General features: G+C 37.4%; 5 protein-coding genes across 5 annotated transcripts; all 5 read right to left on the bottom strand.

The window, feature by feature from the left end:
* Window positions 1-15,649: 15,649 nt before the first annotated feature.
* LOC133199811 (uncharacterized protein F54H12.2-like) lies at window positions 15,650-16,279 on the bottom strand. The gene has a single exon (XM_061335639.1). The coding sequence runs from the start codon at window positions 16,277-16,279 to the stop codon at window positions 15,650-15,652; it is 630 nt and encodes a 209-aa protein (XP_061191623.1).
* Window positions 16,280-26,792: 10,513 nt separating this feature from the next.
* Window positions 26,793-27,335, bottom strand: LOC133199810 (baculoviral IAP repeat-containing protein 7-B-like). Its single transcript, XM_061335638.1, has one exon. It carries the CDS (start codon window positions 27,333-27,335, stop codon window positions 26,793-26,795), a length of 543 nt encoding a protein of 180 aa, XP_061191622.1.
* Window positions 27,336-42,368: 15,033 nt separating this feature from the next.
* On the bottom strand, window positions 42,369-42,998 carry LOC133199808 (uncharacterized protein F54H12.2-like). Its single transcript, XM_061335637.1, has one exon. It carries the CDS (start codon window positions 42,996-42,998, stop codon window positions 42,369-42,371), a length of 630 nt encoding a protein of 209 aa, XP_061191621.1.
* A 9,541-nt stretch (window positions 42,999-52,539) lies between these two features.
* On the bottom strand, window positions 52,540-53,082 carry LOC133199807 (baculoviral IAP repeat-containing protein 7-B-like). The gene has a single exon (XM_061335636.1). The coding sequence runs from the start codon at window positions 53,080-53,082 to the stop codon at window positions 52,540-52,542; it is 543 nt and encodes a 180-aa protein (XP_061191620.1).
* A 106-nt stretch (window positions 53,083-53,188) lies between these two features.
* On the bottom strand, window positions 53,189-54,631 carry LOC133199806 (uncharacterized). Its single transcript, XM_061335635.1, has one exon. It carries the CDS (start codon window positions 54,629-54,631, stop codon window positions 53,189-53,191), a length of 1,443 nt encoding a protein of 480 aa, XP_061191619.1.
* Window positions 54,632-72,089: the final 17,458 nt, after the last annotated feature.

The raw sequence follows: 72,089 nt of genomic DNA, 5'->3' as shown, positions 1-72,089 counted from the left end.
CAGAGAAGATGAAAATGTTCAAATGTTAACACACGACGACGGACGAAAACAGATAGCAATAGGTCACCTGAGTGACTCAGGTGACCTAAAAATTAACGTGGATTTAATTCCAGTCTCGCTTTTGCTTCTCTAGGAGTAAAAGATTTGCTTTAGTCACATGGACCTTATACATTCCGCATTTCTGGATCAGTATATCACAGGATATGACATTTATTTCCATCTAAAGGGAAAAGTCCAAAGCTTGCTCAAATTTATATTTATGACACTGAAAATGAGCTACACAATAGAATACAGTGGAATAAAGCTTTAGACCTGGAGGTTCTGAATGGTCTACAGAAAATGATGCATAATTGTAATCCATTTATTGACAATTTTAAACATGCTGCTGAAATTATAAAAACAGATCAAAATGCAAAAATGATAATTTGTGCGGACACCAACAAAGATTCCAGAAGATACAATCTGCCAACTACATCAGAAATATCTGTTATAATTCCTGGAAATAACTCAATACAACCTTCGAATCGAGATATTGTGTTGTATAAACATTCAACTAATGATCCCCAACATCATGAAATAATGCATATCAATGAAACTCATCCAAAATATGATTCTTTGCATTATGTTTTATGATTTCCACATGGAGAAGATGGGTGGAGTATTGGCATTCATCAGAACAACTGTAACTATGACAAAAATGTGACGATGGTGGAATTTTACTCCTACCGCTTAATGCAAAGAACTGGATTTAATCTCATTTTGAAGAGCGGACGGTTACTTCATCAGTACATTGTTGATATGTATGCTAAAATAGAAAAAGAAAGATTAAACTTTTGTCTTCTGCATCAACGTGAGTTAAGAGCCGAGCTGTATCAAGGACTGGCTGATGCTGTGTCTTCTGGAGATGCTAATGGAGCAATAGTAAGCCGAAAAATTATTCTGCCATCTTCATTTAGTGGTAGTCCGCGTTGTATGCACCAGCTCTATCAAGATGCTATGTCCATAGTAAGAAAGTTTGGAAAACCAGATCTGTTCATAACATTCACATGCAATCCTAACTGGACAGAAATAAAGTCTGCGCTTTTTGATGGACAATCCCCAGCAGACCGTCCTGACTTGACAGCACGTGTATTCCATTTAAAATTAAAAGAACTTTTACATGACATTGTTGAAAAAGAAGTGTTTGGGAAACCTTTAGCATATGTGTATGTTATTGAATTCCAGAAACGTGATTACCACATTGCCACATCCTTATAATTCTGAATAACAACAGTAAACCATTGTCACCCGATGATTATGACAAATTTGTGTCTGCTGAAATTCCAGTTGCAAGTAAATTACCCCTTCTACATTCCTTAGTAACATCTTACATGATTCATGGACCATGTGGTGAAGCTAACAAAAATTCTCCTCGCATTCAAGACAATAAATGCTCTAAACAAATGCCCTTTTAGACAACTTCATGAAAAAGATCGAAGGTATTCTTGGTGCAAGAAAAAACCTTTCAGAGTCGACTTGATTTTTTTGTCATGTCAGAAACACTCCTGCCCTGCGTAAATAAATGTGACATTGAAACTAGCTATAGATCAGATCACTCTATGATTTCTTTGGTGTTAAAATTTTATGACCTTAAAAAAGGACGAGGTTTTTGGAAGTTTAATAACTCTCTATTAAGGGACAAAGAGTACTTAGATTGCATTAAAGAGGTTATCAATAATGTTAAAATGCAGTATAAAATATATAGATTCTCTTTATGATAAAGATATATGTTTTACAATAATTGATCAATTGTTTCTTGAAACTCTCTTAATGGAAATCAGGGACAAAAGTATTTCATACTCTTCATACTTAAAAAAGAAAAATGATAATACAGAAAAAAAATTGAGAGAAGAAATAAAATACCTGGAGGAAAATCTTACAAATGAAAATGTTCTAGATTTGGAAAACAAAAAACAATTTGAAAGCTTAAGAAGAAATAAATTACAAGGTATATGTGTAAGAAGTAGGGCATGATGGGTAGATGAAGGAGAAAAACCTACAAGATATTTCTGTTTTCTAGAATCTAGGAACTATACTAGTAAAATAATACCTATGCTAGAATTTGACACAGGAGAGATAATCCACGATCAGGCAAAAATTTTAGAAGAATCAAAGAAATTTTATGAGAAATTATATTCTCAATCTGTTTTAAGTCAATATTTGAAAGAGTTCGAGTCTGATCTAAAAATTGAGGATACCTCTAAGTTATCTAATGCAGAAGCTGAAGAATTAGAAGGTGTTATTACTTTACAAGAGGCTTCTAGCACTCTAAGTAAAGTGAAATCAGACAAATCACCAGGTTCTGATGGTTTTTCAACAGAATTTTTAAAAGTTTTTGGAAATACCTTGGACACTTTGTTGTCAAATCAATTAACTATGCATATGAGAATAATCTACTGTCTATCACACAGAGACATGGTATAATAACATTTACCAAAGGGGGATAAGCTAAGACAGTTTCTCAAAAACTGGCGGCCAATAACACTCTTCAATACTGTATACAAAATTGCATCAGGTACTATTGCTAATAGGATAAAAATTAATCTTGATAAATTAATAAATAGCGATCAAACTGACTTTATTTCCAATAGGTACATGGGAGAAAATACACGTCTGACATACCAGGCTTGTTGTTATTGACTTTGATACCATTTCATGGAAATTCATTCAGAACTCCCTGCAGTTTTTTAACTTTGGTCCCTCAATACAAAAAATGGGTGAAATTGTTTTATACTAATATAAGTTCTACGATTAATCAGAGTGGTAACTTTTCACTAAGTTTTAACATTCATAGAGGCTGTAGACAAGGGGATCCTCTATCACCCTATATCTTTATTTTGGGTGCAGAAATTTTAGCAATTCTGATAAGAAAAAAAATCAAGAGAATAACTGTAAAGAACATGGAAAAGAAAATATCACAATTAGAAGATGATACTTCAATTCTGTTAGATGGTAGTAAAGAATCACTGACAGAAGTAATGAAAATATTAAAGAAATTTTCAGAAATGTCTGGTTTATAAATCAATTGTTCAAAATCCCATGCAGTTTGGATTGGTTCCAAAAAATGTAGTCAAGAAATATTAAGTCATGAGTATAATCTTAAGTGGGGATGTACAAGATTTACCTTACTTGGAATTCATTATGATGATGATTTAAGTGAAATTGAAAGACTCAATTATGAACCCAAATTAAGACAAATAAAAGCCACTATTAGCCAGTGGAGTAAGAGATATTTAACACCTATTGGGAAGATTGATTGATTGATTGTTTATTGTTTAACGCCGAGTCGGCAATTTTTCAGCCATGTTTCGGCGGATAACAGTAGTATAAGGCGCCTAGATAGGGGGGTCAACTGAGTGCACTTTTGGGCCCTGGGGGGATGGGGGGGTCAACTGAGTGCACTTTTGGGCCCTGGGGGGGATGGGGGGTCAACTGAGTGCACTTTTGGGCCCTGGGGGGATGGGGGGGTCAACTTAGTGCACTTTTGGGGCCCCTGGGGGGATGGCTGGGTCAACGGAGTGCACTTTTGAGACCCCTGGGGGGATGGCCGGGTCAACGGAGTGCACTTTTGGGGCCCTTAAAGTGCCTGAAAAAAAAAAAATCCATGTGAGATCCTACCTAGCCCTAAACTTGGCAACGATTCAAATCTTGATTATGACGTCATTCTAGTCCTTCATCGCCTCTCTGGCTGCTTTAATTTTGACACTTTAATTTTGACACTTTAAAAACACAGCTGATCTCCAGCTGTTATTCTTTAAAAAAAAAAAAACAAGTCAATGTTAAAGTTTAAAAAAAAACTCTTTTTATTTAAGTATGATACAAAGTCAATTCTTCTTTTGAAGTTTCAGGGACTTCTTGACCTCTTCCTTGTGTTTTCTTTTCTTAGGCTGGTCCAGTGGAATCAGATTTTCTTTGTTCTCCTGATGTATAATAGCTTCTACTGGAATGTTTAATAAATTATCCTGTTCGTCCCCGAGACTCATGTTTTCCTGCGTCTTTTTTTTTTCCTTGGGCTTGGGTGGTTTCTTCTTCTTCTCAGACAGTTTGTTTTGGTCACACTTATCGGCCCAATGTCCAAATTTTCCACATTTGTAGCATAGGTCTTTCTTGGGACATTCAGGGGCCCAGTGTCCTAACTCTTTGCAGATGAAACAGGGGTTGGTCTCTCTGGTTTTCTTTGGAGCTTCTGTGTCTGTGGGTTCTCTACCTTTTTCTTCTTCTATTTTCCACACTTTATCCTCCAGTTGGGCCATTATTTCTCTCAGGTCAACGAATTCACTCATGACTTTCTCTTCAAACTTATTTGCATTCACTTGCATCTGGTTAAGCATGTTGACGATCCCCTCTAACCTGGTGGTTAAAATACCAAAGTCCTCTTTGGTCATGGCCTCTGGGAAATTATACAATCCCAAGTCCAGTCCTACAGGATCCTGAGTCTCTGGCATGGGGGCTATTACATAGCCTTCAGGTGTCGCATAATTGGGGTTGTCTTTGGTATTCATCATTGCTTGTGCCATGGTATACACCTCTGACTTCTGACTGAAAATGATGACCCATGCACTCTCTGCGCTGGTTTTTATACTTTTTTTAAAAAGGAAGGGGTCCTGGAAAAACCCACACGCGCTCAGCACCTTCTGAGATCTGAAAATTCCTGAGATGTGAGATGTGAGATTGGTTTTTCCAAAGTCTAAAAATAGATTTTAAAAAAATTTTAAAAAAAAAATAAAGTCTATTGGTTTTTCCAAAGTCTAAAAATAGATTTAAAATAACAGGGGGTATAAATAAGATAAAATATCATGTCTTCTGTTCATAATCAATTGTCATGTCGAAGCAATACCACTCTTTGATTTTAGAAGGCTATGATTTGTTAATGCAATGGATAGAACAACACGAACAACCTCTGCCTCCCGAGGCAGAACAAGTCTTTCAGAGAGCCACTACCATCATACAAACCATTCAAGACTTATGGTTACAATGCCTGGCCCTGTTACATCCTCCCAACTTGGGGAGACTAGCTACACTGCATTTTCTATGTCAACGCATGAAAGAAACTCTGCCCCAGAAATGGTATGGGTTAAGTCTGACCCACTATCTCGGAAAGCCTTACACTTTTTTATGCCATCCCCAAGCAAGGAAAGTGATTTTACTCTGCCAGGAAATAAAATCGATGGAGAAAATATGCATTCAATACGGGATGAAATATCTGGAAATTTCAGAGAGACTAAGAAATGTGTGACTTTTAATACAGACTTGAATGAAATTCATTATTTACCACCCGAAGATCGGAAAAGTGAATGGATGGCTCTAGTAGCCGATCGAATGAGATTTCAACGCAGAATTCAACATTTGGAACAATTGTTAAACCAAAAAGAAAAATAAAAGAATGAAAAGACACTAAGCTTTTTGTTATTGTTGTTGTTGTTTAGTAATGACGTCATCATGTATCCGTTAGACGCTGAGTCTATAAAATCCTGGTTTATTTAACAAGAGGCCCAAGGGCCTTAACGGTCACCTGAGTACAATACAACAATTTAGAGGATCCATAAACTGAAAAATGAAGCTTTGTTGCCCAAAAGCAAGAAAAATAGTATGATTAGCATCAACAAAATAATTGGTCTAGTATCTATCTGCCTATCTGACTTTCCAAGTCATTAAATCTATGAAAGTACATTTTCATTATACAATAAATTATCTTGCATAATTCTCTTATTCTATTAAGCTTTCAAATACATTATTTACATTGATTAATTATCAAAGGTGAATGGCAAAGGGGAATAACTTTGCTCAGCAGAATACAAGTTAAAAGAGCCCTGGCCAGGACTAGAACACTTGACTAAATGGTCCAGGTGTTCAAAAATCTGGTAAAAATACCCTTGCATATTAAAACTTTTACTCTGTTTGCCTTGAACATCCCCAGAAGCATAGAAGATTTTCAAAGAAATGCATTTTCACCATAAAATTAAATAAATAAAGCCCCATCCTTACCCAGAACATCTGACCCATTGGCCACGAACTCACAATTCTGGAAGAAGCACCCTTTCTCATTATAACTATACACTTGTTTCTTTACTTTATAACCAGTAGTAGAAAAAATATTTTGAAAGAAATTATGCATTTTCACTATATATAATCAATAGAGCTCTTTCCCCCTCACCAGAACCCCTGACCCAAAGGCCATGAGGCATTCTTCCTTATCATAACCATGCACTTCCTTTGTTTGAAAAATACCCAGGCGCACACAAGATTTTGAAAGAATTCATGCCAATTCCCTATCTAATCAATAAAGCCCCGCCCTAACACCAGAACCCCTTACCCAGAGGCCATTAAATTCATAATTTCTGAGGCAGCCATGCTCATCATAACTATGTACTTAGTTTATTTAATATCCAGGAGCAGAGAAGATTTTCAAAGAATTAATGCAATTTTACTATATAATCAATGGAGCCCATCCCTAACACCAGAACCCCTGACCCAAGGGCCATGAAACAATTTCTGAAAAGGCAGTCATGCTCACCATAACTATGTTCTTAGTTAGTTTATTTAATACCCAGGAGCAGAGAAAAAGATTTTCAAAGAATTAATGCAATTCTACTATATAATCAATAGAGCCCTGCCCTAACACCAGAACCCCTGACCCAAGGGCCATGAAATTCAAAATTTTGGAAGAGGCACTCTTGCTCATCATAACTATGTACTAAGTTACTTTATTTAATGCCCAGGAGCAGAGAAGATTTTCAAAGAATTAATGCATTTTAACTATATAATCAATAGAGCCCCACCCTAACACCAGAACCTCTGACCCTGGGGCCATGAAATTCACAATTTTGAAAGAGGCACTCTTGTTCTTCATAACTATGTACTAAAATACCCAGGAGCAGAGAAAATTATTGCAATTCTACTATATAATCAATAGAGCCCTGCCCTAACACCAGAACCCCTGATCCTGGGGCCATGAAATTCAAAATTTTGAAAGAGGCACTCTAGCTCATCATAACTATATACTAAGTTAGTTTATCTAAACCCAGGAGCAGAGAAGAAGATTTTCAAAGAATTAATGCCTTTTCACTATATAATCAATAGAGCCCCACCCTAACACCAGAATCCCTGACCCTGGGGCCATAAAATTCATAATTTCAGAAGAGGCACTCTTGCTCATCATAAATATGTACTAACTTAGTTCATGTAATATCCAGGAGCAGATAAGAAGATTTTCAAAGAATTAATGCATTTTAACAATATAATCAATAGAGACCCGCCCTAACACCAGAACCCCTGACCCTGGGGCCATGAAATTCACAATTTTGGAAGAGGCACTCTTGCTCATCATAACTATGTACTAAATTAGTTCATTTAATACCCAGGAGCAGATAAGAAGATTTTCAAAGAATTAATGCATTTTAACTAATGTATATAATCAATAAAGCCCTGCCCTAACACCAGAACCCCTGACCCTGGGGCCATGAAATTCACAATTTTGGAAGAGGCACTCTTGCTCATCATAAATATGTACTAAGTTACTTTATTTAATACCCAGGAGCAGAGAAGAAGATTTTCAAAGAATTAATACATTTTCACTATATACTCAATAGAGCCCTGCCCTAACACCAGAACCCCTGACCCAGGGGCCATGAAATTCACAATTTTGAAAGAGGCACTCTTGCTCATCATAACTATATACTTAGTAAATTTATTTAATACCCAGGAGCAGAGAAGAAGATTTTCAAAGAATTAATGCATTTTCTCTATATAATCAATAGAGCCCCGCCCTAACACCAGAACCCCTGATCCTGGGGCCATGAATTTCACAATTTTGAAAGAGGCACTCCTGTTCTTCATAACTATGTACTTAGTTACTTTATTTAATACCCAGGAGCAGAGAAGAAGATTTTCAAAGAAATAATGCACTTTCCCTATATGATCTATATAGCCCCACCCTAGCACCAGAACCCCTGACCCTGGGGCCATGAATTTCACAATTTTGGTAGAGGACTCAATGCTTATTACAATGATGCCAACAGTATGACTGCTTGATGTCCAGGAGTAAAGAAGAAGATTTTTAAAGATTGCATTATTTTTGGTGGTTTTAGCCCCACCCCTCAGGCCCCAGGGGGGCAGGGACCATGGAATTCACAAGTTTTGTTCCCCTTCACCCATAGGTGCTATATGCCAAATTTGGTTGAAATTGGTTAAGCGGTTTCAGAGAAGAAGCTAAAAATGTTCAAATGTTAACACACGACGCACACCGCACGACGCACGACGCACGCCGACGGACGAGAACGGATAGCAATAGGTCACCTGAGTGACTCAGGTGACCTAAAAATCTAAACCTTCCCACTGCAAATAAAGTGTATACAATTTGTTTTTAAACCAATCTGATTCTATTCATCTCAAAATTTTCATCTGAAAAGTTCTGGATCGAAAAGATTCTTATATTCCCTATACAAGTCTATACATTTAGACGCTGGGATGTTTTGTTCTTATTTATAAAAATCTAAACTTTCCCACTGCAAATAAAGTGTATACAATTTGTTTTTAGATCAATCTGATTCTATTCATCTCAAAATTTTTATATTAAAAGGTCGGGATCGAAAAGATTCTTATATTCCCTATACAAAGTCTTATACATTGATTTTCTGAAAATGGCTGACCTTTGACCTCCCTTGTGTTTATCCCGAAACCGACGCTAAGTTTATTTTTACACTTGTAGCGATTCTTTTGATCTGAAAACTATACCGACACTCTTCCCTAAGTTCAATCTTATTGTGTGCAATAAGTTTTCTGTGTCTTACACTCTAAAAAGTCTAAAACGACTTATTTTATGTATTCAGGTCAGTCAAGGTTGACCCTTCGCTTCGGCATGAATGAGCCTGTTCTAAACAAGGGAACAATGTCATGTATGAAAAATACTGTGAAATCATTCTCAAAACTTACCTTCATTCTTTTACTAGAAGGTTTGAATGTATATATAATTCCATAATATGTTATTTAATCCAATGTATGTATTCACAAAACACAAATAACACAATTTTGATGTTTCCATGATTTTCTGAGCTCTTCTTCATCCGGGCTTTTAGGGTGCTCTCTTTTCGGCTCGCGCTGTGTGTATAAATACCGACGCTGATCAGCTGTTAACTGTCATTCGTTAGCCAGCTGTTCCAGCGACACTACAAGGACATGTCTCTCTTTACCGAGAATGTAGCGATTCAGCCAGGAGTCGAGGTGATCCTGCAGATGGTGGTCCGGAACCAAGACACCGGGGAGGAATTCGCTGTCTTCAACATGGGCAGGATCAGAGTCGGAGATCTTAGGACCTTCGTGGCAAGCAACATCGCCCGGAGAGCCGCCAGAGCCACCCCCTATGACAGGCCTTCGCCTTCGCCAGCAAGGAGCAGAGAGGAGCCACCACGCCCCGTATACCATCCGCGGCCGGAGGAGGAGGGCAGGAACTTCGGCCTGCCGGACAGTCCGGAGTCCCCCCTTCATCTCCGGCCGGAGCAGCAGTCGACCGCCTCCTCGACGGGGTTTCTTCACCTCCCCAGGACCGAGCGGTATTCCAAGGTTGTATTCCGTTGTGGGGGATCCAGGCTTCTGTGGCCGAAGGGTATTGCTGTCTGTGTTTGTGCGACCAGGAGTTATCCAACTTCCTGTGCGGTCGATGCCGCCAGAGGCCAGCCTGCTTCCTCTGTGCGGCCCGCCTGATAGACCGGGGAGAGGGCTGCCCCCTCTGTCGTTACGGGAGCCCGGAGCCCCTTGTTCGCACCACCCCTCCTACCCGTCCCTCAACACCCAGGGTGGGCCGAGGCCGTGGCGTGACTATCGAAGGAGTAAGAAGAACACCAGACAATGGAATTGCCACTGGTCGTGGACGAGGGCGACGTCCCAGGGAGTAAACCCTGAAGAGGAAAAAAAAACAACAACGGTCCTTTTAAGGACCAAGTCCCAGGGAGTAAACCCTGAAGAAAAAAAATCAACAACGGCCCTTTTAAGGGCCAACCCAAATTTTACGAAAAGATACCTTTTTGATACACGGTTATAAAAGAAACGTATAATAAACACCAGAGGTCACTGTTTTTTTTTTTTTTTTTTTTTTTTTTTTTTTTGGTTAAACTCATAAACACTTAAAATTATTATTTTTTTTCTTGTCAACTCATATTATTTATTCGATTATAACAACAACAAAAAAATCTATAGACTTTCTCTCCCCCATGTCCAATAAAAAAAAAAAATACACACATGAAAGACAGTGATTTTCTCAAATCATTAGGGAATGTGTTTAAGTACGACTTAATTTTCTGTGTTTATGCCGCCATGATACTCTCCAGGCAAGGTTTTTATTATTCCCTGTTCAAGGCGTGTAATCCACGCTGTAAGTCGTTTAAAGTTTTTTAACACATTGTTTATTGTTGTGATTATGTTATCCCTCACCTATATGTTTTAATGTCAGCTATGCTAATGAACCTAGTTCTGCATGATTTTGAGATAATGGTTTGTCATGTGCTTAAAGTATGGCCTGCTATTCATGTCATCATTTATGGTCCATAGTAAATAAAGTCTGTATTTTTTATCTTTTTTAAAAAAATATGTATTTTATGAATGAAATTTCATTGATTCCAGTATAAGTTAAGTCGTGATATATATATATTACTCTTTTTTTATTCCATTACATTTAAAAACATGCATTGTTTCATGTAGTATTTTTGTCATCATAACAAAAAAAAAATGGATTTTATTTCTACAGTCCTCAACATTGGAAGATATGTTTTTTAGGGTTCCTAACCATCTATAATCCAGTCTCTATGAAGTGAAGCCTGGGCTGTACTCTTCCTTTTTTGGAAAAAAACACACACAGTTAATCATCCAACATATAGAAACAAACAAAACTTTTGAAGTTTTTCAATGAGATACAAATTTTTAATTCTGTTTTTTTTACTATACATGTTTATATATATATATTTTATAAAAAATGGATAAAGAAAAATGGATAAGTCAAAGATAATTGATAATGTAAATTATAATACCATAGTTGGTAAAAGATAACAAGGTTTTTTATATCTCCAAGTGCTGATGATTTTTAGCCGGGCTTTGCTGAAAGCAAAGTCCTGGCTGTAGGCATCGTGATCAACTGCCTTACTATAAATAGCACATGTTCAGAAAAGTAAACAAAAAGCCTAACAGCGTCAAAGCAGACGCTTCCGATAAATAAAATAGTCACGTTGAAAGACAATACTTAAACAAATATTTTTAACATCTCAATATACGGAAATGATCAATATTTTTGTTTGAGAATTAAATTGAAAGAGGAATTAGATATTTACTTTATTAGGGTAATCGTGATATAACAATTTGTGCACATACGCTACTGAATGCATATTGTAAGCGAACTATTTTCAGTTGGCGCGGGCTTTTCGACAGGTTGCCTATATTGAATTGCTAAAGAATTTCATATCGTTTTCGTCGATGTTATGTGAGTGGTTATATTCTCTGTTTTGTCTTTCAGCAAATAAATAGATAAGTAAATTGGAGTTTGAAGAATTAATGTGCGTTATGCCTGAATTAAGTCGCCTGACACACGGTGTATCTGGTGTACCTACAATGTAGTTGGCGATAAAAGTACTGTTTGTTTGAAACTTAAAGAATATCTCTAAAAATATGTGCATTACTTTAACTATTATAAATTACATAAATTATTAAACCAATATGAATTAAATTTTTTTAAAATTAAATTCTAATTCAAATCTATCTAAAGAAAAATCAGCAAACCATATGGTTCAACATTCTTTAAAAAAAAAAAGTTTGGCAATTGACAGACAAATATTTTTTTTTAAATAATTGTTTTCTTAAATGTTTAAATTAGTGACCTGAAATGTGTAAATTAGTGACATTAAATAAAACAAATGACTTGTATATTCCCCTCACTAGCCATATGTTATTGGTAGAATTAAAAAAAAATGTATGACATTTTTTGTTCGTTTACTAATATTATAGCATAATTAGTCTGACCCATATTTATTTACGTCAGTGATGCATGTATAAACAGTAAGCTCATTGACAATGTCGTGATACCTGTAATTGTTTTTAAGATCAGTATAGCATTAAGGTTTCTTGAATGTCAAGAAATTTAATGTAATAATGAATTTCAAAACATCGGTGGTCATTTATCAGATGTAATTTTGTACGATCCCGTGTTAATTCCTGCTGATATTTCAGGGTTGATCTTGTGAAAACGGCTTAACAGGAGACAATTTATTAAATTTTTCCTCTCAAAATAATTTGAAAAGGATGATTTTATGATTATATTAACGGCATAAAATAACAGCGAACACCGACTACTTGCAGCAAACAAGTGCGCCGCCATTACGAATTCGTAGTACGAATTCGTAAAACAAAGAGACAGTAACGGAAACTCGTAATAAAAAAACTCAAAAAAAATGTGTAGGAGGTCAGTCGGGTATAACCGGAAACAAATTGTTTTTTAGCCTGATGATGTATGTATGTAAATATTCACGAAGATTAGTATTACAGTTGTAATACTGTTAATGCTGAAATGTTTTCAACTACTCAAATAAAAAAGTGAAAATTTGAATGCGTTTAAAGAAAAGAGTTTGAAAATACGGTATTACTTCGATAACTCAGAATGTAATTAAAATAACTTTCTCCTTTCTAATAAATAATTTCGAACAAAAATCCTTATAATGGTTAAGATCTTGTGAAAAGGTGATTTAAATGAAGTTCAAAACTAATTGTTTTCTTTCATAATTTGAAATAAACAATGCGATTCCATTTGGTTAATATTTTAATTTAAAAGTTTTAATTTAGATGACTGAGATAAGGATTTATATTCTGTGAAGCATGGAATATAAATAAATAAAAATGTAGACTTTAACATAGAAATTTCATGTGAATATGTTTATGTATTTATACCCATTGAACAATCAATTTAGCGTCGAAAATTTTTATGCTTACAAATTCAGATCAAATTTTAGTGAAAAGTCAATGGTATGTTTTGAATGTGAAAATTTCTCACCTTGGATTCATCTCGTATGTGCTCCCAAAACGCTTTACAGTATATTGAGCGTGCGCGCGCATTCCAAAAAAATTGGTCTAAAAACACATGCAAGCTCTCAAGGGTGCTGGGAAACAAAAAACGTTTATGTTAATATATAATTTAAAAAATACAACATATAAAAATTTCATTAGTCTTTATCTAAGTACAACACATTATAATTTTTCAGAAAAAGTTGGTTAGTCTTTGCTTCAAAACTTTCTGTTCAGAATGAAGAGCCATCTATGTACGAGCCATAAAGACCTGAATATATCATGAATTTCTCAGGCAATGACCATTTTGGCCGAATCTGGAACTAGAACTAGACTCATATTCATGTCATAAAAATTAGATAATTATAATTTTCGTGCAGCTGGTTTCCTGGAGGACCAAAAATAAAGAATATTTCTTTTTGATTAATACAGGCATGTAGTATCGTTTTTAAAGGAGAAAAAAAGGAAAATTGTCCAAACCCGAGAATTCCATTGGAGAAGGAGTAGGGGTGGGCTACAACTTATGTTCACATTTCGAATTTCATTAATACATTATCAAATTACTGTAATTTTAATATGCTACAATAAAATGATGGGTACAATCTAATTAAAATTAGACTATCCATTTTGCTTTTAGTAAATCTGTTCGTCGCTCGTGATAAATACTTGTTTTATATTACGAAGAGTGAGTTGAAAGTTCCAATTTAAATTTGATTGCGAAGAGTCAATCAACCTTTCAATTTTCATTGTCCATTGTAAAAGTTTATGTTTGAAAAATGGTGACACCCCTAGCTCCTCCGATACTATGTGTCTGTATGAATCAGCAAAACCACTCAAAGTGCACTGTCACCATGCATAACAATTGTGAGCTTAATGTTTAGAAAGGTATAAATGTATTTTCATTCAAAATATCACCAAATCCTATCCTGGGGTCTTAACGTTGGGTTCTGGACCGTTAATTTTAATTATTGGTAGATGGGTTATTGTTAATCGTAATCATACAAACTCTACCTGTTAAATATCAATGGTCAGAAAGGAAGATTTTCAAATATGTACTAATTTAGGATTAGACAATATACTCTAGCATATTAAAGCCCGGCTTTCAGTACTTTCAGTACTTTGATTCTGAATTTTTTTCCATTTTTTTTAATATTGACAATATATTACAGGGGGAAAAAAGAAAAACTGTACTGTGAGCCAAACTGGATGATCTCATGGAATTATAACAAATTCCTAGTGTTTTCTACTGGGCTCCCCACCCACCCACCCACAAGGATCTGCTTATGAGTGCATCAGACTGCTGTGGAGGCTGAAGCATGGCACTTCATATTCCTAAAAAAGGTACTTTCAAAAAAAAAAAAAAGATTTATTTTATATCACATAAAAAACACACACATACACAGTTAATGTTTATGAAGAATGTACACATGTTTGTCATAAGTGTGTACAAATTGTTCAATATAATGTCTATAATGAGTCCAATTTCCTCCAGCTAAGCCACATCCAATCTTGTAAGGAAAAGCAAGAGTTTTATAAGGTAAATTTCCCAATTCTTGTAAACAGGCTTGAAACCATTGCTCTCTATTTTGTGGGGTGTCCTGATAAGTGGAGATTCTTTTAGGTCTGTGACTTGCTCTGCCATAATCCCATTGAGCTAATAAACAAATGACCACAGGTGTTTGTGAGGAAAACACCCTAATGGTTCCTGGCTTATCCCTGTCCTCTTCTAAGGCTAAATTTCTAGACCCTAAAGGTCTGCGGGTGGCATACAAATTCGCTTGAGGATATTTATCGGCTATACTTTGACTCAATCCATGAGCTCTGACTGTTAAACAGTTACATTGATGTACGATAGCTTCTACAGGAATGTTTAATAAATCACCCTGTATCTCCTGGAGACTCATGATCAACAAATGAGGCTATTTTTTTTCTTTTTCTTTTTTTTATATATACCTTTTTCTATCTATATTTAGTATCATGGGGAAAACCCCCCTTTTTAAAAAAAGAAAAAAAAAAAAACAAGAACAGATTTTTTTTTCCAATTCTTTTTTATTGATAACAACAACAATTAATTACATGACATTTTGATAGAAACATTGACAAGTTTGTCCATGACCCGTAGGTCTTTTATGATAAGTGTCTTTAAACCATTGAGCTACATAATGATCTCTTTGTAAAGCTGTACTATGGTCAAAGGGAAATAACCACTCGTCTGCTTTCTTTCTCAACTTGTGTCTTTGATGTAAATAATACACACAATATTGTCCACACACATCGGTCTTCCAATCTTGATATCGATACGGATTATAAATCCATTGGTGAGCATGACGCTGGATAAAGTCTTGAATTTCTTTCTGTAAGGGAGGAAATCCATAAGAGTCAAAATATTCCACCACTGGACTGCTCACGTACAGACACACCCAGTGTTCTCCAGGTTGATCTTGAGGATCCGTATTCACCACGATGGCTTTTTCTCCAAGTCTTAATTGATCCGGTAATATATCCAAAGGGTACACTCCACCAAAAGAACTCTTTAATTCTCTGGATAAGACTTCTCTCAACTGTCCCGTATCCATTAGTAATCAATACTCACTTCTCTCTGTTTGTCAATTTCTAACAGGTTATCGAATTCTGCATACACCACACAATTTAAGGTGTTCACCGTATTGTTCGTAAATTGGACTTCTATTCTCAGATTTCCGGTTTCTATGATGTGGAATTTGTCCGATTGCGCTTCTTGATCTTTAGTGAAATCCCAGCCCCACAGAGTGTATCCGTTTTTATACTCTTCTAGGGTGATGTCCGGAGCCCAATCTTCTCCTAATTTTCCCAAGGCTTGATATAGACTCAGATAAGATCTCAGATATAAATCTTCATTGAAATTGGGCTCAAAACAACGAGTACTCATGGTCTCTCCGTTGATACTGACATCTAATTTCTTAATTCCAAAGTTTTGAAAATGAAACGGATTTTTAGTTTTATCTCCGTTAAAAGCCGCATTTTCCACAAAGCCTAAAATGAGACGTTTAGGCATCTGACCTTGAAACAGATGATCCGTAATCTTAGATTGAGTTCCTGTCAGTATGGTAAAGGTTTTCACTTCCACTCTTCTCAAAGGATATTTGGCTCTATGAGTGTTCAAACTTTGATTAATGCCATTCATCATGACGGCCGTGGGTTTGACTTTTCTCACCCACAAGACCATGTTCAATATTTTCACTTTTCCCGTACTTAGTGCTTTGATCATCATATAGAACTGAGGTCTGGCTCGATTAAATCTCAAACGGACGTCTACTCCATTGGGTAGAAATCGGTCTTTTTTGAAATAGATCCAGATGTAAACGATCAAACAAGGCTATTTTCTTACTATCTTTGATGGCCTGGTGACGTTTTCTAAATCCTTCGTTTCTAGAATTGGCCGGTAACTCTGGGACGATGGGTTCGTCAATGACCACAGTATCGGCAGCACCACTTCCACCTTTGGTTACATCAAATGTCTTATTTTGAGCCACTCCAAGGTCTGCTACCCCCACTTCGTCCATGTGTCCTGCCGTATCTTTTTCCCACAGACTACAGGCTCTCATCTGGGTCATTAAAGTTCTGGGTTTGTAAGAAAGTAATTTCTCCAGATAAGCTTTGTAAGGATAAGTATCGGTTCCCGGAGACACTATTTTTCCATTGACACTGAGATCGATTTCCGTAAACAAGGAATGAAAGATATTATTCACCGGGGCGCAAGTGGTGCTAGCTCCAGTCAGATCAGTACCATCGTCTTTGGTAAATTTACACACCATTTGAACATACGTTTGAGATAAATCCAGATATTGATCTCCTTGTCCTTTAATTTCAAATTCAATGGGAGCCGTATCCGAATCTAAAGTACTAGAAATGGGGTAATATTCTTCCCATTTGGAGTCTTCTAAAGCAATATTAGTCGGGGGGACTTGGAACAATTGTAAATTGTTCATCCCACACGCACAGGAATCTGGTTGCAACATGATGTCTGTTTACTAGGATGGATTTTTCACAAATGAAGGTCAATCTCACTCGACTTCCCTATTTATAGTGTCTCTCAATCAAAGATATCTAAAGGACGTGTTTTCTTAGTCTGAATTCCTCCTTGTTTTTTTCTTTTTCTCTTAGGACCTCCTCGGGCTAACACAGGTGTCTTTTTTCTTCTTTTCTTAGTACCTCCTAGATTCATTCTTTGTTTCACCATTCCCGAAGTGTTTTTCAGGGCTTGTACTCCGTGAGTTTTGACAGCGTCTTTTAAAGATCTCTTATTTTCTAACACGTCTAACCCCGTTCTAGCAGCAGCGGTCAAGGCGTGTTTAGCCCCCGATTTCAGTAAATCCGTAAAAATTCCTTCCCCTCTTTGATAGTTTTGGGGTGGATAATAATAGGGTGGGGGTGGGGGTGGTTGCTGTTGGCCTCCTCCAAATAATCCTCCTATTAAGGGAGCTGCTACTTTAAACAAGGATCCTAAAATACCGTGTCCTTTTTGACGTAATAAACCTCTATGATAGACAAACTGTCCGTGTCCTCTTTGTCTCAATAATCCGGGATGATACTGCATGTTTTCATGACTCGTGTCAGACTGACCTAAATGCACTCCGGGGACTCCTTTTTATACCCCTCCCTGTCTTAGGGTTGAATACAATACAGACAGCATATCAGACAAGTCATCACTCCCAACAGGATGTAACAAAAAAGATGTACACTCATCTCAGTACACTTTTCTGAAATGAAGTTTCACGACCGATTTTCCACTTAAAAAAGGCATGGGAGTCCCTAAAGGAGTCATGATATGAATCTCAATGCTATCGAAATGTTTTTTACTCAGTTTCAAATATTCCGCTCTAACGGGTTCCCATTTAGCTTGTTTTTTATCTTCCAGATTGAGTGTACAAGGAACCACTCTTAACAATTTCAAGGCATTGGATCCTACGGTCTGGGGTTCAATCAAGTCACAATACACGTACATGGATTTCAGATTTTCATATAAATCTACGGTATTGTTACCCATGTAACTCACGTTGATCCATTTGGTTTCTGTATCGTTCTGAAGCATCACCTTCTTACTTTCTATTCCTAACTTATAAGCTAAGGCTGTGGGAAAACGAATGCAAAAGGGATATTTTCTAAGTTCTCTCCCGTTAAAGTGATACATCACTTTATCATATTTGTCATGATAGGCTAATTTCATCTCACTCTTTTTTTTAGAATCAACAGAATCACCCAAAAACTTCCATAATTTTTTCAAAGTTCTTTCCAGTCCAAGACTGATTTCACTTGTTAAAGCCATGGGATGAATGTAAGGCCCCGGTCTAAAGTGAATTCGCTTAATTTCCATCTTCTGGTCTTTCGTTATTTGATCACCAAATTCAGTATGGTCCCAATCTAACAGTACAGGACATTGGCTTAATGGCATCGCCTCTATGGTTTTCATTTTAAATCTGTCCCATCTAAACGCATTAGGTTCTTCGACTTTTTTAGCATAAAACTGAGGAAGCAGGATGTCAAAATAAGCTTCCTCTTCTGTGATGTTTTTCAATGAAATGGGATACATCAATTCTGTTAAAGCCACTTCCCATTGTCCATCTGTTAAATCTACTGTTTGTGGTAATAAGGTTTTAAATTGAGCCGTCGTATTACTCGGAAAAGATTGCATGGACCCATCACTGGGTAAAGTCATGTAAAAACCACTGCTCTCGGCCATGTTCAGTGAGATACTGAGACAAAATAACTTAGGACCCTTCTATTTATAACAACACTTTTTTTTTGTTTTTTAAATTTTATTGAGTCTTTTTTTTTTTTTACACTTTTTCTTCTTCTTCTTCTTCTTCTTCTGATCTGTAATCAATCACTCTGTCCAAAACACCAGGTCCTTCCTTCTCCATATTGTCTTTGATCTGGGAAAGGGGGATGCGACAATACACGTACTGTTTAACGTCGTGATAATCTGAAAAGGTCAGTTCTTTTTTCTTCATCTTGAAAAAATGTCTCACACACTCTGCTATGTCGGAGTACCAGAGACTTTCGTTCAGAACCAGGGTCATCGGTGTCGAACGATTCATAGGATGAGTACAGCTGACCCATTTATATTGCTCGTAATGCTGGTTGAATTTCACCCTCACTCTAGTTCCTTTAGGATGCGGGATTTTGACTCTTTTTTCCAGCCACACGTCTTCCAGGGAATGTCCTGGATGATTTTCAAAGAAATCCAGGATCGCTCCTACTTTAGTTTTCATCCACCCTCCTTCCATGTAAATAAACCGAGTGATGGGGCTCTCACAATACCAACGATACTGCATCTTTTTTAAAAATAGGTCTGACTTGGACAATGAACTTTTTCAGAATGAATGATTTTTTTGGGGGTCATACCTCTTTATATAACCTTATCCAATCTATTTTTAGCATCTCAGGAAAAACCCAACAACAGTTTTTTTTTTTTGATTTTATGATTTATTTCCTTCATATCTACATAATGGACAAAGTCTGTAGCAAATCTTGACGAAGTTCTCGACACATTTCACACAGCATGGATACTGTCGGCATTGTTGGCACTTCCATCTCCCCTCCGTATTTTCCTCCCAGCAGGTCAGACATTTCTTTAAGGCTCTCTTCCTGGTCACTTTGACCCATAGGGGCACCATATTCTCTGCCCCGTACTTCCATGTGAAATATTTCACGCACCATCTACATCCACAGGTCTCCATGGAAGGGGGATCATCCACAAACCAGTGAGGAAAAGCCATTTCACAATGCTCGCAAAATTGATAAGTTCTGTGATGCCATCCGGGATGATCATACACTGTAAATGTACGCTCATGGATCATCTCCCTATCACAGTAATGACAGTAATACTTTTCTACCTCAAAGAAATACTTCAGTCTCCACATAAAAATCATGATGAAATGTGGTGGTGGTGAAATTTTTTTTTTTCAAAAAAGCTCAGCTTTAAAATACCTTTGGATCTGACTATTTATAGTCGCTTTGTGAAATTTAAAAAAAAAAGCTCAGCTTTAAATACCTTTGGATCTGACTATTTATAGTCGCTTTGGAAAAACCCACACGTGCTTAACACGTTCTTACTCTATTTACGTCTATTGGTTTTTCCAAAGTCAAAAAATAAATTTTTTAAATCTATTGGTTTTTCCAAAGTCTAAAAATAAATTAAAAAAAAAAAAAAAAACCAGGTTTTTACCAAGGGCATAAACTTGGCACCGATTCAAGTCATCAAGCTGCCTATTGTGACGTCATCACATGTATTCAGCTGAGAAAATAATAGCTGCAATAATGTAGCCCTCTCCGATTTTTTTTAATCTGATATTTTCAGGAGAGGGCTACAATTCCACTGCATCTCCGTAATGGTGCAAATATATTTTTTAGATACGGGCAACTGCAGGCAAAATAAATTGTTTTTGCATTCAACTTACTTCCAAGAAGACGGAATTTTTATTCACTATCAACATCATAGCCCATTATACGCGAAAACCAAGTAAAATAAATATGCGTGTTTTCCAGTCGTTCACCTCAGCAGCCATGACAGTTCTCGCGTGATGTACTGAGACTTGCGCTTGAAATTTAGAATCACTTGATAATGTAAATGTCGGTGTTGATAAATGTTTGTGTTGTATGATATCACTAAACATCGATAAATAAAAGCATTCCATGTGATATTTTTATCATAAACAGTGATATATATGCTTATAATAAGGGAAATCCATACAGATCCGCTCCCCTAGATCCCAAATTCTCATTGGTTGTCCCAAAATAAAATCGATCAAGGTCAGTAAACATGGCGGATAAATTCAAGTTGTGATGTTGACATACATGAAAAATAACCGATATACGGATTGTTCTGTATATTTTTGGATCAGTTCATGTCTTGCATAACTACATTTTATGAGTTCAGGTAAGATATGTTAATAAAATACCCACTTTCTGATAATTTGAGCCGAAATCTGTGCGGTAGTGAATCACTCCCGCACTTGCACCATTACGGAGATCCTAAGGAGTTGTAGCCCTCTCCCAAAAAAAAAAAAAATAAAAATCGGGAGAGGGCTACATTATTGCAGCTAAGAAAATAAGACCTGGTTTGTTTATAGTTTTTTTATTATTATTATTATTATTATTATTATTGTTCAAATCGACACAAGGGACAATTTCTGTAAGAAAGCCGTATAATGGACTTGTAACACTTTTCACAGCAGGGATATTTCATACACTGTTGACATTTCCATTTTCCTTGGGTGTTTTCTTCCCAGCAGGAGGGGCATCTTTCGATCTTGGTATTTCTTCTCATGCGCTTAGCCCAACGTGGCATCATAAAATCAACCCCATATTTCCACAGGCAATATTTCAGGCACCAATCACAGCGACAATACCACAAACTAAGGGGATCGTCTACTTCCCAGTGAGGTATACGTTCTTCACATTCATTACATCCCCAATACCAACCAATAAGGTCGTCGTCACTGTCATACTCAGGTAATCTGCTGATCTCTCTCAACTGGCTATAACAATGAGGACAGGCACTATTTTCTTGGTGAAGAAAATACGACATTCTCCACACAGAAGGCATGATTGAAAAATGAACACAGTGAACTCAAAGCTAAGATTTATATATACCTTGGGATATCTATTTTTAGTCGATGCGGAAAAACCAACAACACCAGAATTTATTTATTTTTTTTTTCTTAGGTTTAATTCACAACAACAACAACATTAAATTAACAAACATGGAATACTTTTGCATAGTTCTTTTTGAATAGGAAAAGTTCTCCTCATGTACAAATATTCTGTTTCACAAGCACAGTCCATGATGTCGTATCCTTCTCTGAGCACTTTGATTACATAATCTTTGATACAATCTCGGACTTCTTCCATCCATTTTCCTTGAATCCAGGTCCTTGCTGGTGCCTCTGTTTTGTGAGCCAAGACGTATTTGACTTTCCATTTGAATTCCTGATACTGGGGTCGCCATGACCCTAATAATAATACTATGAGTGGTGCACATTCATGGTCCGGTAATTTGAATCTCTTATACAGGTACACATCATTGAGTCCTGTTTCTCCCGGATTCTTATCCATGAAATCTTGGATGCATTCCTCTTTGTTTTTCATCCATTCTCCTTTTTTAGTGGAACCTGTATGCTCTTGCATTTTCCAACGATACTCGGAGCTTAAAAATTCCATGTTGCTCTGTCCTCAGTCAGATCAGAAATGAAAAAAAATCTTTGTTGTTTCCCCATTTTATATATACTCTGTGGTGTATTTATTTATTTATTTATTTTTTTTTTAAAGACATTAACTCTGTGCATTGGTGGTCTTCTTAGGGGTAGGTGTATGATGAATCATCGTAGGACTAGGCATGATATAACCCACTGAGGAACTGACACATACCATCCAATATTCTCGATTAGGATCGTGTAAAGCTAACATGACCACACTGGTGACGATGAGAGATACACAGATCAATAATTGTGCGAAATAAACGATTTCTTCTCGAGGAACATTCTCTCCACAAAATTTCCAATGAGGAGTTATTTGATGAGATCCGTTTGGGGAATCCATGAATCGAAACTAGGGGGATATCCTTTCCACCGAACTTTGACTTCTTGAATGATTTTTTTCCCTACGCGTCGCTTTTTATACCCCAAGATTTCCTCCACTTCGTACACGTCGTCTTTTTTAATGATCTTTTGTAATTCTTTCTCGTAAAAAGTCCCTTCTAATTCCTGTCCGTTATAATCTTGCACTCTATACACGTAAGGATACCTTCCAGGAACTCTTAGAAATGGTAAACAGTTCTGTGGTCCAGTTAGGTAAATATCCTTTTTCAAATGTGCGTTTGGCTTTACTGATGCGTACCCGATCTCCTTCCTTAAACTGAGGTTTAAGAAACTGTTTCCGATTTGATTTCCCATATAAAGTTTTCCAGACTTTTAACACATTAGAAGCATTCACTTGAGCTGGTGCTCTTTGGATACTGCGATGATAAGTGTGATTGTAAGCATACACTAAATCCGGTAAGATCTCTAAATACCGTCTGGTTTTATGACGGGTGAAATAGCGCCACATGCGTGCTTTGAGAGTTCTCTGAAATCGTTCCACGATACTGGCTTTAGTGTCCGTATTACGAGTGGTAAAAAAATGAATGGATTTAAAAGCCTGTAAGAATTCTCGATTGGTAAATTCTTTTCCTTGATCCGATTGAATGCGGACGGGACGTCGACCTTCTTGTTGAAAAATCTCTCGTAATCCTCGAATCATTTCTTTTCCCGTTTTCTGTTTTAAAAGCACCACCCAGGCATATTTAGATAAGACGTCAATGGCACACAATAAAAAAGTATAACCGTTATTGTGTTTCTTTAAACTGGACACATCTGCTAAATCTAATTGCCATTGTTCGTCTATATCCGTCACTCTAGTCTGTTGTCTCTGGAATTTTCTGTGAATGGGTTTATGTAAGGTATACGCATCTTGCTCTTTTAACCATTCTCGTATCTTTTTCAAGGAAATCTTATGTCCCAGACTTCTGACCTGACGATACAAAGCTTGTATTCCTCCGTACCCTCTTTTAGGATCATAATAAATCTCTTTTAAAATGTCTTCCACTGGTTTCTTTTTCATATCTTATTTAGGTAATTGAAGCCAATTTTCGTCGATCTGTTCTAATCTCTTTTTAGGTAAACTTGGACTGAATTTAGATTTTTTGATGGCCTTCGCTATATTTAACAGAGGTCTAGGAGTGGATTTTTTTATTCCTCTATCTCCTACAGGTCTACTAATAGGGGTCAAAAATGAAGAAGCATCTTTAAATCCACTATCGCCCTCGTCCTCACTATCACTGAAGATACTTTTAGGAGTACTGATTTTTCCAGGTCTCTGCATGGCTTTTATAAGGTTTCCATTGCTCACGTATTCCAGAGGAGTACGCGTCTCTTTTAAAGCTTGAGCAAATTCATCTAATCCTTTAGGAAGGGGATGGTTTTTACGAGAACGAGATCTCATACTATCAGCCATTAAATCCACAATGTTAGAATCGGGAACTTTTTGACCTCGATAACTAATTTCACCTTCTTTATTCCAACTCAACACCTTGGTTTTCTTTAAATGATTTAATAATAATCCAGCTTTTCTTTTCATGTTTTTATTCACTGTTTCAAGGATTTCATCTTCAATCTCACCTGGGGCTGCTGGTGATGCTGCTGCTGCTGCTGGGGCTGGAGCTGCTCCTGCTGCTGGAGCTGCTGCTGGAATTTTCGGTTTAGAAATAGGTTCCTGTCTAGCTTGTTGTAAATAATTCCTATATCGATGAAGTTCCTGGCCATATAAAGCGACTTTTTCTTCTGGGGTTAAATCTTCACGTCTTGTAATCTCGTCCAATTCCTGACCTAAACTGATGGTTGATTGAAATTCCGGAGGTTTGGGTAATTTTGCCTTGAGATCGTTCAATAAGACCTCGGGAACTAACACCATTTTACGACTCATTTTCCTAGGAGGGAAGAAGCTGCTCCCAAAAGTAAAGGAGCGGCTGCTGCTAAGAGAGGGATGAAGCCTCCTTTTTGCTGGACTAACAAAGCTCGTCGTCTCTGGATAGATTGAGGTTTGACCAGTCTCCTGAAGATGTGTTTCTTAGGAGCTAGTTTTCGTTTATGAGCCGAACTGAGAGGTAACACTCCTTTTAATAGGTTATACACGATCTCGCAGATTTTGAGAATACAATCTCCAGAACAATGTTTTAGAATACGCGTCTTTAATGGAGAGGAATAGTGATGGTCAGATAACACTCTTAAAAGAGGCCAATGAGGTTTTAATCGTGTAGAACAGCAAGTCCTTCTTTTCTTCTTCTTAGCCATCCTGGGGTTAAAATGAGGACATGTCCCAGGTTTCTCTCCTTTTTTATACTCTCAAGGAGGAGGAGCATACATGTCGTGTTTGTCCTTCTCGTGTTTGTCTCTATTTTTCTGGATGACGTAGATTTTGGAACAATATCGACATTTATATCTCATTCCTTTAGGAAGTGTAGGTGTAGAAGCGGTCAGAGGTTGAAAGCGTGCTATTTTAGGAGTGTGAATGGGGACTTTAATTCTAGGAGAGGGAATTCCCACATTGACTCGAGGAAACACTTCTAAATCGGTAGCTCTTTGACTGCCTATGGGCCCCACAGGACGATCCATTCTCATTTCAGCTTGTTTCTTTAATAACTCCCCAATAGTTTTTTGTCTTTGTTCCTTATAATACTGATTGATTTCGTTTTTTAGACTTTCGGGCATGGCTTTTCGTTGAGCTGGAGTTTTGGGAGTCGTTTTTTTCTTTCTACCACCAGGGGCTTTTCTTTGAGTAGGTTTGCTCTTTTGAGGTTTTCTCTTCTTTCTGGTCTTTTGAGCTGCTCCTCCTAATTGATTTCGTTTTTTAGACTTTCGGGCATGGCTTTTCGTTGAGCTGGAGTTTTGGGAGTCGTTTTTTTCTTTCTACCACCAGGGGCTTTTCTTTGAGTAGGTTTGCTCTTTTGAGGTTTTCTCTTCTTTCTGGTCTTTTGAGCTGCTCCTCCTACTCGGACCATCCAGTCGGGAAACACTCTGTTTCTTATTATCGACTCGCACTACCACACTTTTCAAACGACGAACACGTCGTTTCTTAGGTGCATTCCATTTAAATAAATGACGAATGATGACTCCGCCTAGAAATCCGGCTCCTCCGCGTTTTAAAATGGCATTTTTTCTGTCTTGATCACTCGCCGACTTATCGGCTATGATGCTTAAATCTTGACGATGATTATTAATAAACTTTTGAGTCTGTTTATTGATGGGTAAGACCCCACGTATCAAATTTCGAGCTCCCATAGCAAACCAATTCAATAAGGCTTTACGCCCTAATTCGATTAAATGGGCTCGCTTGGCAGGATCTCGTTCCCGCTGTAAACGTCGTAACGTTTTCACTAATTTACTCTTGGCCGAGAGAGGTCGACCCATGACGACTGTATAATGATAAATGACAAGTGTAATGTTGGTACATTTTTATTTATACTCTTGTGGCATGTGTATTGTCAACAATTCAAACAATCGACTTCTCAATCTGTTTTCGTCTGGGGTCTGTGGATTCAAGTCAACCAGGAGATACCCGTGAGGAACACTGGTGGCTTCTTGATAGGCCGACATCAAATGTGGTAAGGCTAACTGTCGACTCAAGACACTGATTTGAGATTTGTCTCTGGGATTTTTAAACAACACTAAATAATGAGCATTCAAACTAATGGTGCGATGCTGTGGTGCCCGATCAAATAAGTTCTGAGTGATGTAAATCACACTGGTATTCCGATGATGCGCTTTACGGGTAAACCAATCCACGATCGATTCGATGGCTTTTCCTCCCATCATGTCGTCAAAAATGAGTAAGTGAGGAATAGTTAAATTGGCCACTAATTTCTCATCGTCTTCTGGAATATTTCGAATGAAGGAGACCCGATCTGTTAAAGTAGTGTAAGCAGGTTGCCATTCCCGATAACACCAGACAATTTTTTGTGGCATGGGGGTAATCCAATGTAAATTTTCCACCAATTTCTTGACAAATTCCGTTTTCCCCGATTTAGAAGGTCCTGCAACCACCATGGTAAATTCGTGTTTCAATTGAAAAGACGGGAGTGTCTCGTCAGGTTGCATGATGACAAATGAAGAGAAAAATAGGGTTTCAATCCTTTTTATTCATAGTCAACACAGAAATATACGCTGGGTTCTCTTCACATCGGCTCGACAGATGGGGCAATACCGGAAGGTGGGAGCACATAATGAACAGCAACATACGTGTCCGCAAGGGAGTAAAGCCATTTGTAATTCTCCCTCTAAACAAATGTGACATTTTCCTGTTGCCTGGATCTCTGTACAGGTTTGGTCTAGTAGAGGTTTGATATGAGGTGAAGGTTTGTATCCCACCCGGAGTAAATGGTTAATGAATACATTCATCACCCACTCACGTCCTTCATAGGTATTGATGTAAGGACAATTAGGGTTCCAATAAGCATGTTCTACATAAGGATCGTCTGTAGGTTCCCAGCAGTTTAAAGTCATACCACAATGAAAACAGATGGTCTTATCACTCACTCCTCTGTAATAAAATCCGGCTTTGGCTAGGTCGGGTATTAATCCTTTTAAAGACTCGGGCCATTCATCATCAAAGGTAGCTTTTCTCTTTAATAGCAGAGCATATTTAGGGTAAACAGGAAGGTAGTCTGGCTCCTTATCAACACCAGCCATGACTGAAGTGTTAAAATATTTTCCCCCCTTTTTATAACCCCTCATTTTTGGGGGTTTTCCCCATAAAATAACATCAACATTTAAAATACAGTTTTTTTTTTAATAACCATAAGGTAAAGTGTTATAATCTTCCATCAATTGTCTCTTATCATAGACAATTCTGTATTGTTTTTCTAAAGGTATTGTATTGACTTCATGTTGACGAGTCCTCTGTATTTTGTAGGGATACGAGACTTGGATTTCATCAATTTCTTTCTGGAGCATTTTTTCTAAAGTCTCTGGTGACACGATCTGAGAGGCCCGATAATTGAGAGTCAATCCTTTGACTTTACACATGGATTTTCCCTTGGCTGTGAGGTAAGCATAATTTTTGGGGCCTCCTGACATGAATTTGATAATGTGGTCCCCGTCTAATTCGTCGGTCCATTCTCCTAAACTGTTGCCAAGGGTAGGATTAAATTGTCCCTCCTTATGTTGGTATATGATACTGTCCGTGTCGAAATAAAGGACTCGATCTCCCAAAGGTTGTAAAGTCTCGTAGAGATGTAATCGGGCATGGGCGGTAGTGAAACAGGCCAGTACCACGTTTCCGAAGGGACACTCTTCCACAAATTCCTGTTTCTCTTGATAATTGACCAGCATCATGTCCGATTCGGCCTGCTCTTTATTTTCTAAGAGTTCTATCCCTTTGATGTCAATGGTCGAATCTTGTAAGAGTTGTTGTAATTCCTCTTCTTCGGTCAAGTATCGAGTTTTAGGTAATAACAGGCGTTGAACGAATTTTCCCCACAAGCAATTTAAAAAGAGTTTGGCTATCGTTCTTCGCACCGGATTTTTTTCTATACTTAACAGGTCCATCCTGATCCCTTCTCTGTCTAAGACTTTACGAATGTAATCTAGTTTCTGTTCCTCCGTCTGACAATCAGGTGGGAATCCAGAAGCTTCCTGTTTGATCTTTAAGAAGGTATCGATGTAAGATCTGAATAAATCTCGACTGCTTTCTGAAAAATGCCAAACTTCGTAAATCCGCTCTAAGGTATATCCCATGTGATTTTTAAAGAAATAATGCATTTTCACTACAGATTCACTATATTACCAATAGAGCCCCCCCCCCCCCCCCCCTTCACCACCGAGAAACACCAGAGCCTCTCATTCTGGGACCAGAAGTTTCAAGTTTGCTCATCATAAATAATCACTTTGTTTAACTGCTTAACATTAAGGAGCAGACAGGATTATTTAATAGAATTAATGCATTTTCACTACATTATCAACAGCCCCACCCTTATACCAGCACATCTGACCCAGGGGTCATGCAATTCATTGCTCTGGAAGGAGCACTCTTGCTCATCATAACTATATACTTAGCTTCTTTGCTTTTTAACCAGAAGCAGAAAAGAAATTTTGATTTTTCACTATATAATCAATAGAGCCCCCCCTCCCCCTTTTGACCAGAACCCTTGATCTTGGGGCCATGAAATTTACAATTTTAGAAGAGGCATCCTTGCGTATCATAACAATGTACTTAGTTTGTTTAAATAGTACCCAGGGGCAGAGAAGAAGATTTTCAAAGAAATAATTCACCTTCACTGTAGGAGCTATATAGCCCCACCCTAGCACCAGAACCCCTGTCCCTGGGGCCATGAATTTCACAATTTTGAAAGAGGTGTCCTTGTTTATCATAACAATGTACTTAGTTTGTTTAAATAATACCCAGAAGCAGAGAAGAAGATTTTAAAGCATTAATGCATTTTCACTATATAATAAATAGAGCCCCGCCCTAACATCAGAACCCCTGACCCAGGGGCCATGAAATTCACAATTTTGGTAGAGTCACTTTTGCTTATCATAACTATGTATTTAATTTGTTTCAATAATACCAAGGAGTAGAGAAGAAGATTTTTAAAGAAATAATGCACTTTCACTATATGATCTATATACCCCCCTCCCCCCTGACCCTGAATTTCACAATTTTGGTAGAGTCACCCTTGCTGATCATAACTCTGTATCTAATTTGTTTCAATAATACCCAGGAGTAGAGAAGAAGATTTTCAAAGAAATAATGCATTTTCACTATACGATCTATATAGCCCCACCCTAGCACCAGAACCCCTGACCCTGGGGCCATGAATTTCACAATTTTGGTAGAGTCACCCTTGCTTATCATAACTATGTATTCAATAATACCCAGGAGTAGAGAAGAAGATTTTCAAAGAAATAATGCACTTTCACTATATGATCTATATAGCCCCACCCTAACACCAGAACCCCTGACCCTGGGGCCATGAATTTCACAATTTTGGTAGAGGGCTCAATGCTTATTACAATCATGTCAACAGTTTGACTGCTTGATGTCCAGGAGTAAAGAAGAAGATTTTTAAAGATTGCATTAATTTTGATGGTTTTTGCCCCACCCCTCAGGCCCCAGGGGGGCAGGGAACAACATGAAATTCACAAATTTTGTTCAGCGGTTTCAGAGAAGATGAAAATGTTCAAATGTTAACACACGACGACGGACGAAAACAGATAGCAATAGGTCACCTGAGTGACTCAGGTGACCTAAAAATTAACGTGGATTTAATTCCAGTCTCGCTTTTGCTTCTCTAGGAGTAAAAGATTTGCTTTAGTCACATGGACCTTATACATTCCGCATTTCTGGATCAGTATATCACAGGATATGACATTTATTTCCATCTAAAGGGAAAAGTCCAAAGCTTGCTCAAATTTATATTTATGACACTGAAAATGAGCTACACAATAGAATACAGTGGAATAAAGCTTTAGACCTGGAGGTTCTGAATGGTCTACAGAAAATGATGCATAATTGTAATCCATTTATTGACAATTTTAAACATGCTGCTGAAATTATAAAAACAGATCAAAATGCAAAAATGATAATTTGTGCGGACACCAACAAAGATTCCAGAAGATACAATCTGCCAACTACATCAGAAATATCTGTTATAATTCCTGGAAATAACTCAATACAACCTTCGAATCGAGATATTGTGTTGTATAAACATTCAACTAATGATCCCCAACATCATGAAATAATGCATATCAATGAAACTCATCCAAAATATGATTCTTTGCATTATGTTTTATGATTTCCACATGGAGAAGATGGGTGGAGTATTGGCATTCATCAGAACAACTGTAACTATGACAAAAATGTGACGATGGTGGAATTTTACTCCTACCGCTTAATGCAAAGAACTGGATTTAATCTCATTTTGAAGAGCGGACGGTTACTTCATCAGTACATTGTTGATATGTATGCTAAAATAGAAAAAGAAAGATTAAACTTTTGTCTTCTGCATCAACGTGAGTTAAGAGCCGAGCTGTATCAAGGACTGGCTGATGCTGTGTCTTCTGGAGATGCTAATGGAGCAATAGTAAGCCGAAAAATTATTCTGCCATCTTCATTTAGTGGTAGTCCGCGTTGTATGCACCAGCTCTATCAAGATGCTATGTCCATAGTAAGAAAGTTTGGAAAACCAGATCTGTTCATAACATTCACATGCAATCCTAACTGGACAGAAATAAAGTCTGCGCTTTTTGATGGACAATCCCCAGCAGACCGTCCTGACTTGACAGCACGTGTATTCCATTTAAAATTAAAAGAACTTTTACATGACATTGTTGAAAAAGAAGTGTTTGGGAAACCTTTAGCATATGTGTATGTTATTGAATTCCAGAAACGTGATTACCACATTGCCACATCCTTATAATTCTGAATAACAACAGTAAACCATTGTCACCCGATGATTATGACAAATTTGTGTCTGCTGAAATTCCAGTTGCAAGTAAATTACCCCTTCTACATTCCTTAGTAACATCTTACATGATTCATGGACCATGTGGTGAAGCTAACAAAAATTCTCCTCGCATTCAAGACAATAAATGCTCTAAACAAATGCCCTTTTAGACAACTTCATGAAAAAGATCGAAGGTATTCTTGGTGCAAGAAAAAACCTTTCAGAGTCGACTTGATTTTTTTGTCATGTCAGAAACACTCCTGCCCTGCGTAAATAAATGTGACATTGAAACTAGCTATAGATCAGATCACTCTATGATTTCTTTGGTGTTAAAATTTTATGACCTTAAAAAAGGACGAGGTTTTTGGAAGTTTAATAACTCTCTATTAAGGGACAAAGAGTACTTAGATTGCATTAAAGAGGTTATCAATAATGTTAAAATGCAGTATAAAATATATAGATTCTCTTTATGATAAAGATATATGTTTTACAATAATTGATCAATTGTTTCTTGAAACTCTCTTAATGGAAATCAGGGACAAAAGTATTTCATACTCTTCATACTTAAAAAAGAAAAATGATAATACAGAAAAAAAATTGAGAGAAGAAATAAAATACCTGGAGGAAAATCTTACAAATGAAAATGTTCTAGATTTGGAAAACAAAAAACAATTTGAAAGCTTAAGAAGAAATAAATTACAAGGTATATGTGTAAGAAGTAGGGCATGATGGGTAGATGAAGGAGAAAAACCTACAAGATATTTCTGTTTTCTAGAATCTAGGAACTATACTAGTAAAATAATACCTATGCTAGAATTTGACACAGGAGAGATAATCCACGATCAGGCAAAAATTTTAGAAGAATCAAAGAAATTTTATGAGAAATTATATTCTCAATCTGTTTTAAGTCAATATTTGAAAGAGTTCGAGTCTGATCTAAAAATTGAGGATACCTCTAAGTTATCTAATGCAGAAGCTGAAGAATTAGAAGGTGTTATTACTTTACAAGAGGCTTCTAGCACTCTAAGTAAAGTGAAATCAGACAAATCACCAGGTTCTGATGGTTTTTCAACAGAATTTTTAAAAGTTTTTGGAAATACCTTGGACACTTTGTTGTCAAATCAATTAACTATGCATATGAGAATAATCTACTGTCTATCACACAGAGACATGGTATAATAACATTTACCAAAGGGGGATAAGCTAAGACAGTTTCTCAAAAACTGGCGGCCAATAACACTCTTCAATACTGTATACAAAATTGCATCAGGTACTATTGCTAATAGGATAAAAATTAATCTTGATAAATTAATAAATAGCGATCAAACTGACTTTATTTCCAATAGGTACATGGGAGAAAATACACGTCTGACATACCAGGCTTGTTGTTATTGACTTTGATACCATTTCATGGAAATTCATTCAGAACTCCCTGCAGTTTTTTAACTTTGGTCCCTCAATACAAAAAATGGGTGAAATTGTTTTATACTAATATAAGTTCTACGATTAATCAGAGTGGTAACTTTTCACTAAGTTTTAACATTCATAGAGGCTGTAGACAAGGGGATCCTCTATCACCCTATATCTTTATTTTGGGTGCAGAAATTTTAGCAATTCTGATAAGAAAAAAAATCAAGAGAATAACTGTAAAGAACATGGAAAAGAAAATATCACAATTAGAAGATGATACTTCAATTCTGTTAGATGGTAGTAAAGAATCACTGACAGAAGTAATGAAAATATTAAAGAAATTTTCAGAAATGTCTGGTTTATAAATCAATTGTTCAAAATCCCATGCAGTTTGGATTGGTTCCAAAAAATGTAGTCAAGAAATATTAAGTCATGAGTATAATCTTAAGTGGGGATGTACAAGATTTACCTTACTTGGAATTCATTATGATGATGATTTAAGTGAAATTGAAAGACTCAATTATGAACCCAAATTAAGACAAATAAAAGCCACTATTAGCCAGTGGAGTAAGAGATATTTAACACCTATTGGGAAGATTGATTGATTGATTGTTTATTGTTTAACGCCGAGTCGGCAATTTTTCAGCCATGTTTCGGCGGATAACAGTAGTATAAGGCGCCTAGATAGGGGGGTCAACTGAGTGCACTTTTGGGCCCTGGGGGGATGGGGGGGTCAACTGAGTGCACTTTTGGGCCCTGGGGGGGATGGGGGGTCAACTGAGTGCACTTTTGGGCCCTGGGGGGATGGGGGGGTCAACTGAGTGCACTTTTGGGGCCCCTGGGGGGATGGCTGGGTCAACGGAGTGCACTTTTGAGACCCCTGGGGGGATGGCCGGGTCAACGGAGTGCACTTTTGGGGCCCTTAAAGTGCCTGAAAAAAAAAAAAATCCATGTGAGATCCTACCTAGCCCTAAACTTGGCAACGATTCAAATCTTGATTATGACGTCATTCTAGTCCTTCATCGCCTCTCTGGCTGCTTTAATTTTGACACTTTAATTTTGACACTTTAAAAACACAGCTGATCTCCAGCTGTTATTCTTTAAAAAAAAAAAAACAAGTCAATGTTAAAGTTTAAAAAAAAACTCTTTTTATTTAAGTATGATACAAAGTCAATTCTTCTTTTGAAGTTTCAGGGACTTCTTGACCTCTTCCTTGTGTTTTCTTTTCTTAGGCTGGTCCAGTGGAATCAGATTTTCTTTGTTCTCCTGATGTATAATAGCTTCTACTGGAATGTTTAATAAATTATCCTGTTCGTCCCCGAGACTCATGTTTTCCTGCGTCTTTTTTTTTTCCTTGGGCTTGGGTGGTTTCTTCTTCTTCTCAGACAGTTTGTTTTGGTCACACTTATCGGCCCAATGTCCAAATTTTCCACATTTGTAGCATAGGTCTTTCTTGGGACATTCAGGGGCCCAGTGTCCTAACTCTTTGCAGATGAAACAGGGGTTGGTCTCTCTGGTTTTCTTTGGAGCTTCTGTGTCTGTGGGTTCTCTACCTTTTTCTTCTTCTATTTTCCACACTTTATCCTCCAGTTGGGCCATTATTTCTCTCAGGTCAACGAATTCACTCATGACTTTCTCTTCAAACTTATTTGCATTCACTTGCATCTGGTTAAGCATGTTGACGATCCCCTCTAACCTGGTGGTTAAAATACCAAAGTCCTCTTTGGTCATGGCCTCTGGGAAATTATACAATCCCAAGTCCAGTCCTACAGGATCCTGAGTCTCTGGCATGGGGGCTATTACATAGCCTTCAGGTGTCGCATAATTGGGGTTGTCTTTGGTATTCATCATTGCTTGTGCCATGGTATACACCTCTGACTTCTGACTGAAAATGATGACCCATGCACTCTCTGCGCTGGTTTTTATACTTTTTTTAAAAAGGAAGGGGTCCTGGAAAAACCCACACGCGCTCAGCACCTTCTGAGATCTGAAAATTCCTGAGATGTGAGATGTGAGATTGGTTTTTCCAAAGTCTAAAAATAGATTTTAAAAAAATTTTTAAAAAAAAATTAAGTCTATTGGTTTTTCCAAAGTCTAAAAATAGATTTAAAATAACAGGGGGTATAAATAAGATAAAATATCATGTCTTCTGTTCATAATCAATTGTCATGTCGAAGCAATACCACTCTTTGATTTTAGAAGGCTATGATTTGTTAATGCAATGGATAGAACAACACGAACAACCTCTGCCTCCCGAGGCAGAACAAGTCTTTCAGAGAGCCACTACCATCATACAAACCATTCAAGACTTATGGTTACAATGCCTGGCCCTGTTACATCCTCCCAACTTGGGGAGACTAGCTACACTGCATTTTCTATGTCAACGCATGAAAGAAACTCTGCCCCAGAAATGGTATGGGTTAAGTCTGACCCACTATCTCGGAAAGCCTTACACTTTTTTATGCCATCCCCAAGCAAGGAAAGTGATTTTACTCTGCCAGGAAATAAAATCGATGGAGAAAATATGCATTCAATACGGGATGAAATATCTGGAAATTTCAGAGAGACTAAGAAATGTGTGACTTTTAATACAGACTTGAATGAAATTCATTATTTACCACCCGAAGATCGGAAAAGTGAATGGATGGCTCTAGTAGCCGATCGAATGAGATTTCAACGCAGAATTCAACATTTGGAACAATTGTTAAACCAAAAAGAAAAATAAAAGAATGAAAAGACACTAAGCTTTTTGTTATTGTTGTTGTTGTTTAGTAATGACGTCATCATGTATCCGTTAGACGCTGAGTCTATAAAATCCTGGTTTATTTAACAAGAGGCCCAAGGGCCTTAACGGTCACCTGAGTACAATACAACAATTTAGAGGATCCATAAACTGAAAAATGAAGCTTTGTTGCCCAAAAGCAAGAAAAATAGTATGATTAGCATCAACAAAATAATTGGTCTAGTATCTATCTGCCTATCTGACTTTCCAAGTCATTAAATCTATGAAAGTACATTTTCATTATACAATAAATTATCTTGCATAATTCTCTTATTCTATTAAGCTTTCAAATACATTATTTACATTGATTAATTATCAAAGGTGAATGGCAAAGGGGAATAACTTTGCTCAGCAGAATACAAGTTAAAAGAGCCCTGGCCAGGACTAGAACACTTGACTAAATGGTCCAGGTGTTCAAAAATCTGGTAAAAATACCCTTGCATATTAAAACTTTTACTCTGTTTGCCTTGAACATCCCCAGAAGCATAGAAGATTTTCAAAGAAATGCATTTTCACCATAAAATTAAATAAATAAAGCCCCATCCTTACCCAGAACATCTGACCCATTGGCCACGAACTCACAATTCTGGAAGAAGCACCCTTTCTCATTATAACTATACACTTGTTTCTTTACTTTATAACCAGTAGTAGAAAAAATATTTTGAAAGAAATTATGCATTTTCACTATATATAATCAATAGAGCTCTTTCCCCCTCACCAGAACCCCTGACCCAAAGGCCATGAGGCATTCTTCCTTATCATAACCATGCACTTCCTTTGTTTGAAAAATACCCAGGCGCACACAAGATTTTGAAAGAATTCATGCCAATTCCCTATCTAATCAATAAAGCCCCGCCCTAACACCAGAACCCCTTACCCAGAGGCCATTAAATTCATAATTTCTGAGGCAGCCATGCTCATCATAACTATGTACTTAGTTTATTTAATATCCAGGAGCAGAGAAGATTTTCAAAGAATTAATGCAATTTTACTATATAATCAATGGAGCCCATCCCTAACACCAGAACCCCTGACCCAAGGGCCATGAAACAATTTCTGAAAAGGCAGTCATGCTCACCATAACTATGTTCTTAGTTAGTTTATTTAATACCCAGGAGCAGAGAAAAAGATTTTCAAAGAATTAATGCAATTCTACTATATAATCAATAGAGCCCTGCCCTAACACCAGAACCCCTGACCCAAGGGCCATGAAATTCAAAATTTTGGAAGAGGCACTCTTGCTCATCATAACTATGTACTAAGTTACTTTATTTAATGCCCAGGAGCAGAGAAGATTTTCAAAGAATTAATGCATTTTAACTATATAATCAATAGAGCCCCACCCTAACACCAGAACCTCTGACCCTGGGGCCATGAAATTCACAATTTTGAAAGAGGCACTCTTGTTCTTCATAACTATGTACTAAAATACCCAGGAGCAGAGAAAATTATTGCAATTCTACTATATAATCAATAGAGCCCTGCCCTAACACCAGAACCCCTGATCCTGGGGCCATGAAATTCAAAATTTTGAAAGAGGCACTCTAGCTCATCATAACTATATACTAAGTTAGTTTATCTAAACCCAGGAGCAGAGAAGAAGATTTTCAAAGAATTAATGCCTTTTCACTATATAATCAATAGAGCCCCACCCTAACACCAGAATCCCTGACCCTGGGGCCATAAAATTCATAATTTCAGAAGAGGCACTCTTGCTCATCATAAATATGTACTAACTTAGTTCATGTAATATCCAGGAGCAGATAAGAAGATTTTCAAAGAATTAATGCATTTTAACAATATAATCAATAGAGACCCGCCCTAACACCAGAACCCCTGACCCTGGGGCCATGAAATTCACAATTTTGGAAGAGGCACTCTTGCTCATCATAACTATGTACTAAATTAGTTCATTTAATACCCAGGAGCAGATAAGAAGATTTTCAAAGAATTAATGCATTTTAACTAATGTATATAATCAATAAAGCCCTGCCCTAACACCAGAACCCCTGACCCTGGGGCCATGAAATTCACAATTTTGGAAGAGGCACTCTTGCTCATCATAAATATGTACTAAGTTACTTTATTTAATACCCAGGAGCAGAGAAGAAGATTTTCAAAGAATTAATACATTTTCACTATATACTCAATAGAGCCCTGCCCTAACACCAGAACCCCTGACCCAGGGGCCATGAAATTCACAATTTTGAAAGAGGCACTCTTGCTCATCATAACTATATACTTAGTAAATTTATTTAATACCCAGGAGCAGAGAAGAAGATTTTCAAAGAATTAATGCATTTTCTCTATATAATCAATAGAGCCCCGCCCTAACACCAGAACCCCTGATCCTGGGGCCATGAATTTCACAATTTTGAAAGAGGCACTCCTGTTCTTCATAACTATGTACTTAGTTACTTTATTTAATACCCAGGAGCAGAGAAGAAGATTTTCAAAGAAATAATGCACTTTCCCTATATGATCTATATAGCCCCACCCTAGCACCAGAACCCCTGACCCTGGGGCCATGAATTTCACAATTTTGGTAGAGGACTCAATGCTTATTACAATGATGCCAACAGTATGACTGCTTGATGTCCAGGAGTAAAGAAGAAGATTTTTAAAGATTGCATTATTTTTGGTGGTTTTAGCCCCACCCCTCAGGCCCCAGGGGGGCAGGGACCATGGAATTCACAAGTTTTGTTCCCCTTCACCCATAGGTGCTATATGCCAAATTTGGTTGAAATTGGTTAAGCGGTTTCAGAGAAGAAGCTAAAAATGTTCAAATGTTAACACACGACGCACACCGCACGACGCACGACGCACGCCGACGGACGAGAACGGATAGCAATAGGTCACCTGAGTGACTCAGGTGACCTAAAAATCTAAACCTTCCCACTGCAAATAAAGTGTATACAATTTGTTTTTAAACCAATCTGATTCTATTCATCTCAAAATTTTCATCTGAAAAGTTCTGGATCGAAAAGATTCTTATATTCCCTATACAAGTCTATACATTTAGACGCTGGGATGTTTTGTTCTTATTTATAAAAATCTAAACTTTCCCACTGCAAATAAAGTGTATACAATTTGTTTTTAGATCAATCTGATTCTATTCATCTCAAAATTTTTATATTAAAAGGTCGGGATCGAAAAGATTCTTATATTCCCTATACAAAGTCTTATACATTGATTTTCTGAAAATGGCTGACCTTTGACCTCCCTTGTGTTTATCCCGAAACCGACGCTAAGTTTATTTTTACACTTGTAGCGATTCTTTTGATCTGAAAACTATACCGACACTCTTCCCTAAGTTCAATCTTATTGTGTGCAATAAGTTTTCTGTGTCTTACACTCTAAAAAGTCTAAAACGACTTATTTTATGTATTCAGGTCAGTCAAGGTTGACCCTTCGCTTCGGCATGAATGAGCCTGTTCTAAACAAGGGAACAATGTCATGTATGAAAAATACTGTGAAATCATTCTCAAAACTTACCTTCATTCTTTTACTAGAAGGTTTGAATGTATATATAATTCCATAATATGTTATTTAATCCAATGTATGTATTCACAAAACACAAATAACACAATTTTGATGTTTCCATGATTTTCTGAGCTCTTCTTCATCCGGGCTTTTAGGGTGCTCTCTTTTCGGCTCGCGCTGTGTGTATAAATACCGACGCTGATCAGCTGTTAACTGTCATTCGTTAGCCAGCTGTTCCAGCGACACTACAAGGACATGTCTCTCTTTACCGAGAATGTAGCGATTCAGCCAGGAGTCGAGGTGATCCTGCAGATGGTGGTCCGGAACCAAGACACCGGGGAGGAATTCGCTGTCTTCAACATGGGCAGGATCAGAGTCGGAGATCTTAGGACCTTCGTGGCAAGCAACATCGCCCGGAGAGCCGCCAGAGCCACCCCCTATGACAGGCCTTCGCCTTCGCCAGCAAGGAGCAGAGAGGAGCCACCACGCCCCGTATACCATCCGCGGCCGGAGGAGGAGGGCAGGAACTTCGGCCTGCCGGACAGTCCGGAGTCCCCCCTTCATCTCCGGCCGGAGCAGCAGTCGACCGCCTCCTCGACGGGGTTTCTTCACCTCCCCAGGACCGAGCGGTATTCCAAGGTTGTATTCCGTTGTGGGGGATCCAGGCTTCTGTGGCCGAAGGGTATTGCTGTCTGTGTTTGTGCGACCAGGAGTTATCCAACTTCCTGTGCGGTCGATGCCGCCAGAGGCCAGCCTGCTTCCTCTGTGCGGCCCGCCTGATAGACCGGGGAGAGGGCTGCCCCCTCTGTCGTTACGGGAGCCCGGAGCCCCTTGTTCGCACCACCCCTCCTACCCGTCCCTCAACACCCAGGGTGGGCCGAGGCCGTGGCGTGACTATCGAAGGAGTAAGAAGAACACCAGACAATGGAATTGCCACTGGTCGTGGACGAGGGCGACGTCCCAGGGAGTAAACCCTGAAGAGGAAAAAAAAACAACAACGGTCCTTTTAAGGACCAAGTCCCAGGGAGTAAACCCTGAAGAAAAAAAATCAACAACGGCCCTTTTAAGGGCCAACCCAAATTTTACGAAAAGATACCTTTTTGATACACGGTTATAAAAGAAACGTATAATAAACACCAGAGGTCACTGTTTTTTTTTTTTTTTTTTTTTTTTTTTTTTTTTGGTTAAACTCATAAACACTTAAAATTATTATTTTTTTTCTTGTCAACTCATATTATTTATTCGATTATAACAACAACAAAAAAATCTATAGACTTTCTCTCCCCCATGTCCAATAAAAAAAAAAAATACACACATGAAAGACAGTGATTTTCTCAAATCATTAGGGAATGTGTTTAAGTACGACTTAATTTTCTGTGTTTATGCCGCCATGATACTCTCCAGGCAAGGTTTTTATTATTCCCTGTTCAAGGCGTGTAATCCACGCTGTAAGTCGTTTAAAGTTTTTTAACACATTGTTTATTGTTGTGATTATGTTATCCCTCACCTATATGTTTTAATGTCAGCTATGCTAATGAACCTAGTTCTGCATGATTTTGAGATAATGGTTTGTCATGTGCTTAAAGTATGGCCTGCTATTCATGTCATCATTTATGGTCCATAGTAAATAAAGTCTGTATTTTTTATCTTTTTTAAAAAAATATGTATTTTATGAATGAAATTTCATTGATTCCAGTATAAGTTAAGTCGTGATATATATATATTACTCTTTTTTTATTCCATTACATTTAAAAACATGCATTGTTTCATGTAGTATTTTTGTCATCATAACAAAAAAAAAATGGATTTTATTTCTACAGTCCTCAACATTGGAAGATATGTTTTTTAGGGTTCCTAACCATCTATAATCCAGTCTCTATGAAGTGAAGCCTGGGCTGTACTCTTCCTTTTTTGGAAAAAAACACACACAGTTAATCATCCAACATATAGAAACAAACAAAACTTTTGAAGTTTTTCAATGAGATACAAATTTTTAATTCTGTTTTTTTACTATACATGTTTATATATATATATTTTATAAAAAATGGATAAAGAAAAATGGATAAGTCAAAGATAATTGATAATGTAAATTATAATACCATAGTTGGTAAAAGATAACAAGGTTTTTTATATCTCCAAGTGCTGATGATTTTTCTGAATTTTTTTCCATTTTTTTTAATATTGACAATATATTACAGGGGGAAAAAAGAAAAACTGTACTGTGAGCCAAACTGGATGATCTCATGGAATTATAACAAATTCCTAGTGTTTTCTACTGGGCTCCCCACCCACCCACCCACAAGGATCTGCTTATGAGTGCATCAGACTGCTGTGGAGGCTGAAGCATGGCACTTCATATTCCTAAAAAAGGTACTTTCAAAAAAAAAAAGAAGATTTATTTTATATCACATAAAAAACACACACATACACAGTTAATGTTTATGAAGAATATACACATGTTTGTCATAAGTGTGTACAAATTGTTCAATATAATGTCTATAATGAGTCCAATTTCCTCCAGCTAAGCCACATCCAATCTTGTAAGGAAAAGCAAGAGTTTTATAAGGTAAATTTCCCAATTCTTGTAAACAGGCTTGAAACCATTGCTCTCTATTTTGTGGGGTGTCCTGATAAGTGGAGATTCTTTTAGGTCTGTGACTTGCTCTGCCATAATCCCATTGAGCTAATAAACAAATGACCACAGGTGTTTGTGAGGAAAACACCCTAATGGTTCCTGGCTTATCCCTGTCCTCTTCTAAGGCTAAATTTCTAGACCCTAAAGGTCTGCGGGTGGCATACAAATTCGCTTGAGGATATTTATCGGCTATACTTTGACTCAATCCATGAGCTCTGACTGTTAAACAGTTACATTGATGTACGATAGCTTCTACAGGAATGTTTAATAAATCACCCTGTATCTCCTGGAGACTCATGATCAACAAATGAGGCTATTTTTTTTCTTTTTCTTTTTTTTATATATACCTTTTTCTATCTATATTTAGTATCATGGGGAAAACCCCCCTTTTTAAAAAAAGAAAAAAAAAAAACAAGAACAGATTTTTTTTTCCAATTCTTTTTTATTGATAACAACAACAATTAATTACATGACATTTTGATAGAAACATTGACAAGTTTGTCCATGACCCGTAGGTCTTTTATGATAAGTGTCTTTAAACCATTGAGCTACATAATGATCTCTTTGTAAAGCTGTACTATGGTCAAAGGGAAATAACCACTCGTCTGCTTTCTTTCTCAACTTGTGTCTTTGATGTAAATAATACACACAATATTGTCCACACACATCGGTCTTCCAATCTTGATATCGATACGGATTATAAATCCATTGGTGAGCATGACGCTGGATAAAGTCTTGAATTTCTTTCTGTAAGGGAGGAAATCCATAAGAGTCAAAATATTCCACCACTGGACTGCTCACGTACAGACACACCCAGTGTTCTCCAGGTTGATCTTGAGGATCCGTATTCACCACGATGGCTTTTTCTCCAAGTCTTAATTGATCCGGTAATATATCCAAAGGGTACACTCCACCAAAAGAACTCTTTAATTCTCTGGATAAGACTTCTCTCAACTGTCCCGTATCCATTAGTAATCAATACTCACTTCTCTCTGTTTGTCAATTTCTAACAGGTTATCGAATTCTGCATACACCACACAATTTAAGGTGTTCACCGTATTGTTCGTAAATTGGACTTCTATTCTCAGATTTCCGGTTTCTATGATGTGGAATTTGTCCGATTGCGCTTCTTGATCTTTAGTGAAATCCCAGCCCCACAGAGTGTATCCGTTTTTATACTCTTCTAGGGTGATGTCCGGAGCCCAATCTTCTCCTAATTTTCCCAAGGCTTGATATAGACTCAGATAAGATCTCAGATATAAATCTTCATTGAAATTGGGCTCAAAACAACGAGTACTCATGGTCTCTCCGTTGATACTGACATCTAATTTCTTAATTCCAAAGTTTTGAAAATGAAACGGATTTTTAGTTTTATCTCCGTTAAAAGCCGCATTTTCCACAAAGCCTAAAATGAGACGTTTAGGCATCTGACCTTGAAACAGATGATCCGTAATCTTAGATTGAGTTCCTGTCAGTATGGTAAAGGTTTTCACTTCCACTCTTCTCAAAGGATATTTGGCTCTATGAGTGTTCAAACTTTGATTAATGCCATTCATCATGACGGCCGTGGGTTTGACTTTTCTCACCCACAAGACCATGTTCAATATTTTCACTTTTCCCGTACTTAGTGCTTTGATCATCATATAGAACTGAGGTCTGGCTCGATTAAATCTCAAACGGACGTCTACTCCATTGGGTAGAAATCGGTCTTTTTTGAAATAGATCCAGATGTAAACGATCAAACAAGGCTATTTTCTTACTATCTTTGATGGCCTGGTGACGTTTTCTAAATCCTTCGTTTCTAGAATTGGCCGGTAACTCTGGGACGATGGGTTCGTCAATGACCACAGTATCGGCAGCACCACTTCCACCTTTGGTTACATCAAATGTCTTATTTTGAGCCACTCCAAGGTCTGCTACCCCCACTTCGTCCATGTGTCCTGCCGTATCTTTTTCCCACAGACTACAGGCTCTCATCTGGGTCATTAAAGTTCTGGGTTTGTAAGAAAGTAATTTCTCCAGATAAGCTTTGTAAGGATAAGTATCGGTTCCCGGAGACACTATTTTTCCATTGACACTGAGATCGATTTCCGTAAACAAGGAATGAAAGATATTATTCACCGGGGCGCAAGTGGTGCTAGCTCCAGTCAGATCAGTACCATCGTCTTTGGTAAATTTACACACCATTTGAACATACGTTTGAGATAAATCCAGATATTGATCTCCTTGTCCTTTAATTTCAAATTCAATGGGAGCCGTATCCGAATCTAAAGTACTAGAAATGGGGTAATATTCTTCCCATTTGGAGTCTTCTAAAGCAATATTAGTCGGGGGGACTTGGAACAATTGTAAATTGTTCATCCCACACGCACAGGAATCTGGTTGCAACATGATGTCTGTTTACTAGGATGGATTTTTCACAAATGAAGGTCAATCTCACTCGACTTCCCTATTTATAGTGTCTCTCAATCAAAGATATCTAAAGGACGTGTTTTCTTAGTCTGAATTCCTCCTTGTTTTTTTCTTTTTCTCTTAGGACCTCCTCGGGCTAACACAGGTGTCTTTTTTCTTCTTTTCTTAGTACCTCCTAGATTCATTCTTTGTTTCACCATTCCCGAAGTGTTTTTCAGGGCTTGTACTCCGTGAGTTTTGACAGCGTCTTTTAAAGATCTCTTATTTTCTAACACGTCTAACCCCGTTCTAGCAGCAGCGGTCAAGGCGTGTTTAGCCCCCGATTTCAGTAAATCCGTAAAAATTCCTTCCCCTCTTTGATAGTTTTGGGGTGGATAATAATAGGGTGGGGGTGGGGGTGGTTGCTGTTGGCCTCCTCCAAATAATCCTCCTATTAAGGGAGCTGCTACTTTAAACAAGGATCCTAAAATACCGTGTCCTTTTTGACGTAATAAACCTCTATGATAGACAAACTGTCCGTGTCCTCTTTGTCTCAATAATCCGGGATGATACTGCATGTTTTCATGACTCGTGTCAGACTGACCTAAATGCACTCCGGGGACTCCTTTTTATACCCCTCCCTGTCTTAGGGTTGAATACAATACAGACAGCATATCAGACAAGTCATCACTCCCAACAGGATGTAACAAAAAAGATGTACACTCATCTCAGTACACTTTTCTGAAATGAAGTTTCACGACCGATTTTCCACTTAAAAAAGGCATGGGAGTCCCTAAAGGAGTCATGATATGAATCTCAATGCTATCGAAATGTTTTTTACTCAGTTTCAAATATTCCGCTCTAACGGGTTCCCATTTAGCTTGTTTTTTATCTTCCAGATTGAGTGTACAAGGAACCACTCTTAACAATTTCAAGGCATTGGATCCTACGGTCTGGGGTTCAATCAAGTCACAATACACGTACATGGATTTCAGATTTTCATATAAATCTACGGTATTGTTACCCATGTAACTCACGTTGATCCATTTGGTTTCTGTATCGTTCTGAAGCATCACCTTCTTACTTTCTATTCCTAACTTATAAGCTAAGGCTGTGGGAAAACGAATGCAAAAGGGATATTTTCTAAGTTCTCTCCCGTTAAAGTGATACATCACTTTATCATATTTGTCATGATAGGCTAATTTCATCTCACTCTTTTTTTTAGAATCAACAGAATCACCCAAAAACTTCCATAATTTTTTCAAAGTTCTTTCCAGTCCAAGACTGATTTCACTTGTTAAAGCCATGGGATGAATGTAAGGCCCCGGTCTAAAGTGAATTCGCTTAATTTCCATCTTCTGGTCTTTCGTTATTTGATCACCAAATTCAGTATGGTCCCAATCTAACAGTACAGGACATTGGCTTAATGGCATCGCCTCTATGGTTTTCATTTTAAATCTGTCCCATCTAAACGCATTAGGTTCTTCGACTTTTTTAGCATAAAACTGAGGAAGCAGGATGTCAAAATAAGCTTCCTCTTCTGTGATGTTTTTCAATGAAATGGGATACATCAATTCTGTTAAAGCCACTTCCCATTGTCCATCTGTTAAATCTACTGTTTGTGGTAATAAGGTTTTAAATTGAGCCGTCGTATTACTCGGAAAAGATTGCATGGACCCATCACTGGGTAAAGTCATGTAAAAACCACTGCTCTCGGCCATGTTCAGTGAGATACTGAGACAAAATAACTTAGGACCCTTCTATTTATAACAACACTTTTTTTTTGTTTTTTAAATTTTATTGAGTCTTTTTTTTTTTTTACACTTTTTCTTCTTCTTCTTCTTCTGATCTGTAATCAATCACTCTGTCCAAAACACCAGGTCCTTCCTTCTCCATATTGTCTTTGATCTGGGAAAGGGGGATGCGACAATACACGTACTGTTTAACGTCGTGATAATCTGAAAAGGTCAGTTCTTTTTTCTTCATCTTGAAAAAATGTCTCACACACTCTGCTATGTCGGAGTACCAGAGACTTTCGTTCAGAACCAGGGTCATCGGTGTCGAACGATTCATAGGATGAGTACAGCTGACCCATTTATATTGCTCGTAATGCTGGTTGAATTTCACCCTCACTCTAGTTCCTTTAGGATGCGGGATTTTGACTCTTTTTTCCAGCCACACGTCTTCCAGGGAATGTCCTGGATGATTTTCAAAGAAATCCAGGATCGCTCCTACTTTAGTTTTCATCCACCCTCCTTCCATGTAAATAAACCGAGTGATGGGGCTCTCACAATACCAACGATACTGCATCTTTTTTAAAAATAGGTCTGACTTGGACAATGAACTTTTTCAGAATGAATGATTTTTTTGGGGGTCATACCTCTTTATATAACCTTATCCAATCTATTTTTAGCATCTCAGGAAAAACCCAACAACAGTTTTTTTTTTTTGATTTTATGATTTATTTCCTTCATATCTACATAATGGACAAAGTCTGTAGCAAATCTTGACGAAGTTCTCGACACATTTCACACAGCATGGATACTGTCGGCATTGTTGGCACTTCCATCTCCCCTCCGTATTTTCCTCCCAGCAGGTCAGACATTTCTTTAAGGCTCTCTTCCTGGTCACTTTGACCCATAGGGGCACCATATTCTCTGCCCCGTACTTCCATGTGAAATATTTCACGCACCATCTACATCCACAGGTCTCCATGGAAGGGGGATCATCCACAAACCAGTGAGGAAAAGCCATTTCACAATGCTCGCAAAATTGATAAGTTCTGTGATGCCATCCGGGATGATCATACACTGTAAATGTACGCTCATGGATCATCTCCCTATCACAGTAATGACAGTAATACTTTTCTACCTCAAAGAAATACTTCAGTCTCCACATAAAAATCATGATGAAATGTGGTGGTGGAGGTGGTGAAATTTTTTTTTTTTTTCACAAAAAAGCTCAGCTTTAAAAAATACCTCTGGATCTGACTATTTACAGTCGCTTTGTGAAATTTTTTTTAAAAAAGCTCAGCTTTAAATACCTTTGGATCTGACTATTTATAGTCGCTTTGAAAAAAACCCACACGTGCTTCACACGTTCTTACTCTATTTAAGTCTATTGGTTTTTCCAAAGTCAAAAAATAAATTTTTTAAGTCTATTGGTTTTTCCAAAGTCTAAAAATAGATTTAAAAAAAAAAAAAAAAAAAAACCTCAGGTTTTTACCTAGGGCATAAACTTGGCACCGATTCAAGTCATCAAGCTGCCTATTGTGACATCATCACATGTATTCAGCTGAGAAAAATAAGACCTGGTTTGGTTTTATAGTTTTTTTTTTATTATTATTGTTCAAATCGACACAAGGGACAACTTCTGTAAGAAAGCCGTATAATGGACTTGTAACACTTTTCACAGCAGGGATATTTCATACACTGTTGACATTTCCATTTTCCTTGGGTGTTTTCTTCCCAGCAGGAGGGGCATCTCTCGATCTTGGTATTTCTTCTCATGCGCTTAGCCCAAAGTGGCATCATAAAATCAACCCCATATTTCCACAGGTAATATTTCAGGCACCAATCACAGCGACAATACCACAAACTAGGGGGATCGTCTACTTCCCAGTGAGGTATACGTTCTCCACATTCATTACATCCCCAATACCAACCAATAAGGTCGTCGTCGTCACTGTCATACTCAGGTAATCTGCTGATCTCTCTCAACTGCCTATGGCAATGAGGACAGGCACTATTTTCTTGGTGAAGAAAATACGACATTCTCCACACAGAAGGCATGATTGGAAAAAAAATGAGCACAGTGAACTCAAAGCTAAGATTTATATATATACCTTGGGATATCTATTTTTAGTCGATGCGGAAAAACCAACAACACCAGAATTTATTTTTTTTTTCTTAGGTTTTTAATTCACAACAACAACATTAAATTAACAAACATGGAATACTTTTGCATAGTTCTTTTTGAATAGGAAAAGTTCTCATCATGTACAAATATTCTGTTTCACAAGCACAGTCCATGATGTCGTATCCTTCTCTGAGCACTTTGATTACATAATCTTTGATACAATCTCGGACTTCTTCCATCCATTTTCCTTGAATCCAGGTCCTTACTGGTGCCTCTGTTTTGTGAGCCAAGACGTATTTGACTTTCCATTTGAATTCCTGATACTGGGGTCGCCATGACCCTAATAATAATACTATGAGTGGTGCACATTCATGGTCAGGTAATTTGAATCTCTTATACAGGTACACATCATTGAGTCCTGTTTCTCCCGGATTCTTATCCATGAAATCTTGGATGCATTCCTCTTTGTTTTTCATCCATTCTCCTTTTTTAGTGGAACTTGTATGCTCTTGCATTTTCCAACGATACTCGGAGCTTAAAAATTCCATGTCTGTCCTCAGTCAGATCAGAAATGAAAAAAATCTTTGTTGTTTCCCCATTTTATATACACTCTGTGGTGTATCTATTTTTTTTAAAAAAGACATTAACTCTGTGCATTCGTGGTCTTCTTAGGGGTAGGTGTATGATGCATCATCGTAGGACTAGGCATGATATAACCCACTGAGGAACTGACACATACCATCCAATATTCTCGATTAGGATCGTGTAAAGCTAACATGACCACACTGGTGACGATGAGAGATACACAGATCAATAATTGTGCGAAATAAACGATTTCTTCTCGAGGAACATTCTCTCCACAAAATTTCCAATGAGGAGTTATTGGATGAGATCCGTTTGGGGAATCCATGAATCGAAACTAGGGGGATATCCTTTCCACCGAACTTTGACTTCTTGAATGATTTTTTTCCTTACGCGTCGCTTTTTATACCCCAAGATTTCCTCCACTTCGTACACGTCGTCTTTTTTAATGATCTTTTGTAATTCTTTCTCGTAAAAAGTCCCTTCTAATTCCTCTCCGTTATAATCTTGCACTCTATACACGTAAGGATACCTTCCAGGAACTCTTTTAGAAATGGTAAACAGTTCTGTGGTCCAGTTAGGTAAATATCCTTTTTCAAATGTGCGTTTGGCTTTACTGATGCGTACCCGATCTCCTTCCTTAAACTGAGGTTTAGGAAACTGTTTCCGATTGGATTTCCCATATAAAGTTTTCCAGACTTTTAACACATTAGAAGCATTCACTTGAGCTGGTGCTCTTTGGATACTGCGATGATAAGTGTGATTGTAAGCATACACTAAATCCGGTAAGATCTCTAAATACCGTCTGGTTTTATGACGGGTGAAATAGCGCCACATGCGTGCTTTGAGAGTTCTCTGAAATCGTTCCACGATACTGGCTTTGGTGTCCGTATTACGAGTGGTAAAAAAATGAATGGATTTAAAAGCCTGTAAGAATTCTCGATTGGTAAATTCTTTTCCTTGATCGGATTGAATGCGGACGGGACGTCGACCTTCTTGTTGAAAAATCTCTCGTAATCCTCAAATCATTTCTTTTCCCGTTTTCTGTTTTAAAGGCACCACCCAGGCATATTTAGATAAGACGTCAATGGCACACAATAAAAAAGTATAACCGTCATTGTGTTTCTTTAAACTGGACACATCTGCTAAATCTAATTGCCATTGTTCGTCTATATCCGTCACTCTAGTCTGTTGTCTCCGGAATTTTCTGTGAATGGGTTTATGTAAGGTATACGCATCTTGCTCTTTTAACCATTCTCGAATCTTTTTCAAGGAAATCTTATGTCCCAGACTTCTGACCTGACGATACAAAGCTTGTAGTCCTCCGTACCCTCTTTTAGGATCATAATAAATCTCTTTTAAAATGTCTTCCACTGGTTTCTTTTTCATATCTTAGGTAATGAAAGCCAATTTTCGTCGATCTGTTCTAATCTCTTTTTAGGTAAACTTGGACTGAATTTAGATTTTTTGATGGCCTTCGCTAAATTTAACAGAGGTCTAGGAGTGGATTTTTTTATTCCTCTATCTCCTACAGGTCTACTAACAGGGGTCAAAAATGAAGAAGCATCTTTAAATCCACTATCGCCCTCGTCCTCACTATCACTGAAGATACTTTTAGGAGTACTGATTTTTCCAGGTCTCTGCATGGCTTTTATAAGGTTTCCATTGCTCAGGTATTCCAGAGGAGTACGCGTCTCTTTTAAAGCTTGAGCAAATTCATCTAATCCTTTAGGAGGGGGATGGTTTTTACGAGAACGAGATCTCATACTATCAGCCATTAAATCCACAATGTTAGAATCGGGAACTTTTTGACCTCGATAACTAATTTCACCTTCCTTATTCCAACTCAACACCTTGGTTTTCTTTAAATGATTTAATAATAATCCTGCTTTTCTTTTCATGTTTTTATTCACTGTTTCAAGGATTTCATCTTCAATCTCAGCTGGGGCTGCTGGTGATGCTGCTGCTGCTGCTGGAGCTGCTCCTGCTGCTGGAGCTGCTGAAATTTTAGGTTTAGAAATAGGTTCCTGTCTAGCTTGTTGTAAATAATTCCTATATCGATGAAGTTCCTGGCCATATAAAGCGACTTTTTCTTCTGGGGTTAAATCTTCACGTCTTGTAATCTCGTCCAATTCCTGACCTAAACTGATGGTGGATTGAAATTCCGGAGGTTTGGGTAATTTTGCCTTGAGATCGTTCAATAAGACCTCGGGAACTAACACCATTTTACGACTCATTTTCCTAGGAGGGAAGAAGCTGCTCCCAAAAGTAAAGGAGCGGCTGCTGCTAAGAGAGGGAAGAAGCCTCCTTTTTGCTGGACTAACAAAGCTCGTCGTCTACGGATAGATTGAGGTTTGACCAGTCTCCTGAAGATGTGTTTCTTAGGAGCTAGTTTTCGTTTATGAGCCGAACTGAGAGGTAACACTCCTTTTAATAGGTTATACACGATCTCGCAGATTTTGAGAATACAATCTCCAGAACAATGTTTTAAAATACCCGTCTTTAATGGAGAGGAATAGTGAGGGTCAGATAACACTCTTAAAAGAGGCCAATGAGGTTTTAATCGTGTAGAACAACAAGTCCTTCTTTTCTTCTTCTTCTTAGCCATCCTGGGGTTAAAATGAGGACATGTCCCAGGTTTCTCTCCTTTTTATACTCTCAAGGAGGAGGAGCATACATGTCGTGTTTGTCCTTCTCGTGTTTGTCTCTATTTTTCTGGGTGACGTAGATTTTGGAACAATATCGACATTTATATCTCATTCCTTTAGGAAGTGTAGGTGTAGAAGCGGTCAGAGGTTGAAAGCGTGCTATTTTAGGAGTGTGAATGGGGACTTTAATTCTAGGAGAGGGAATTCCCACATTGACTCGAGGAAACACTTCTAAATCGGTAGCTCTTTGACTGCCTATGGGCCCCATAGGACGATCCATTCTCATTTCAGCTTGTTTCTTTAATAACTCCCCAATAGTTTTTTGTCTTTGTTCCTTATAATACTGATTGATTTCGTTTTTTAGACTTTCGGGCATGGCTTTTCGTTGAGCTGGAGTTTTAGGAGTGGTTTTTTTCTTCTTTCTACCACCAGGGGCTTTTCTTTGAGTAGGTTTTCTCTTAGGAGGTTTTCTCTTCTTTCTGGTCTTTTGAGCTGCTCCTCCTACTCGGACCATCCAGTCGGGAAACACTCTTTGTTTCTTATTATCGACTCGCACTACCACACTTTTCAAACGACGGACACGTCGTTTCTTAGGTGCATTCCATTTAAATAAATGACGAATGATGACTCCGCCTAGAAATCCGGCTCCTCCGCGTTTTAAAATGGCATTTTTTCTGTCTTGATCACTCGCCGACTTATCGGCTATGATGCTTAAATCTTGACGATGATTATTAATAAACTTTTGAGTCTGTTTATTGATGGGTAAGACCCCACGTATCAAATTTCGAGCTCCCATGGCAAACCAATTCAATAAGGCTTTACGCCCTAATTCGATTAAATGGGCTCGCTTGGCAGGATCTCGTTCCCGCTGTAAACGTCGTAAGGTTTTCACTAATTTACTCTTGGCCGAGAGAGGTCGACCCATGATGACTGTATAATGATGAATGACAAGTGTAATGTTGATACATTTTTATTTATACTCTTGTGGCATGTGTATAGTTAACCATTCAAACAATCGACTTCTCAATCTGTATTCGTCTGGGGTCTGTGGATTCAAGTCCACCAGGAGATACCCGTGAGGAACACTGGTGGCTTCTTGATAGGCCGACATCAAATGAGGTAAGGCTAACTGTCGACTCAAGACACTGATTTGAGATTTGTCTCTGGGATTTTTAAACAACACTAAATAATGAGCATTCAAACTAATGGTGCGATGCTGTGGTGCTCGATCAAATAAGTTCTGAGTGATGTAAATCACACTGGTATTCCGATGATGCGCTTTACGGGTAAACCAATCCACGATGGATTCGATGGCTTTTCCTCCCATCATGTCGTCAAAAATGAGTAAGTGAGGAATAGTTATATTGGCCACTAATTTCTCATCGTCTTCTGGAATATTTCGAATGAAGGAGACCCGATCTGTTAAAGTAGTGTAAGCAGGTTGCCATTCCCGATAACACCAGACAATTTTTTGTGGCATGGGGGTAATCCAATGTAAATTTTCCACCAATTTCTTGACAAATTCCGTTTTTCCCGATTTAGAAGGTCCTGCTACCACCATGGTAAATTCGTGTTTCAATTGAAAAGACGGGAGTGTCTCCTCAGGTTGCATGATGACAAATGAAGGGAAAAATAAGGTTTCAATCCTTTTTATTCATAGTCAACACAGAAATATACGCTGGGTTCTCTTCACATCGGCTCGACAGATGGGGCAATACCGGAAGGTGGGAGCACATAATGAACAGCAACATACGTGTCCGCAAGGGAGTAAAGCCATTTGTAATTCTCTCTCTAAACAAATGTGACATTTTCCTGTTGCCTGGATCTCTGTAGAGGTTTGGTCTAGTAGAGGTTTGATTTCAGGTGAAGGTTTGTATCCCGCCCGGAGTAAATGGTTAATGAATACATTCATCACCCACTCACGTCCTTCATAGGTATTGATGTAGGGACAATTAGGGTTCCAATAAGCATGTTCTGCATAAGGATCGTCTGTAGGTTCCCAGAGGTTTAAAGTCATACCACAATGAAAACAGATGGTCTTATCACTCACTCCTCTGTAATAAAATCCGGCTTTGGCTAGGTCGGGTATTAATCCTTTTAAAGAATCGGGCCATCGATCATCAAAGGTAGCTTCTCTCTTTAAGAGCAGAGCATATTTAGGGTAAACAGGAAGGTAGTCTGGCTCCTTATCAACACCAGCCATGACTGAAGTGTTATATTATTTTCCCCCCTTTTTATAACCCCTCATTTTTGGGGGTTTTCCCCATAAAATGACAACAACATTTAAAATACAGTTTGTTTTTTTTTTTTTAATAACCATAAGGTAAAGTGTTATAATCTTCCATCAATTGTCTCTTATCATAGACAATTCTATATTGTTTTTTTAAAGGTATTGTCTTGACTTCATGTTGACGAGTCCTCTGTATTTTGTAGGGATACGAGACTTGGATTTCGTCAATTTCTTTCTGGAGCATTTTTTCTAAAGTCTCTGGTGACACGATCTGAGAGGCCCGATAATTGAGAGTCAATCCTTTGACTTTACACATGGATTTTCCCTTGGCGGTGAGGTAAGCATAATTTTTGGGGCCTCCTGACATGAATTTGATAATGTGGTCCCCGTCTAATTCGTCTGTCCATTCTCCTAAACTGTTGCCAAGGGTAGGATTAAATTGTCCCTCCTCATGTTGGTATATGATACTGTCCGTGTCGAAATAAAGGACCCGATCTCCCAAAGGTTGTAAAGTCTCGTAGAGGTGTAATCGGGCATGGGCGGTAGTGAAACAGGCCAGTACCACGTTTCCGAAGGGACACTCTTCCACGAATTCCTGTTTCTCTTGATAATTAACCAGCATCATGTCCGATTCGGCCTGCTCTTTATTTTCTAGGAGTTCTATCCCTTTGATGTCAATGGTCGAATCTTGTAAGAGTTGTTGTAATTCCTCTTCTTCGGTCAAGTATCGAGTTTTAGGTAATAACAGGCGTTGAGCGAATTTTCCCCACAAGCAATTTAAAAAGAGTTTGGCTATGGTTCTTAGCACCGGATTTTTTTCTATACTTAACAGGTCCATCCTGATCCCTTCTCTGTCTAAGACTTTACGAATGTAATCTAGTTTCTGTTCCTCCGTCTGACAATCAGGTGGGAATCCAGAAGCTTCCTGTTTGATCTTTAAGAAGGTATCGATGTAAGATCTGAATAAATCTCGACTGCTTTGTGAAAAATGCCAAACTTCGTAAATCCGCTCTAGGGTATATCCCATGTCCAGGGCTTTATGTAATTCTGTAGTCACCCAGGTACCCGTAAGACTGCGTTCCTGGTCTGCGTGTTGACATCGATGTTTAGAGGTAGAGTCCTGTCGTTCCGCACACGTTCGACATAAGGGAAATAATAACTTGCCTCCCGTGCGATAAGGTAAAACGGGGTGATAGAGGCCTCGGGGTGGTAAGACCCGACAGTGAATGAGGCCGAAATAAGTTCTCACGTCCTGGAATTGGTCTGTTATGATCTGAGGATGGCCTAGGGGAAAAGGTCTGTGTTTTAATACGTAAGGGTATAAGGAACAGACGTCCACGTATCTCATGTCCCCCTCCTCACAATATAATTTAGTGGCATTCGTCCGACCTCCGTACAGGGCGTCTCGGGGGTTCAAAGGATCTGGAATGTCCAGGTCTCGTACATAATTCTGTAGAGTTACCTCTCTTTGTACCTGTTGATCGAATTCGTGCTCCCAGATGCTACGGAGGGAGTACCCCATTTCCTCTAAAACAGAACTCCGTCTTAAAGTTTCCTCGTGTAATTCAGGTAAATTGGGTCCGGTGAGGATGACTTTCGGTCTGTAAATTCGGATAGCAGGTGGAGCATCCGTGCCAATAGCATCCGTAAAATTCGTAGACGGTGCGAGTGGCTTCCTGGTATCCGTCGACGGTATAACTTCCGATCTTGACTTCTCCCCCGTTTCTAGCATGTTGGATGTGAGATCCGGTCTGGTGACTCATCCAGCTTAACCACCGACAGGCTTTGGCGGAATATCGACGCGCAGGCTGATACCCCAGGTTGGGAATGATGGCAATGGTCTCTTTGGGCATGAATCCTCGACGGTAGGCTAAATTGGCCGCACTGGCAAAAGTGATGGATTCCTGGAAGGGGTCTACATGGACCAAGCTCTTGAGGGTGGCTCTAAACTGAGCACAGCATCGTCGTAAAATATCGACGTCCGAGACACAGTACTCTAAAAATTCCTTCTGGAAGTCAAACACTTTTCCGGCTTGTTGTTCGTACCATCGGTAAAATGCCTGTCGTCCACTTATAGACATGTCGTCGGGATTGTAGTAAGCTGCCGGTGGATAAGGCCCCACGTAATTCTGGTTGTGTTCCGTATTAAAAAAGTGTGGAAAATATCCTTTCTTCAGTTCGGTGAATCCGAAAGCAGAGGGCATCTTGGACAGGGCAAAAGGTAAAAAATTATAGGAATCGATGAATTTCAGTCCGCAGATTTGCATGGATAAGATTTTACTGCCGTTCATGATGACGGTAGGTTTCAGGCAGGCGGAATGAACCAGGTAATTTAAAATGAACTGTCCGTCGTATCCTTTGAAATTGTGGGCGATGATGATGGCCTCGTCGTGTAATAAGGCGGAATTCTTATTTCCTGTAGTGGGTTGTAATAACCAGTCCATGAACTGCCTTAAGGTCTCTGGCCCTCGGAACACGTGTTGACGGGGTCCCATGTGTCGACAGTGAGGACAGGGATCTTCTATGGGTAAGTGACCGCAATGTTGACATACGCGGTGTGCCACACACAGGTTAGGGACGTGGATGCCGGTTTCCTGCGTACATTCGAAATCGAAATAGATGTAGAACTGTAAGGTCTCTTTGCCTTTCTTCTTCTTTTTCTCGGGCTTGAGTTGAACGTAGCACTGATGATCCGTGTCTACGGTTTTCTTACAGATCTTACATTGTTTCTGTCCTCCGCAATGATGATGAGGGAGTAATTTTTTAGGCATCCATTTCTGACAGTGCCTACATCGTCCCATTAAACTGCATACCGTGGTGGCCGTATTCATACTGTGAGGCTGCAGATGGTTTTCGTAGCAAGTCCTACTCTTAAAAAATCCCTGGCACTGGCTACATTGAATGCGGCTCCCGTCTGGAGGGCAGGGAGTGTCAGTTAAACAAAAATTACATCGGTGAGGGCACTGGGTACGATGGTGTTCAATATGACTGTAGCCCAGGTCGCAATGATCACAGTAGTATTGATTGCCCGTCACACCAGGCATAGATATGATGGCATCGTAATGATGGTCGTCTAACAGGACATTCAAACAAGTTCCCTCTCCGTAGCCTTTGTAAACGGGTTCTAAGGTGAGTTTAGAGGAGGTGGACTTGAACTGGAATATTTTCAGTCGATAGCGAGGGGTTAACACTTGTTGTAATTTCCCCCATTCTTCGGGTCCACAAGGCCGATGGATATCACAGCCGGCTTGTTCCATGAGAGCTAGGGCTTCGTTTTTCTGGTCTAAATATTTGTAATCACCCTTCCGCATACGTATCCATCGCTTTTCCCATTGAACTAAACTCTCTGGATGTTCAGGTTTTTGACTGTATAACCGGGTGACTACGATGGCCCTAGCTAAACAAAACTGATCCCAGGGATTGTCGATCTGAAGGATACTTCTTTTTCCCTTCTTAAAACTCTCCTTGTTGACCATCAGATGTTTGGTTTTGTCTCCACCACTCCCTTCCGGATACTTGACCCGAAACATGTCGAATTCCATGGCCCCGTCTCCCAGTTTAAAATCCTTCTTGGATTGTTGCACGGCTTCTATTTTGTCTAAAATGACGTCCTCGTTTAAATGTTTACATTGCGTAAACTCGTACCAAATGTCGGAATCCAGAGAAGGATGGCGTATGTTCAGGCGTACGTAATCGTTAGGATTACACTGCATTTGATATTTGACATTTTGTAGCATGTCTCTAAATAATCGCCGAACAAAGCCTCTGTTTTCCTCCTCTGGAAATTCCTTAAAATTCACACTGTAGACATCTTTAGCTTTAAATTTTCTGGAATGCTTGGCTTGATTCAGTCTCACTTAATAATATTGGGAAATGGCCTTTGGCTTCTGGGGTGGTGAATGGGTTGATGTGTGTGGTTCTTCATCCGACACAGTCCTTTGTTGTTCTTGTTGGACTTTGGCTCTCTGCGTTCTCTCTAATATTCTCGCATTTCTTTTTCTGAGCACTAATTCTCTGTGTTTATTGTTGTAAATAATTCTTTCTAACTCTTTCGCCCGTCTTCTCCATCTCATCAGTTGTTGGGCATGTAACAGTTTTTTCATAGCAGAATCCATGTCGACAGGTGATGGAACTGACAACAGAATGAGCTTCAAGTCAGACACATGCAATACTTATACAGTGTATGACGTCATAATGGCTAGGTTTTTCCAGGTGAGTGCTGAGCGCGTGCAGGTTTTTCCAGATCTCATATCTCAGAACGCGCAGAGCGCGTGCGGGTTTTTCCAGATCTCTGACCTTGACCCCGGGGGTGCACTGAGTTGACCCCCCCATCCCCCCAGAGGCCCAAAAGTGCACTCAGTTGACCCCCCCATCCCCCCAGGGCCCAAAAGTGCACTCAGTTGACCCCCCTATCTAGGCGCCTTATACTACTGATAACTTTTTTTAAATACTCGGTTTATGAAAGGTTTTTGGTTTCTCTGGCGGCCCCCAGTGAGCCTACTCTTTTTCGAAATCCAGAGAAACGATCTTTTTCGTGCCAAGGGGGTTGTAATCCTTGACACGGGGCACCATTTAATGTCCCGTCCGACGGACTTAAAATTTTAAAATATGTAAACTGTTAAAAATATGTAAACTGTTAAAAATTAAATTGATCTATGAAGATGTATTTCTCATCAAAATTGTTTTCTTTATTTTATTCTAAATTTTACTGTAATAATCAGTTTCTTGTAGATATTCTAAAATTTTATAAACATTAACATTTGTAAAAAGTTCATACATCGTTCTCACATTACCAAAAAGTTTACTTCGAATAGGCGTAAAATCGGAACATTCTAAAAGCATGTGGTTTTAGTTATCGGACAGTCACAGGATATGTATTCTGGCTGTGACTCCCGATTCAGTAAGTATTCATGTGTAATTTTTGAATGACCAATACGTATTCTTGAAATAATTACTTCGTCTTGACGTTTCAGACCGAAGTCAGATGAACTGTTAACTTTGTTTTCAATAGCATAAAGCTTACTTTCATCACAAAAATCCCAATATATTTGCCAAAGAGAATCAACATAAATTTTAACTAGATATTTCAAATCGGTGTAAGGAATTTTTAAATAAAGTAATTTCATGTTGAAGTGCAGTTTTTGCAGCATTGTCGGCCTTAGTGTTTCCAGGGATGCCGATATGACTCGGAATCCAACAGAAGTTAACTGTTTTACCTTGTTGCCCGAAATGATGATATTGAATTAATATATCTAAAATGTAAGGTTGATCAATGTTCTTATTTTGTATAGATTGTAAGCAAGAGAGCGAGTCCGAAAATATTGTAAATAAGTTTTCACGAGAAGATTTGATATATTCAAACGCAAGTTGAATGGCTTTTGCTTCTGCTGTAAAAATTGTTGCTTCATTTGGAAGCTGTGTAGAGAAAACACTGCCTTCCATCACTGCAGCTGATGCAACTCTATTTTCATCCTTTGAACCATCCGTATAAATTTCGACTGTAGAACTCTTAGAATGTTTAATTTCGGCAAATTTTTGTTTAAAAACAAGAGAATTCGTTTCTGATTTCTTAAACTCAGTTAAAGATAAATCTACAATTGGATTTATAAATTTCCATGGCGGTATTTCGGAGAAAGTAGTAGGCTTTATTATATCCAAAGGTAAATCGGAATCTCTGATATGTTTTTTAGATCTTAGACCAAGGCGTTTTACACATGATTTTCTTTTATGATATAAGTCTTCGTACTGCGGATGAAAAACACAATTATAAGCAGGATTTTCAATATTTGCTTTTAATTTCATAATATATTGTAAGGTAAGTTTAATTCTTCTTAGGTCGAGAGGCGGTTCGTTTGCCTCAACATATAAACTGTTCATAGGAGAAGTTCGAAAAGCTCCTAAGCACAGCCGAAGGCCTTGATGATGTATTGCATCAAGAGCTTTTATGTATGAAGTTCTTGCAGAGCCATATACAATACAGCCGTAATCTAACTTGGATCTTACTAAAGAGCGATAGAGTTTTAAAAGAGTATTTTTATCTGCCCCCCATTTTGTATTTGAAATAACTTTGATAACATCTAATGCCTTTGTACATTTTTCTTTTAACATTTTTATATGTGATACAAAAGAGAGTTTACTATAAAAAATTATACCTAAAAATTTTATCTCTTTAACTACTTTTATAGGATTTCCATCTAGCTGCAAACGTGGTTCGTCATGAGCTTTCCGTTTAGAGCAAAAATGTACACAAGCGGTTTTACTTTTTGAGAACTTGAATCCATTTACATCAGCCCAATTTTGAATCTTATTTAGACAAAACTGTAATTTTCGCTCAATATAATTCAAATTTTTGGATTTATAACAAAGAACAAAATCATCGACATATAAACTTCCATGCATATCATTTTTAAGCACTTCTGCTAAGCTGTTAATTTTTATACTAAATAAAGTAACTGATAAAATACTACCTTGGGGCACACCCATTTCCTGTTCAAAACTTTCCGAATACCTATTGGGAAGATAACTGTTCTTAAAATTCTTGTTCTACCTCTTTTAAATCAAATACTAATGGCTATTTCCAACCCATCAGAAAATTTTTTGAAGGAACTGGAATTTTTTTTTCATTTGTATGGAATGGTTTACATCACATAGTGAGAAAAGATGTCTAAGTGAAAAAAATATGAAGAAGGCGGACTAAAAATGATAAATCTTAAAGCTATCACTGCATCACTTAAATTATTTTGGATGAGACAGCTCACTCTGTCACATAAAGGTGTACAAGACTTTTTACCTAATATACTTTTGATAAAAAATATCAACATGTGGCATTGAATATATTAAAACTATCATGAAGAATTTGAAAAACAAGTTTTGGAAAGATGTCTTTGAGGCTTGGACTGATTTAAATAATAAACATTCTATTGACTGTAAGGTTTTAGGAGACGTACCAATTTATTATAATCCTAAAATTGTCATTGATGGGAAAGCTATTTATAATATGTATGACCTGAATATTATATTTATAAATGATCTTATAGATGATAATGGTTTCTTTTACAGTTATGAGGGTTTTTGTGATATATTCAAATGTTAAGCTCAACGTCTTAGAATTTGCAGGTATAATACATGCTGTAAAAGCATGGATGAAAGCAATGAACATTAATATTATTGCAAAATTACCAAACCCAGAAATATTTATCATACAAAAATGGAGACAAAGAGGTATTTGACACCAACTGGAATAAATGGAATCAATTGTTTTTATAAATCCGCTATATTAAAGATAAGAATCAGTCTTATTCATGTATTAAATGAAAATTGAAATACATGATAACATACCAACGCTCTCTCTCTCCCTCCCCCTCTCTCTCTCTTTAAAATCAGTCTAAACAATGTTAAACTTTGTATTATATCGTATCTCTCCCCCCCCCCCCTCTTAAAAACCAGTCTGTTAAACATTGTATTATATTATGATATAACAGATTGTGTATTAAATAAAGAATTAAAAAATATATATATATGCTCTAAAAGGTTCCCAAAACAATTCTGTGAGCGTACATTTCAATCAACTGATGGGTATCCAAAATACAGTTGCACAGACAATGGAATTACAGTGGAAAAGAATGGTGTTATCCTATACAACAGATGGGTTGTACCTTATAATCCATTCCTTTTATCTAAATATACAGCACATATTAACGTTGAAATTTGTACCAGTGTTTCTGCAGTTAAATATCTTTATAAATATATAAATATAAAGGACCAGATCGAGTCATGGCCAGTATTGTACAAGATGAATCTAACACCCTAATAAATGAAATCGGTAATTTTACTGATGCAAGATACATATCTGCATCAGAAGCCTGCCGGCGCATATTTCACTATGAATTGCACAACAGATCACCTGCCATTCAGCGGCTTGCCATTCATCTTCCTAATCAAGAAACAGTTGTATACAAGGTTGGCTTTGGAACATGCAAAGAAGACCACACTTACTGTATGGTTCAAAATAAATGCACATGACCCATCTGCGAGAGGAATCTTATACCACAATTTTCCTGAACACTTTACATGGGATTCAACTGTATCGAAATGGAAACATCGGAAAAGGGTAATGTTATAGGTAGACTTTACCAAGTAAATCCCACCGAAGGAGAAAGATTTTACTTGAGACTTCTTTTGCACCATATACCTGGATGTAAATCTTTTGATGATTTGAGAACTTTAGATAATGGTACAATCTGCACATCATTTAAGGAAGCAGCCCTTAAACGTGGATTCATACAGGATGACCAAGAAGGGATAGACTGTCTACAGGAAGCAACTTTTACCGCCACACCATCACAGCTGCGATCTCATTTTATTACTATACTTATATATTGTGAACCAGCCAATCATGTTCTACTTTGGAAAAAATTCAATACACACATGTCAGAAGATTTTTTGTATCAAGCAAAAGACATTCCTGACCATTTAGAAGAAGGATATGTTACTAATCTGCTCCTCTATAGTTTAGATCAACAACTAAATCTTCATGGAAATTCGACTTCCCAGGAATACTGCAACCGTCACATACATCTACCCTTTCCTGTTTTGTGCAATTCAATCTTGATGACCAGATACAGTTAGCAGAAAAAAAAACAAAGACCAAATTTTTGTTAACAACACCATATATGATGCAGTTCGTGGATTTTCAAAACAAAGGACATTTATTGTTGATGGGCCAGGTGGCTCTGGAAATTTTTTTTTGTATAACACAACTCTAGCACATGTTCGCTCTCAAAGAAAAAAAGCCATAGCAGTGGCATCTTCTGGAATAGCTGCAGAGTTGCTAGCAGGTGGAAGAACTGTACATTCAATGTTTAAAATACCTATTCCAATACAAGAAACGAGTACATGTAATGTTGGAAAGCAAACTAATGCTGCAAAGTTGATACATGATGCATCTTCTATCAATTGGGATGAAGCTTCTATGGTTCACAAGTATGTTTTAGAATGTGTTAATAGAACACTCTGTGATATCAAAATCTGTCAAGATCCCTTCGGAGGTAAAGTCATCTTACTAGGTGGTGACTTAAGACAGGTTCTGCCAGTGATAAGACATGGTGGACAAGCCGATATCATTGATAGTACTCTTAAAAGGTCTTTTTTTATGGTCTTTTGTGAAAACTTTACATTTTACAATGAACATGCGGGTACATAAACGTGCATCAAATACAAATGATACGTTTGAAAAATTTGTTTTGGATGTTGGAAATGCAGCAAACCAAATTGTAGAAAATGGAATGTCCGTTATTAAACTCACAAAAGAAATTTGCTTGGATCCCAATGAAGATGGACTTCAACAGTTAATACATTCTGTATATCCAAGTTTACAAATGATTAATGAACAAGACAAGTCCTACTTCAAAAGAGCAATATTAACAACAACAAATGAAAATGTTGACAAAATAAACAAATTGGTAATGGAGGAACTTCCTGCTTTGCCAGAAAATACAGGAACATATTTAAGTGCTGACAGTGTACCTGATGAAGAACAACAAGGCTTATACCCAATTGAGTTTCTCAACTCACTAACACCTTCTGGAATGCCACCACAGACTGTACTTAAAAAAGAATGCTCCAGTAATTCTCGTACGTAACATTAATCCAATAGAAGGACTACTGAACGGAACCAGACTCTCCATTATTCACTTGGGAAAGAGAGTAATCGAAGCCAAAATTATAACAGGTCAGCATTCAGGAAATTCTGTTTTCTACCAAGAATCACCATCATTCCATCCGACTCCTGGTCCGACGGAATCGAAACAAAGCCCAAGGCCAAACTCTTGACTATATAGGACTAAATCTTTCAGACCCGGTTTTTTTCTCATGGTCAGTTGTATGTAGCTTTGTCAAGGGTTCATTCCTTTCAGGCAGTCACAATTCTTCTAACAAAGAGATCATATTCCAATGGACAATACACAACTGAAAACATTGTTTACAAAGTTTTGAACTGAAAATATGTTACTATTTTTATTACTTTTTCTATCTACATGTACTAATTCAAGGATATTAAATTAATTTTTATCAAAACAGACAGACCTGAGAGTATTTTCATATATCATATATAAAGTACATTTAATATTCTTAATTTTTATTATGATCTCTTGAACAACCAGTATGTTTTTTTTTTTGGGGGGGGGGGGGATTTGCAAGATAATCTGTTCTGCTTCACATCTGCTAAATTGTGCAAAAATACCAGTATAGAGTCAGTATAGCACATTTGTCCATTTTCATTTCTGCTTTTACAAATTATATACATGTTTATTACCTGTGTATATATAAAGTTTATGTATTACCAGTGCTTAACTCTTTTATTGTTGAGGTCATATTTTGAACAAGTTGAGACCTGCAGTGTTAAAATTGTTACAAATTTTTTACACCTTTTAGTTAAATAACTGATTGTGTAAAAATACCAGCTTAGCACATTTCTTCATTTTCATTACTTTGCTTGATATGTATTAGAAGTGCTCAACTCCTTATTGTTGTTGTCATCAATTCAATAAATATCATAATCTCTTTTATTACATTTGTTTGGAAATTTGAAATTAATGTAGGCTCCGGCGTGATTAGAACTCATGACTTGATTTATAGCTAACTGGGAGGTCAAACCCATTCTGCGCTACGCCGTTACGTAGCACATTTCTTCATTTTCATTACTTTGCTTGATATATATCAGGTGCTCAACTCTTTATTGTTGTTGTCATATTTTCAATAAATATCCATAATTTCTTTTATTAAATTTGTTTGGAAAGGTGAAATTAATGTAAGCTCCGGCGAGATTTGAACTCATGACTTGATGTATAGCTAACTGGGGGTCAAACCCATTCTGTGCTATGCCGTTACGCAACAATTTTTCAAATAAAAAAAAAACAATTAAAAACAAAATATAAACAAACAAAAAGAAAACCTCAGAATTATATTCACATTCATTGTTCATACCACAGGTACCTTACAATATGAATGTGTCGATGTATCTTTTTTGTAAATGTCCGATGTGCACATGGATGCATTCATAACAATGTCAACCCGTGCACGCACGGGTCAAAGTCTAGTTTTTGTCTCATTTTTATTCATCTATTACTTCCAAGTCTACCTGATCATTAAAACTATGAAAGTACTTTTTGTATTATACAAGAAATATTCTTAAATAATTTTCGTATTCTATTAACCTTTCAAATACATTATTTACAGTGATTAATTATCAAAGGTGAATGGCAAAGGGGAATAACTTTGCTCAACAGAATACAAGTTGATAGAGCCCTGGCCAGGACCAGAACACTTGACTAAATGGTCCATGTGTTCAAAATTCTGGTAAAAAAAAAAATACCCTTGCATATTAAAATTTTTACTCTGTTTGCCTAGAATATGCCCAGAAGTATAGAAGATTTTCAAAGAAATGCATTTTCACTATATTATTAAATAAACAAAGCCGCATCCTTACACCAGAACATCTGACCCAGGGGCCATGAACTCAAAATTCTGGAAGGAAGAAGCACTCTTGCTCATCATAACTAAACACTTGTTTCTTAGCTTTAAAACCAGAAGTAGAATAAATATTTTGAAAGAAATTATGCATTTTCACTATATAATCAATAGACCCCCCCTCCTTCACCACAACCCCTGACCCAGGGGCCATGAATTTCACAATTTTGGAAGAGACATTCTTCCTTATCATAACCATGCACTTCCTCTGTTTGAATAATACCCAGGAGCAGAGAAGAAGATTTTCAAAGAATTAATGCATTTTCACTATATAATAAATAGAGGCCCGCCCTAACACAAGAACCCCTGACCCTGGGACCATGAAATTCACAATTTTGGAAGAGACACTCTAGCTTATCATAACTATTGTACTTTGTTACTTTATTTAATACCCAGGAGCAGAGATGATTTTCAAACAATTAATGCATTTTCACTATATAAACAATAAAGCCCCGCCCTTACACCAGAACCCCTGACCCAAGGGCCATGAAATTCACAATTTTTGAAGAGGCACTCTTGCTCATCATAACTATGTACTTGGTTATTTTATTTAATATCCAGGAACAGAAAAGGTTTTCAATTAATGCTTTTTCATTATATAATCAATAAAGCCCCGCACTATAACCAGAACCCTTGACCCTGGGGCCATGAAATTCACAATTTTGGAAGAGGCACTCTTGCTCGTCATAACTATGTACTTAGTACATTAGTTAATACCCAGGAGCAGAGAAGAAGATTTTCAAAGAAATAATGCACTTTCACTATATAATTAATAGAGCCCCGCTCTAACACCAGAACCCCTGACCCAGGGGCCATGAAATTCACAATTTTAGAAAAAGGCACTCTTGCTCATCATAACTATGTATTTAATTAGTGTATTCAATACCTAGGAACAGAGAAGATTTTCAAAGAACTAACACACTTTCATTATATAATCAATAGAGCCTCGCCCTAACACCAAAACCCCTGACCCAAGGGCCATGAAATTCCAAATCTTGGAAGAGGCACTCTTGCTCATCATAACTATGTACTTAGTTACTTATTTAATACCCAGAAGCAGAGAAGAAGATTTTCAAAGAAATAATGCACTTTCACTATATGATCTATATAGCCCCACCCTAGCACCAAAACTTTTGACCCTGGGACCATGAATTTCACAATTTCGGTAGAGGACTCAATGCTTATTACAATCATGCCAACAGTTTGACAGCTTGATGTCCAAGAGTAAAGAAGAAGATTTTTAAAGGTTGCATTAATTTTGGTGGTTTTAGCCCCACCCCTCAGGCCCAAGGGTGGCAGGGACCATGAAATTCACAATTTTTGTTCCCCTTTACCCATAGATGCTATGTGCCAAGTTTGGTTGAAATTGGTTAGGCTAAAAATGTTCAAATGTTAACACAACGACAGACGAAAACGGATAGCAATAGGTCACCCAAGTGACTCAGGTGACCTAAAAATGTATAGACCTAATTTTAGCCGCAGTAAGGCAGACTTATACTGTGACGTACTAGAATGACAGACACAACCCCAAAAAGATCCCAAAAGTTCAACGTTATTATATAAATTATGAGTTTTTAAACGTGTAGCTTTTATTCCTTCTACATGTAATTAAAAAAAGTGCTGGGAGCTGGATATGCGTTGAAGCTTTATTCCGTAATTTAACTATATATTTAAACACGTATTATGTCAATGTAGGAAGTTGATCGAAAGACGACTTAATTTAACATAATTCCCGGGCATGAGAAAGTTGCTCCTATCACTTTTCATGTTAAAGAATTTATCTCAAAGAAAACACATTGTTTCATAGTAAAAAGATATTCGCTTGTTGTTGAAGTAGCTGTACATATTTTTCAGGATATTTTAAGGCGTATTTTCTATGGGCCTCCTTAACCTGCCTGCATACAGCATTACATATGACTGATGTTGTAGTAGGATAAAACATTGTCAATTGTGGAGCCCGATTTCACCCCGCAGCTGAAAATTGGCCCTAAGAAAATCGAAACTGCTCAGTTTTGGTTGAAAATACAGTATTTATAGCTTGGAGGACTTGGTGACCGTGTATCTATTGAACATGACGTAATTTTCCCTACAGTCAATGCATTATGACGTCATAAAATGCGTCATTTTCCCCATAAAGTTGATGACTTTAACTTTTCAATCATCAACTTCCCTTACTTATGCAGCAATATACCTTCATCACCTGCTTAGTATGTATCTCTCAGTTGATTCGATACGCAAGAGCATGCTCTACGTATGTACAATTTCTAAAACGAGGTAAATTATTGACAAACAAGTTGATGAAACAAGAATATCAGCTGTCTCGTTTAAAGTAATAATAATAATAATAATACTTTATTTAAAGAAGGTAACCCGATTAGTGCAAGCACTATTCCTCCCCGGGGCCTTCTGTAGACAAACATCAATATACATACATATACACAAAATCAATAAATAATCATGAATTATTGCGACATTGTTTTACATATTTTTTAACTTGGTGCTTGAAAACATTGAGTGTTGGAGACATTTTTATGTATACAGGTAAATCATTCCACAACATAGCACCAGAATATTGGAAGGAATTTTCAAAGAGTTTACATTTATGAGCTGGTACACACAGGTCTAAGTTGGATTCAGATCGAAGATTGTATCGATTATTACACTGGAAATCAAACATACTATTTAAATAAGTGGGATTACAGTTAAACAGTGATTTCTATAACAAAACACATTTATTTACAGTAAGTTTCTCATACACTATGAACCACTCAAGTTTCTGAAAGAGAGGTTGTGAGGGCGCATCAGGGGGAGCATCTAAAATATAATGTGGAATCATTTTAATTCGTTGGGGTCAATGTTCGTGGGCAAGCAAAATTTTATTGGTTCGTGGGGATGTAATTTCGTGGGCAGCTCGTTTATTTGGTAGATTTAATTAATCAGTACGTTGACAAAAAATTGTCGTGGGGATGTAAATTCGTGGGTAAGGGTGACCCACGAAATCCACGAACATTGATCCCCCACTAACAATGATGATTCCACAGTACCTTGCAGCACGTTTTTGAAGCTTATGAACTCGGTCAAGATCTGAGTGAGATGTATTACCCCACACGGTTAAACAATAATCAATTAAAGGCATAATATAAGCATTGTAAAACAGTTTGCGCGTTTGTATGGAACGCCATAGCTGCCTTATGTGGTTATTTCATAGAAAGGTGGTGCTTTTTTATATTATGCTGTGGTTATTTTATGTGAAGATGGTACTTTATTATGTTATGCTGTGCTTATTTCATGTGATGGTGGTGCTTTTTTATGTTATGCTGTGGTTATTTCATGTGAAGATGGTGCTTCATTATGTTATGCTGTGCTTATTTCATGTGAAGGTGGTGCTTTATTATGTTATGCTTTGCTTATTTCATGTGAAGGTGGTTTTTATGTGAAGGTGGTTTGTTATGTGATGGTGGTTTATTATGCTATGGTGGTTTATTATGTGAAGGTGGTTTTTCATGTGAAAGTGGTTTTTTTTTATGTGAAGGTAGTTTTTTTTTATATCTAATGTGAAGGTAGTCACTCTGAACTCCTAATACTTTTGAAGACTGAGTTTAACAGCTAATATCCCGAAATATTGAAAGTGAAACATATAGACAATATAATTAAAATCATTTTAACACGCCATTGCTAGTTCCTTTTTTTTCCATAAGCGCTTGAATTCAGGATGGTGTATTTTGTGTATTATGTTTTTTTTTCTAGGTGTGTCTGAATAAACTCGATGACATAAAAATTAAAAAAAAAATCACTGAAATTAGCACGTTTTAAAAATGTAATATTACTGTATACAAAAAAAGAGTGAAGGTACGAGAGTTGCAATCTTCGATTTTACGGGGTGCCCGGCTCGTTCACACTTGATTTTAATCAATATCTACACTTTTCCTACCAGTTTCGGGTGAAATCTACATTTAAAATTGATTAAATAAAGCCCTTCAGTCGTCTGCCAATTTGAACTTGCCGTATGGAATATGCAGTAAACAAAAACATCCTGATAGTGAAAGCAATGGAAGTGACGATGTTTAACCTTGTAAAATGTAGAGGCGTCCATAACACGGAAAGTCTAGAGAGAACAAGTTTGGCGCGGTTTCTGTCCACTCTAGATTTTCCAAAGATGGCAACTGTCGTACCTACACATGTACACTCCTATTATATACAGTAATATGACATTTTTAAAACGTGTTAATTTCAGTGATTTTTTTTTTATTTTTATGTTTTCGAGTGTATTCAAACACACGTAGAAAATAACATAATACACAAAATACTCCATCCTGAAACCAAGTGCCTACGGAAAAAAGAGGAACTAGCAATGGTGTATTAAAATGATTTTAATTACATCGATTATTTGTTTTGCTTTAAAAATTTCGAGATAATAGCTGTTAAACTCAGTAATAAACTCAGTATTAAACTCAGTCTTCAAAAAATTGAGGTGTTCAGAGTGACTACCTTCACATTAAATATAAAAAAAAAAACTACCTTCACATAAAAAATCACCTTCACATGAAAAACCACCTTCACATAAAAAACCACCACCACATGAAAAACCACCTTCACATGAAAAACCACCTTCACATAACAAACCACCTTCACATGAAATAACCACAGCATAACATAAAAAAGCACCACCTTCACATGGAATAAGCACAGTATAACATAATGAAGCACCATCTTCACATGAAATAAGCACAGCATAACATAAAAAAGCACCATCTTCACATGAAATAAGCACAGCATAACATAAAAAAAACCCACCATCTTCTCTTGAAATAACCACATAAGGCAGCTATGGCGTTCCATACGTTTGAATAGGGAGAAACTTTTTAATTCTACGGAGGGCAGAAATTTTACGTGACAGCGTTTTACACACATGGTCAATATGTACATTGTATTGTAAGGAATTACAATAAACTCCGAGGATTTTTTCATTTGATACAATGTCTAGTTTTTGGTTTCATACGCATAGATTAAATTCATGCTCAGAGAAATTTGATCTTTTTTGATGCGTACCGACTAACATGCATTTATTTTTTGTAGAATTCAGAACCATTTGATTCTGAGAACACCAAATTTAGCCGGGCTCATTGCTCGTAGAGCAATAGCCGGCTTTTGTTACGGTGTTCAACCGGAAATGCTGCTTCCTCACCGCCAAATTTGCGAGTAAGAATATAGTACGTATGCTCAATCATCTTTGAGGCAATACAATCACTAAATTAAACAAAGTAATGTGACATTCTCAAAAAAATTATATGGTAACCATACTTTCTCCCCTCTTCTCCGATTAATTATTTAAAATATGCGAAGGGTTTTTATATGTCCCTCTGTCTACGTCACATTCTATAAATAATTGAAGGTTGTGTTACCAGGCAAACACTAATGTGGGGAGCATGTGACCTGATGTACACTTTGATGTAAAACTCCCCGCAGAGGACACATCTGTGCATAAACGTTTGACCTTAATCTTGCTGCATCAATGTTTATTTACTTCTGTAAGTGGTATATAAGACCCCAAAACGATACATGTGATAAATTGTTTACGCTGTTAAATTCTAGCTACATTTTATTTAGTTTTTTAAACATTTTTTTAATTTATAACATTTGGTATAGAGAGATATTTTGTGATTTTGTTTTTCTCTGTGGAGTGTGGTATCGTAGTGACATTTATTTTGAGCACAATACAACGTCCGGCAGTACATAGCAAACTCAGATGAAAGAAAAATTGTAAATTTGTTAATTGTTAGTTTTCATGGGCTGTGTGAATTGCAGTGAATACTGTAAATATAACTATAATCAATGATGCCATGGCTAACCCTAACCCTGATTTAATAGTTTGTACGAAATTTTCAGTAGGTGCTGGTATAGGTGCTAGGTGGAGTGTAACTGTGCTCAGATGTAAAGAAAACAACTAAAAATAAATCTGGATAACTGATTAGTTGACTTAATTCAATAGGCCTTTGTTCACTACTATGTAAGTGAGCCCGGCTCTCTGAACTTCTGAGTACTTTGATTCTATACAAGCTATATCCGTTAATAATGCTTCTACAATAGTATGGGAATCTTTGCTGGATGCACGTAAAGTGGCATCATCTGCAAATTAGTCTATTTTGGATTTTGTAATACATAATGGAAGATCATTAATGTAAAATAAAAACAGAAGAGGTCCTAGTATAGACCCCTGTGGAACTCCCGCTGTGACTTGCTGATAAGATGAATGTTTGTTGGACAGATGGACACTTTGAAGTCTGTCACTTAAGTATGATCGGAACCATTGTAAAGTTACTGCATCAAAGTTATAACATTGTAGTTTTTTAAGTAGAGTATCATGATTTACAAGGTCAAAAGCTTTACTGAAGTCAAGAAAAACAGTACCAACAAGTTTTCCTTTGTCCATTTCATTTAACCATTCATCTGTAATTTTTGTAAGGGCTGTTTGGCAAGAATGTAGTTCTCTGAAACCTGATTGAGATTCTACTATAAGATCAAAGTCTAAAAAAAAGTATATACTTTGCCACATGTTTTTCAATCATCTTGGATAATGTTGGTAAAATGGAAATGGGTCTATAGTTATTTGGATCTAATCTGTTTCCTTTTTTATAGACTGGAGTAACTTTTGCAAGTTTAAAACTCTTAGGGAAAATGCCAGACGTGATACTTGTATTTATAATCTGGGTCACAGGTTTATGTATAATTTGTGAAGTAAGTTTCAATAGACGTGGCCCGATGGTATCAACACCTGAAGATTTACTAATATCTAGTTTATTGAGTAAAGATAATACTTCGTCATGACTAACAAGCGGAATACCAAACATGCCTGTGCCCAATTTAGACTTTACAAAGTCCATGAGACCTGTAAAGTCATTTTCCTCCATATTTACGCCTGCAAGAAGTTCTGCAGAAATATTTGAAAAAATTCTATTTCTTGTGTATCCTCTGTGATATTATTTTTTGCAAGTGCGGCTGGAATATAATTATGTGATTTAGAAGCTAAATTGTTTTAATACATCCCACATCTGTTTTGGATTTTTGTTTTGTTCTATAGTTGTTTTGTAATAACTGATCTTGGCGTTTTCAATAAGTGATGTAACTTTATTGCGCCATATTTTGAAATTTTCGAAGTCTTTATTTTTATGAAGGTTATCGCGCATGCATTGTGCTTGCAGAATTTCTTGAGTTAACCATTTAGGTCTTGTGTCGTGCTTAACTCTTTTTGTTTTTACTTTTGCATGTTTATCTAATACAGCATTAAAAAGTAAATAAAATTTCCTTAGTGCTTCATTTGGGTCAGAGAATAATTCTAATGATTGGAAATTATTCTCTGACCCAAATGAAGCACTAAGGAAATTTTATTCACTTTTTAATGCTGTATTAGATAAACATGCAAAGTCATCATTTCGTAAGTTTTATGGTCGATACAA

Source organism: Saccostrea echinata, unplaced genomic scaffold (assembly GCF_033153115.1).
Source record: "Saccostrea echinata isolate AGI-Se365-2 ecotype Australia unplaced genomic scaffold, CSIRO_AGI_Sech_v1 ptg000036l, whole genome shotgun sequence".
Classification (NCBI taxonomy): Eukaryota; Metazoa; Mollusca; class Bivalvia; order Ostreida; family Ostreidae; genus Saccostrea; species Saccostrea echinata.
Note: the sequence above shows the minus strand (reverse complement) of the source record. Positions and strands in the feature narration are given on the sequence as shown.

Excerpts from the sequence above, each read along its gene's own strand:
- LOC133199811 (XM_061335639.1), bottom strand. The coding sequence starts at position 16,279 with ATGGTCTTGTGGGTGAGAAAAGTCAAACCCACGGCCGTCATGATGAAT.
- LOC133199810 (XM_061335638.1), bottom strand. The coding sequence starts at position 27,335 with ATGGCTGGTGTTGATAAGGAGCCAGACTACCTTCCTGTTTACCCTAAA.
- LOC133199808 (XM_061335637.1), bottom strand. The coding sequence starts at position 42,998 with ATGGTCTTGTGGGTGAGAAAAGTCAAACCCACGGCCGTCATGATGAAT.
- LOC133199807 (XM_061335636.1), bottom strand. The coding sequence starts at position 53,082 with ATGGCTGGTGTTGATAAGGAGCCAGACTACCTTCCTGTTTACCCTAAA.
- LOC133199806 (XM_061335635.1), bottom strand. The coding sequence starts at position 54,631 with ATGGGGTACTCCCTCCGTAGCATCTGGGAGCACGAATTCGATCAACAG.